At 47.7% G+C, this 71,553-nt stretch overlaps 3 long non-coding RNA genes across 10 annotated transcripts; 1 reads left to right on the plus strand and 2 right to left on the minus strand.

Moving 5' to 3' along the window:
* Positions 1-2,084: 2,084 nt before the first annotated feature.
* On the minus strand, positions 2,085-28,484 carry LOC140471637 (uncharacterized). 6 transcript variants are annotated; one of them, XR_011957125.1, is made up of 8 exons: positions 28,384-28,484; positions 25,606-25,688; positions 22,422-22,508; positions 18,639-18,743; positions 10,147-10,261; positions 6,150-8,073; positions 5,354-5,472; positions 2,085-5,046 (listed from the first exon to the last, which is right to left on the minus strand). It is a non-coding gene; the product is annotated as an uncharacterized lncRNA (long non-coding RNA). The 6 variants fall into 6 exon arrangements; XR_011957122.1 differs by lacking the exon at positions 6,150-8,073 and having other exon boundaries at positions 2,091-5,046; XR_011957123.1 differs by lacking the exons at positions 6,150-8,073; positions 18,639-18,743 and having other exon boundaries at positions 2,091-5,046.
* Positions 28,485-35,957: 7,473 nt separating this feature from the next.
* LOC140471639 (uncharacterized) lies at positions 35,958-40,575 on the minus strand. Its single transcript, XR_011957131.1, has 3 exons — positions 40,355-40,575; positions 40,123-40,229; positions 35,958-36,332 (listed from the first exon to the last, which is right to left on the minus strand). It is a non-coding gene; the product is annotated as an uncharacterized lncRNA (long non-coding RNA).
* Positions 40,576-49,005: 8,430 nt separating this feature from the next.
* LOC140471638 (uncharacterized) lies at positions 49,006-56,479 on the plus strand. 3 transcript variants are annotated; one of them, XR_011957128.1, is made up of 4 exons: positions 49,006-49,092; positions 49,840-49,924; positions 50,029-50,144; positions 56,334-56,479. It is a non-coding gene; the product is annotated as an uncharacterized lncRNA (long non-coding RNA). The 3 variants fall into 3 exon arrangements; XR_011957129.1 differs by having other exon boundaries at positions 56,407-56,461; XR_011957130.1 differs by having other exon boundaries at positions 49,010-49,056.
* The last annotated feature ends 15,074 nt before the right edge of the window (positions 56,480-71,553 follow it).

A 71,553-nucleotide genomic window follows, 5' to 3' on the forward strand; every position in this document is an offset into this window, starting at 1 on the left:
CTGACTCTACCACTCCCACGGGCAGCGCATTCCATGCCCCCACCACTCTCTGGGTGAAGAACCCACCCCTGACATCTCCCCTATACCTTCCACCCTTCACCTTAAATTTATGTCCCCTTGTAACACTCTGTTGTACCCGGGGAAAAAGTTTCTGACTGTCTACTCTATCTATTCCTCTGATCATCTTATAAACCTCTATCAAGTCACCCCTCATCCTTCGCCATTCCAACGAGAAAAGGCCGAGAACTCTCAACCTATCCTCGTACGACCTACTCTCCATTCCAGGCAACATCCTGGTAAATCTTCTCTGCACCCTCTCCAAAGCTTCCACATCTTTCCTAAAGTGAGGCGACCAGAACTGCACACAGTACTCCAAATGTGGCCTAACCAAAGTCCTGTACAGCTGCAACATCACCTCACGACTCTTGAATTCAATCCCTCTGCTAATGAACGATAATACTCCATAGGCCTTCTTACAAACTCTATTCACCTGAATGGCAACCTTCAAAGATCTATGTACATAGACCCCAAGATCCCTCTGTTCCTCCACCTGACCAAGAACCCTACTATTAACCCTGTATTCCGCATTCTTATTTGTTCTTCCAAAATGGACAACTTCACACTTGGCAGGGTTGAACTCCATCTGCCACTCCTCAGCCCAGCTCTGCATCATATCTAAGTCCCTCTGCAGCCGACAACAGCCCTCCTCACTGTCCACAACTCCACCTATCTTTGTATCATCTGCAAATTTACTGACCCACCCTTCGACTCCCTCATCTAAGTCATTAATAAAAATTACAAACAGCAGAGGACCCAGAACTGATCCCTGCGGAACTCCACTTGTAACTGGACTCCATGCTGAATATTTACCATCTACTACCACTCTCTGACTTCGACCGGTTAGCCAGTTTTCTATCCAATTGGCCAAATTTCCCTCTATCCCATGCCTCCTGACTTTCCGCATAAGCCTACCATGGGGAACCTTATCAAATGCCTTACTAAAATCCATGTACACTACATCCACTGCTCTACCCTCATCCACATGCTTGGTCACCTCCTCGAAGAATTCAATAAGACTTGTAAGGCAAGACCTACCCTTCACAAATCCGTGCTGGCTGTCCCTAATCAAGCAGTGCCGTTCCAGATACTCGTAAATCCTATCCCTCAGTACCCTTTCCATTACTTTGCCTACCACAGAAGTAAGACTAACTGGCCTGTAATTCCCGGGGTTATCCCTATTCCCTTTTTTGAACAGGGGCACAACATTCGCTACTCTCCAGTCCCCTGGTACCACCCCCGTTGCCAGTGAAGACGAGAAGATCATTGCCAACGGTACTGCAATTTCCTCTCTTGCTTCCCACATAATCCTAGGATGTGTCAAAGCACCTCTGTGAGTTGGTTAGAACATATCTAGGTGTCTATTGAATTGCTTTTCAATCCAACATTTCCTCAACTTGTATCTGTTGTTCATTGCTATGACCACAATATCTGCACTTTATTGGCTTTAGGTCACTGATTAAAATATAAAGGGGATTATGCTGCTTCTAAATACCTATCAACTTTGCAGTATTAAAGATTCTACAGTGTAAATAATATTTAAATTGAGAGGGGAAAGATCGAAGAGGGATCTGACGGGCAATTTTATTCGTACAATATGTTTGGCACATATGGGATGAGCTGTGAGAGGAAGGGGCAGCGGCTGGTACAATTACAACATGTAAACGACTTTTGGACAGTTACATGGATAGAAAACATCCAGAGGGGTATGGAACAAACACAGGAAAATGGGACGAGTTTAGTTTAGGAAACCTGGCCAGCATGCCAAGTTGGGCTGAATGGGCTGTTTCTGGGATGTGCCAATCTACCATTCTACAATTCAAAAGTTGACTGTGATTGGTAAAGGAGAGAACGAGCGTGTGTTAATTCTGTTTTGTGTCCAGAAATAAAGTGGAATGAATTTTAATTTTGTCATGTAAAATAGTTCACTCTTATTGTGATTAAAAACACAATGAATATGAACATTGAAGTGAAATATAATTAAATCAATTCAACTATGTTTCCATGGTTAAAGCAGAAATTGACCTTTACAATGATTGTGAGATTGTACACTGCAATATCTTCACAACAGTTCTTGCACTGAGCCATTATTGCACATTTATACCCCTTACTGAACTGAACAATTATTAGAAATTAGAATTTTGAAAATCTATCTACGCACTTAGAAGAAGGAGCAATTTTATTTTGCAATGTGACTGCGCAATGTGTAGACATGAACAAGAATTATTGCAGTGAAATGTAATTGCAGTTCCCTGAATTTCTACGGCTGAGATTAATGCGATCATTCAAATCAGTAAAAGTCAGATACTTTCAAAATATGTTGGATGCAAAATCACTGGTTCCATTGTGGGATAGTTGACCTGAAAACAACAATATTGTTACAGTGGATTAAATTAAACAATACATTAAATTAAAATGTGGATCACGTTAGAAACACAAACAAATTATTCTGCAATTATTATAAGGCTAATGAATTCAAAATAAATGCTGTAATCTGAACAAATAAATCAATTCAATATTTTAAAAACACTTTGCTCTGATGTTGATTAGACGTTCATTATGCTCAGTAAACTGAAAACTGAAATATAGTCGCGAGATTGATGGACTGGGAACAATAAATGAGCCATTCAGTTATTATTGAAAATAATTTATTTTTGATGAAAAATGCAGACAATACAATTCAAAAGTTATTGTGTTTGTTGAACTAAACAAGTGATGTAGGTAACTTCATTTCTCGCAAAAAATACAGTAATGCATTTCATTCAATTCAATTAATTGTAGAAACATGTATTTTTAATTTATGTGATTTTATCCTGATCAATGTTGAAACATTAGTACCTGAATTTGGAAGAAAATTATTGGTAAAGAAAGTGAATATCTGAGTGACCACAAGATACAGTCAATGACATTTGATAGAAAATCAATTTGCATGATTTTGTGATTATTGAACATTAATAAGTAATGTTGTAATAAACATTAAAACAAAATCAACAGTTCCAAAGCAGCTGTTTGTTGTAACAAATTGAACATAAAAACACTTCTGCAGGGCACATGATCTGAAAAAGCAAAAAATCTCTTGACGTGATATTTCAGCTAAAAGATACTTTCCTTTTTTTTAAAAAAAAAAGGGGTACAACTTTCAAGAATTCAAAAGTTATTGTGTTTGTTGACCTGAACAAGAGATGTAGGTAACTTCATTTCTCACAAAAGAAAGTGGAATGGGAACTTTAAATTTTTTTTTAGCAAGAAACACAATGTAGCTTTTAGTGTAATCATTTAAATTAAAATGCATGTTCGTATGGAATTGAAATATAATCAAAGCAAATGAAACAGGATTAAAATAAACATCAACACGAATTCCATTATTGAACTAAAAATCAACTAGCATTGCACTATTACAATAAAAATCAGCATTTGCTATGATTGCAAAACTGTACAGTGCAATGTGTTTACACAAGTCAATGTATGGAAACATGATACTACACTTTGGGATGAATGTACTGGATTGAACTATTATTAAATATTGGATATAAGCAACAATTAGTCTGAAAAACAGTTAATGTCAAACATTAAATTGGTGAGAAATCTGATTTTACTGTGCAACTGTGTAAAGTGTAGACATGAACAGTAATTATTAGGGTAGAATAGCAATCTGACATGACTTAAGGTTTCATATTAATTCCATGATTACTTTGTGTTTTCACATCAAGAAGAGATAACATATTTACTATGAATGCTTGGTTGTTTCATTGGTTGGTTTGTGGATGTTTTAACCTGGATAGAATGACTACATTTTTCATTGTAAGAAATAACATATTAAACTAAAATGGGAATCTCACGATGCTTGTCACAAAGATTTAACTGAATTACCGTCTGGTTAATGGAGTGACAATGAATTTACAATTAATTTTAGTACTCTGGCAAATTAAATGATTCGATATTTTAAAATTATTTTGCTCTAATGTTGATTAGACTTTTTATTGAGATCAGAGACATGAAGATTAAATTGCTTTTTTGGTAGATTGACAAAAAACATATTAGACATTCAGTGATTATTAATTATCATTGTTTTGTCATTCATAATTCTCAGTTATTCAAGAATTTCTTGCTTTACATTTCTTCCCAAAAAGAATAATTTCATGGAATTTTTCATATCATCAATATTTACAAATTTGAGTCAGAGTTGGGAAGAGAATAAATAGATAAGGAATGTGGGTATCACAGCAAAAAATAGGCAACAGTATTTGTCGCACAATTATTTTCAAAATTTCTCTGAAAAAATGTATAATCGGTTATGCGCAAATGCTTGCAGCTACAAATACAGTGAGCCATAATTACACTTTTGCTGTGATGAATAGTCGAGAAACCTATCACAAACATTAGTAATATTCAGGAATTTCTTCATCTCAATAAATGTCAGTATTAGCTTGCTCATCTATTAATGATGAAGGGTGATTATTGGTCAGAGAAAGATGTGTGTAAATTATAAGAAGGTGCCTATTGCATATCTTTGGATGGGGTGTTATGGTGATGTTTGTTGTGGTTATTCATCCTGGGAAAAATAAGATTATTACAAAGAGATATTCAGTGAACAGTGATTAGGTGACCTTGAAGACCATCGTTTGGTTTTATGTGCAGTGATTAAGAGTAATTTGATTTCAGTAGCATTGGGCTATTTTGCATGATTTGGCAAATTATTAATAATCTTGTGACAAAATTTTGAGGATGATCATGAGCTGTATTCGATCCATCCAGTGGGTTGGTACAAACATCCTTCACTGTTTTCCTTCCCATGAGAGGCGTGCTATGCTCAGGAACTGGCTGGAAGCCAAGATGCCAGAAAATCTGGTTCAACCTCTCGAATACACAACTCTCAGGCTGGTTGTCACTGGATCCCCGGAACTTTTGTGACCTCTTTTCTGGAGCTGAATGATGCTGGCTCTGTTTGATTTCATTTGAGCAGGTTTCTTTTCGATCAGATTTCTGTGGCTGTCGGTGAATTTCAAACATTCAATTTCGGGCCACAGGTCACTTGACCTCAGTCAATAATTAAAATAGAGTTCACTTATTGTGACAGCGATGTGATAATTAACGGTGGCGTTTTAACAAATGAAATGATTAAACATTTTCCAGCAGTTTACACAGACATTAATTAGATATTCATTAAGATATGTAAACTGAGAAGTATAATCTAGTTGCAGGATTACTGAATTGTAAGAAAGATTTAGTTACTGTGTTTTCTAGAAGGAATTGTTTAATCATTCAAATAGGTCAGCTCTTCCTGAATTCTACGTACCTTTATTTGTAGCGAACACTCATCTAGGACTCATTTGATTTGTCTTTTAAACTGTGTTTCAAGATTTCAACGGGACATTGACATTGATCTGAGCTGAGAAGTAGGAGATTGAGTTCAACCTGGAAAAGTGTGAAGAGATTCATTTTAGAATTTTGAATTTGAATGCAGACTATTGAATGAAATGTAGGATTTTTGGCAGTGTGGAGGAACAGAGGGATCTTGGAGTCCATGTCCATAGATCCCTCATAGAGGAGGTTTACCAGGATCCTGCCTGAAGTAGAGGGCACGTCTTCTGATGAAAGGTTGAAGGAGCTAGGGCTTTTCTCATTGGAGCAAAGAAGGATGAGAGGCAACTTGACAGACAGGCTTAGATAGAGTGATGAGAGGCTTAGATCGAGTGAACAACCAGAGACTCTTTTTCCCAGGTGGAAATGACTATCATAAGAGGGCATAATTTCAAGGTGAATGGAGGCATGCTTAGTGGAGATGTCAGAGGTAGGTTCCTATTACAGAGTGATGAGTGTGCGGAATGTACTCCTAGCAGTGGTAGTAGAGTCAGATACAGTAAGTGTATCTAAGTAACTCATGGCTACGTACATGAATGATAGCAAAATGAAGGGAATATAGGTTAGTTTGATCTTAGAAGAGGATAAAAGGTTAGCACATGGACCAAATGTCCTGTACTGTGTTGTACTGTTCGATGTTCTATGTACTGAACTGAACAGTTATTACATATTAGCAACAAATAGATTTTCAAAGCTCTATTAGCGAACATTAGAATAATGATAAATCTCACCTTGCTATTTGACTGAGCTATGTGTGGACATAAACAGGAATTATTGCAGGGAAAAGTAATTAAGGTTTTCAAAATTAATAAATTTGAAGTTACCGAGGTCATTCAAATGGCGGCCTTTGTGGGGAGCCGCAGAAAATGGGGGAGATACTAAATGAGTATTTTGCATCAGTATTTAATGTGGAAAAGGATATGGAAGGGATATAGACTGTCGGGAAATAGATGGTGATATCTTGCACAATGTCCAGATTACAGAGAAGGAAACCCTGGATGTCTTGAAATGGGTAAAGGTGGATAAATCCCCAGGACCTGATCAGGTATACCCGAGAACTCTGCGGGAAACTAGAGAAGTGTTTGTTGGGCCTCTTGCTGAGATATTTGTATCATCGATAGTCACAGGTGAGGCGCCGGAAGACTGGACTTTGGCTAACCTGGTGCCAACGTTAGGGCAAGAAGGGCAGTAAGGACAAGCCAGGGAACAATAGACCAGTGAGCCTGACCTCGGTGGTGGGCAAGTTGTTGGAGCAAATCCTGAGAGACCAGACGTACATGTGTTTGGAAAGCCAAGCACTGATTATGGATAGTCATCATGGCTTTGTGCGTAGGAAATCATATCTCACAAACTTGCTTGAGTTTTTTGAGGAAGTAACAAAGAGGTTTGATTTTGGCAGAGCAGTAGATGCGACTTATATGGACTTCAGTAAGGCGTTCTTCCCATAGGAAACTAATTAGTAAGGTTAGATCTCACGGAATATGGGGAGAACTAGCCATTTGGATACAGAACTGGCTCAAAGGTAGAAGACAGAGGGTGGTGGTGGAGGGTTGTTTTTCAGACTGGATGTCTGTGACCAGTGGAGTGCCACAAGGATCGGTGATGGTTCCTCTACATTTTGACATTTATATAAATGACTTGGATGCGAGCATAAGAGGTATAGTTAGTAAGTTTGCAGATGACTCCAAAATTGGAGGTGCACTGGAGAGCCAAGAGGGCTACCTCACATTACAACAGGATCTGGACCAGATGGACCAATGGGCTGAGAAGTAGCAGATGGAGTTTAATTCAGTTAAATGCGAGGTGCTGCATTTTGGGAAAACAAATCTTAGCAGGACTTATACACTTAGTGGTAAGGTCCTTGGGAGTATTGCTGAACAAAGAGACCTTGGAGTGCAGGTTCATAGCTCCTTGAAAGTGAAGTCGCAGGTAGATAGGATAGTGAAGGCGGCGTTTGGTATGCTTTCCTTTATTGGTCAGAGTATTGAGTACAGAAGTCAGAAGGTCATGTTTCGGGCTGTACAGGACAGTGGTTAGGCCACTGTTGGAATATTTCGTGCAATTCTGGCCTCCTACCTACCGGTAAGAAGTTGTGAAACTTGAAAGGGTTCAGAAAAGACTTACAAGGATGTTGCCAGGGTTGGAGGATTTGAACTACAGGGAAAGGCTGAACAGTCTGGGGCTGTTTTCCCTGGAGCATTGGAGGCTGAGGCGTGACCATATCGAGATTTACAAAATTTTGAGGGGCATGGATAGGGTAAGTAGGCAAAGTCTTTTCTCTGGGGTCGGGGAGTCTAGAACTAAAGATGGTAGGTTTAGGTTGAGATGGGAAGATATAAAAGAGACCTACAGGGCAACTTTTTCACACAGAGGGTCGTAAGTGTATAGAATGAGCTGCCAGAGGAAGTGGTGAAGGCTGGTACAATTGCAACATTTAAGAGGCATTTGGATTGGTATATGAATAGGAAGAGTTTGGAGGGATATGGTGGGATTAGATTGTGTTGGGAAATGTGGTCGGCATGGATGGGTTGGAGTGAAGGGTCTGTTTCCATGTTGTATGCCTCTATGACTCGATGACTCTTAATGAGAAAAAAGTCAGATTTTTACAACGAGTGTTGTATCAGAAATCATTGATTCTTTTGTATGTGTGATGATCTGAAAGAAAATGGATTTTTATATTACTGTATTAGTACAAGGGAACACTAGATTATTTTCAAATATGAAATTCACTGTAATTGTTAGCCAGAATAAGTTAAAGCTTTGTGTAATTATTGTAATGCTGATGACTTAATAATTGTTGTTAGAATTCTGAAAAAAGAAAATGTTATACTATTTGTCCTAAGAGTCAATAAATTAAATTGATATATGAACCACAATATACCTGTTAGCAAAACTAATTTAAATTATTATGCAATTATTGTCAAGGCAATGACTTGATAATTAGTGCTAGTATCTAAACAAATAAATTGATTCAATATTTTGAAAGCATTTTGCTCTGAAATTGATTGGATATTTATTAAGATCGGAAAACGGAGGGAATAAAATGCAATAGCTCGCTTGATTGGATTGAAGAAGAAAATGAGACAGTCCATGTCAGTGTCGGTTACCACAGCACAGTCGTTTTGGAGACAGGTCCCACCTGCAGATAGAGCTGAGCGATGCAGCAACCAACAGATCAGACCTAAACTCTACATTCATTCCACATCCAGTCGAGAATGGTGGTGGAGAATTGAACAACTCACCGGAAAAGGAGGTTCTACAAATATTCCCATCATCAATGATGGAAGAGCTGAACACATCAGTGCAAAAGATAAGGCTGAAGCTTTCTGGGAGCTAAATATCCAAGAATGCACATCCAAATGAAAAGGCAGGCAGGTGGGCAGAGAGGCTGGGGTTAGTGAACAGTAAGAAATGGAATTAAGTCAAGAGCAATAAATGACATTGGCTCAGATGATGTAGAATCTGTGTGGGTGGAGATGAGGAACCGCAAAGGTTAAAAAAAACATAATGGGAGTTATCTGTAGAGCTCCAAACAATAGTCAGGATTTGGGCATAAGTTACATGAGGAGATAGGAAAAGCATGTAAGGAAGGTAAGGTTACAGTGATCGGGGGGATTTCAATATGCAGGGGGACTGGGAAAATCAGGATGATAGTGGATTGCAAGAAAATGAATTTGTGGAATCTCTGCAACATGGCTTTTTGAAGAAGGTTGCAGTGGAGCCCACTAGGGAACAGGCAATTCTGGATTTAGTGTTGTGCAATGAGGCAGACTTGATAAGGGAGGTTAACGTGAATGAACACTGAGGAGGCAGGGACCATAATATGATAGAATTTACACGGCAGTTTGAGAGGGAGAAGATGGAATCAGGTGTAACTGTATTCCAGCTGAATAAAGGCAGCTACAGAGACATGAGGGAGAAGCTGGAGTGAATTGACTGAGAGAGGAGTCAAGCAGGAAAGAGAGTGGAACAGTGATGGCTAGGGATTCTGGGAGTGTCCGGGTGACACAGTAAAAATTCATCCCGAGGAAAAAGCAGCATGGATCAGGGAGGGTGAGGCAACCATGGCTGACTCGGGAAGTCAGGGAAAGCATACAAGCAACATATCACATGGCAAAGGGCAGTGGGATGTCAGTGAAATCGGAAGCCAAAAAAGAACAATGGAGAACAATGAAGAAAAAACATAAGGAGAAAGAAGATTAAGCATGAGAGAAAGCGAGTGTGTAATATTAAAAACATGATTGCCGGAGTTTCTTTAGTTACATAAAGTTCAAAAGAGAGGCGAAAATGGACATGTGCTGCTGGAAATTGAGGCTGGAAGAATAGTAATGGGGAACAAAGAAATGGATAAGGAACTGAATAAGTACTTTGCATCAGTCTCCATGGTGGAAGACACAAATAATATCCCAAAATTTCAGGGACAGTCGGGGTGGCGGGGGTGGCGGGGGTGGGGGTGGGGCGGGTGGCGGTGGAACAGAGATGAGTGTGGAATATAAATCACGAACAGATCAGGCTTGGTCTTATTGAATGGTGGAGCAGGCTCGAGGGGTCGAATGGTCACCTTCTTCTTCTTTCTCACATGATCCCAGGACTGAGAGCTTTGTTTAAAATTCATTCACTAGATGTAGGTGCCACTGGCTAGGGCAAAATGTATTACCCAGAGAGCATTTAAGAGTCACCAAGGAGAAAATGCTAAAAAATTGAAAAATTTGAAAATAGATCTATTACCTGGACAGATGGACCACGCCCCAGAAGGTGATAGCTGAAGGGATAGTGGAGGCTTTAATTGTGAGCTTTCCGGTATCACTGGAGTCAAGGACTGTCCCAGAGGACAGGAACATTGCTAATATAACCCCCAACCACAAGAAGGGAGTAAGGAAAAAGAAGGGAAATAACTGGGTATTAATCCTGGCCTCAGTCATTGGTAAATTGTTGGTACTATTTTGTCAGTAATATTTAACGAACTGGTTATTTCAATTATAATGCAATCTCTACAAAAAGACCAAATTTTTTTTGACGACAACAAATTTTCAAACAACTTCTCTCAATCTATCTCTCCTTCCTTTTCATTAGACAACGTAGGGAGGCATGGAAACACTACAGTGATGTAAGCTATATGTAATACAGTGAGACAGGAAAGCTAGTATGGCTCATGTTGATTCTTGAAACCCACACAGTGAAGCAACACATTCACTGCATAATAAAGATTAGACAACATTTCAACCCCACTCATACCGGCATGACAGAAATAAAATGTGGGTTGGTTGGACAGGCTGGTTTTGTTTCAGTTGGAGTGAGGGGTGACATGACTGAAGTATATAAGATCCTGCATGGTTTGATAAGGTGGATGTGGAAAGGATATTTCCTCTTGTGGGTCATTCCTGAACTAGAGGGAACTGCTTTAAAATTGGCTTCACCCTTTCAGGACATAGATAATGAAATTTGTTTCCTCTCAGAAGGCTGTGCAACTTTGGAACTCTGCCCCAGAAGGTGGATTCACTGAGTATTTTTAAGACACCGGTTGATAGATTCGTGTTAAGGGGCATTGGGGCAAGATGGAATAAAAATCACGAACAGATCAGGCTTGGTCTTCTTGAATGGTGGAGCAGGCTCAAGGGGCATAATGGTCACCTTCTGCTTCTTTCTCACATGATCCCAGACTGAGAGCTTTGTTTAAAATTCATTCACTGGATGTAGGCGCCACTGGCTAGGGCAACATTTATTACCCAGAGAGCATTTAAGAGTTAACAATATTGCTGTGGGTCAGGAGTCACATGCAGGCCAGACCAGGTAAGGATGGCAGATTCCTTCCCTAAAGGACATCAGTGACACAGATGGGTTTTTCCTGACAATCAATAATAGTTTCATGGTCATCAACAGACCCATAAGTTTAGATGATTATTAAATTCAAGGTCCACATTTGCTGTAATGCGATTTGAATCAGGGTCCCCAGAATATTCGCTGGGTCTCTGGATTAACAGTTCAGCAATGATAACACGAGGCTGTTACCGAGCTACAAAGGGACAGTTTTACGGGTGGAAACCAAAACCTTGATCAAACTGGATTAAATAAAGGAGTGCTGATAGAATGGAGGAGAGTTGAAGGGATTGGGGGAAGAGAATTACCAAGTTTAGGTTCAAAGCAGCTGAAACTAAAGCCACCAACAGGGAGGAGATGAAAACAAGAAACTCTCATGCAGCTGGAATTGGATAAGTGCAGCTCCCTCAGGGAGGTGTGGAACTACACTGGGAGGACAGGGTGAAGGCATGGGTAGGTTTAAAAGCAGTGAACCAAATTTTGAAATCATATTTCTGAACATAATGTCGATGAGGTTAAAATGGAGGGAGATGTCTTACGTGACTTGCTTTAAGGACACAGACAGTAGAATCTGAGGTGATCATGAGGATGTGGAGGTGAATGTGGGAGACAAGCTGGGACTGTGTTGGAGTAGTCACTGTGAGAGGGAACAAATGCTGGATGGAGGGTTTCAGCAGCTGATGGACTGACACTGAGGTGAGCCATCGGAAACTGAGCAAGTGACCACCATCTAATAGGACAGAGAAACTGATCCATCAGCCTGAAACTGACTGACCACGTGGCTGTCAGTGACTCCAACACAAGTGAATGGAAACATTGCTCAGAGCCTGTTTCTGTAACATTCAACACAACCAGGAAATGGAAAGTGAATAATTAGCTGAAAACAAGGCGACTGCTCTGTTAGAGTCAAAATCATTCAATGTTCAGTTATTGAATATTACTGACTCTCAGAATATTCTAACCTGCAGAATCACAGTAAAAGGGGAAAGTAAACAACATTCTTGGCAAAGACAGAATGAACCAACTACTTGTATAAAACTAGCTCAAAACAAAGGTGCTGAATCCTCCACAAACTGACAAACACAGGTATATGACAAACACACCATCAGTTTGTAGATAGACAATGAAATTCTTCAGAAAAACACTTCCCTGCTTATGGTGTGTGGTAGAAATCATTCTCAGTGAGAACTGCCACTTATTTCCTTTGAAAAGAGTCTCTGTTTCCCTTCAGAAAAGCAGGTGTGTCGCGCACTTACAGACTGACTTACAGACAAAGGAAACCTGATCTGAGACTCGCAGGTTAATTAAGCTATTAGTGACAGTCCATTGCACACAAGAGCTTACACCACAACAGATTACACCACAACAGATTCTAGGGAAACCAACAATGAAATGAAAAAGGTGAATTAGTCTTAATAATCACGCAGCCTCTCTCGATTAAATAATTCTAGTCAACTTCCAAACATTTTAAAACTATTAATACCAATGCATACATATTTATTTCCTTTCCTAAGTTTCCTCCAAAAAATATATCTGACTATTCTCTTCAAAATATATTTTAAATGGTCAATTCATAATCACAATTCATTTCCAATTATTCTTAGAGCAAAACAACTTGCAAACTAAAATAGTTTTCATGTCAATAATGACACTGGAAACTTTGTTATGTAGTTTAACCATATTTCCAAATATTGTTTTGGTTCATTATTGCAGTGAAGCTAAAATTAAAGTCTATTTATTTTCTCTGATATCCTTCCATTACTTTATTCCCTAATAACAATGCCCACGGTGTAATGGGTGACAAGCATTAAAATAAAATTGAATTTTCAATGCAAGAACTGGTACAAATAATCACATATTATTCAGTTCATTCATTGTCGTTGATTATCAGAGTTATATTCATTGTATGATCATGTTAAATTCACTTAAATAATCACAGTACAATTCTCACCTCTATAGATATGTCAAAGTGAATGTCAAATTATTAATATTCCAAGTCAAACCAAATTTACATTTTGCTCTGTTTTATTCCAGGAATGACAGGATGTGTTACATTATTATGGGAAACAGGAACAAGTGAAGGTGGTGGCTCTCAGACGTGAGGCCTTAAAGCCAAAGGGCCAGGTGGTAGTTACAGTGGGGGAGGTACCTAGTGCCCCGCTCTCCTCAGAAGGCAGTGAGGATGGTGACACTGACTGGAACGGGTTAGATGGTGAAGCAGCCACGTATGGACAGAGGGACGACAATGGGTGGGATGACCGACCGCCCTATAAGACCCAGAAGGCCCTGTCTATGGCTCCACTGTGCATCAAAGCTCAAACTTGGACAGACAGTAGGGAGCAACAAGGGGAACTGACAGAAACGAAACCTGAACCGTTTATCCAGCTGAACGACAGATGTTGGTGAATGAACACCCAGCCTGACAGAGAATTGGTAATAATGGGCCTTATTGGGACAATATGGATGAATTAGTATATGTACACAGTCTCACCGAAAATGATGTACGGACCCTCCCTCAGCCCAAGATGCCCTGACGTGTACAGCAGAATCTGTCCCTGCAATAAGAGGGTGAGGGGGAGAGTCGGTTCCCCCAATGCACAGCCGATCAGTGGCTCCAGGCATTTACAGATATTACAGGGACACACTGGGGAGGGGACAGGCTGAATGGGCTAAAATAACTTTGGTGACTCAGAGACAAAAGGGTGATATCGAGGATCATACAGAAAGGAAGCCTGATGTATGTAAGGACCACGGGGGATGACCAAACCCCAACCTGTGATGATGAAATCGGTTTGATGTATTTAAAAGATGACATGGGACCCTATTTAACTGTAATTATAAACATGGGACTCCCAGTGGGAGATAATTCTAACCACATTCTGAATTGGGCCATGAGAGCTGAGGCAAACACAGAAACACAGGGGAATAGCTGCAGTACAGGGAGGGTAATCAGACCCACAATGTTACAAGGGAAGCAGGAAAGGGCACATAGACAAGGAATGTAGACAGAGAGAGGGAGATAGGTGTTCATATTGTGAGTGGCCTGTGTTCATGTAGGTATATGCATAGCCCATGAATATTCATTGATGCGCTGTTAAGGGGCCAACACTTTCATGATTCTAACACCGGAGCATCTTTGTACTTTATGCCTCACCCTGTAGCTCAAATCCTCCAACCCTAACAACATCCTTGTAAGTCTTTTTTGAAACCTTTCAAGTTTCACAGCACCCTTCTGATAGGAGGCAGGCCGGAATTGCACACAATATTCCAAAAGTGGCCTAACGAATGTCCTGTACAGCAACATGACCTCCCACATCCTATACTCAATGCTCTAACCAATAAAAGAAAATACACTGAACACCTTCTTCATCATCCTATCTGCCTGCAACTTGACTTGCAAGGACTATGAACCTGCAGTCCAAGCTCTCTTTGTTGCGCAAACGTCTTCAGGGCCTTGCCATTCAGTGTACAAGTCCTGCCCTGATTTGCTTTTCCAAAATGCAGCACATCACATTTACCTAAATTAAACCCCATCTGATCAATATCTTATTGTAATCTGAGGTAACCTTCTTCATTATCCACACCCCACCAATTTTGTATGACCTGTAAACTCATTTACGATACCAAATTATTTAAATGAATAACGAAAAAAATCCAGAAATAAACATCCATTTCTCTGAGTTTGAATGTGCTCTGTGTAAATCCTGCCCAATGACTCTGTACCAGAGAGAGGCTGCACATGCACCTGGCTGCACCTTGCCCCCTACAAAGATGGTGGCTCCACACGTGTACAGAGAATTCTTTCCCCGAATAAAGATGGCGGCGCGCACTCATGCCTGCAGCCACACTGAGGCAATTCCCCGTTTACTGAAAAAACGAGACTGGGACGTTCAAATTTGTGTTTTCCGACGTGCACATTTTGTTTGTAAAACCTCTCCGCTCAAACAGAATTGCTCTCACCTCCTGCTGTTCCACAGACAGCCTTGATGATTTTTGCGGGTACCTATTCTCTGCCTGGTTACTCGTTTGTCCTTAGTGTATTTGTACAATCACTCTGGATTCTCCTTAAGCCTATTTCCTAAAGCTATCTCATGTCCCCTTTTTGCCCTCCTGGTTTACCTCGAGTATACTCCTACTGCCCCTATACTCCTCTAGGGATTCACACAAACACAGCTCTCTGTACCTGCCATATACCTCCTTCATTTTCTTGACCAGGCCCACAATATCTTTCGTCAGGCAGCATTCTCTACACCTACCAGCCTTGGCTTTAACAGGAACATACTGTCTGTGTACTCTCATTGTCGCAGGCCTATGGAGGCAATGGCAGATGAGGAGACAGAAGCAATCATTCTCAGTAAAGAGGTAATGTTGGGAAAGATAACAACAGCCTAAAGGTAGATGGGTATCCAGGCTCTGATGGAATGCATCCCAGGGACTAAAAGAGATGGTGGGGGGTTGGGGGGAAGGGGGGGTGGGGAGTAACAAATACACCTCGTGATAATTCACTAGATGGTGGGGGTGGGGGTGGGGGTGGGGGGAGAAGGTGGGGTGGGGAGTAACAAATACACCTCGTGATAATTCACTAACATTTATTGGATTCTGGGATGGTTTTGACAGACTGGAAGCTGCAAATGTGGTGCCACTATCTATCAAAAAGGACCCGTTAGCTTAACTTCTGTAGTGGGGAAAATGCTTGAATCTCTCAAGGAAGTAGTGGTGAGATATCTGGGTAGAAATTGTCTCATTGAGCAGGCACAGCATGGGTTCATGAAAGGCAGGTCACGTTTAACGCATTTACTGGAAGTATTTGAGGATACGACGAGTGCGTTGGACAAGGTGGACTCGGTGGATGTGGTGTACATGGATTTCCAGAAGGTATTCGACAAGTTGCCACACAAAAGGCTGCTGAATAAGGTAAAAATGCATGGCATTGTGGGTAATGTATTATCATTGATACTGGATCGGTTAACCAACAAAAAATAAAGAATGGGAATAAACGGGTGTTTGGATTAATGTTGGCACAACAACTGTTTGCAATTTACACAAATGTTTTGGAGTTGAGGACCAAGTGTACGGTGTCAGAGTTCATATTTGATACAAAGATGAGGTCGAGCAATGTCTGCAGAGGCCACTGTCAGTCTGCACAGGGATACAGATAGGTTAAGTGAGTGGGTAAGGATCTGGCAGATGGAGTTCAATGTTGGGATATGTGAGGTCATCCATTTTGGTCGGACTCACAGCAAACTGAGGATGAAATGGTGAAAACGTGCAGCATGCTGCTGTGCAGAGGGAGCTGGGTGTCCTTGTGCATGAATCACAGGAAGTTGGTTTGCAGGTGCAGCAGGTAATTATGGCAGTGAAGGGAATATTGTCCTTCATTGCTAGAGGGATGGTTATGCTGCAACTCTACAGGGGAGGCCACACCTGGAGTACTGTGTACAGGTTTGGTCTCCTTACTTCAGAAAGTATGTACTGACACTGGAGGGAGTAAAGAGGAGGTTCACTAGTTTGAGTTGGGAGTTGTGGGTTGGTGTATGTGGAGAGATTGAGAAAACTGGTTCTATAGTCATTGTAATTTAGAAGAATGGGAGGTTGGAGAGGAAACAATAAAATTATGAAGGGAGCAGATAAGACAGAAGCAGGGAGGCTATTTCCACTGGGGGCGGGTCAAACTACAGAGTATTACCTCAAAATAAGGGGGAGCAGATTTATTCTGAGTTCAGGAGGAGCTTTCTTCAGCTAAAGGGTTGTGCATCTGTGGAATTCCCTGCCGAGTGCAGCATTTGACGTTATCAACTTGAATGCCTTTATGGCAAAATGTAGATTTGTGAACAGGAAAATAATTAAGGGTAGTGGTGAGAGATCGGGAATGTGGAGCTGAGGCCATGAAAAGATCAGCCCTGATCTTATTGAATGGCAGAGCAGGCTTGAGGGGCCAGATGAACGTTCTTGCCTTGTGCCATCAAAATTGGCCTTTGTCCAATTCAGAACCTTAACGTTTAGATCTTGTATATTGTTTTCTGTAACTATTTTAAAACTAGTAGAATTATTAGAGACTCCCAACAGTGTGGAAGTAGGTCATTCAGCCCATCACATTGATACTGACCTGGAGAGCCTCCTAACCTCCCCCTGTAACATTGCATTTCCCAGGGCCAGCCAACCTACACATCCCTGAACACTGTGGGCAATTCAACCTGGATAATCCACCCAACCTGCACATCTTTGGACCGTGGGAGGGAACCAGAGCACCCGGACGAAATCCTTGCAGAAAATCCCAATAAGGTGATCATCCCTTTCTTACTTTCTAGTTCCACCTAAAAAACTTCACTGGGCGTACTCCCAGGAATATCTTCCCTAAGCAAAAACATGATGCTATCCCGAATCAAAAATGCCACTCCCCTCCTCTCTTGTCCCCCTTTCTATTCTTCCTATAGCATCTATACCCTGGAACATTAAGCTGGCAGTCCTATCCATCCCTGAGTGATGCCTCTGTAATTGCTATAATATCCCAGTGCCATGTTCAAAACCACACCCTGAGCTCATCTGCCTTCCCTGTCAGGCCTCTTCTATTGAAGTAAATGCAGTGCAACTGCTCAGTCCGACTTCATTTTGTGCCTTGCCCTTGCCTGCCTTGATTATTTGACTTCTGAACTGTACCAGCCTCAGACATACCTCTATTCTCACTATCTTCTTGGGTTGACACCCACTCCCTCACTGGTTTAATGCCTCCCGAGTATCACCAGCCAGTCTCCCTGCCTAGATATTAGACACCTTCCAATTCAGGTACCATCCATCCTTCTTATGCAGGTCAACTCTACTTCAGAGGAGATCACAATGATCCAAAAAACGTGAATCCTTTTCCCCTGCACCAGCTCCTTAGCTGCTCATTGAGCACCACCTCCTCCTCTGTAATATGGACATTTTTCAAGATGTCACCATTTATTTCCCCACATTCTATATCTCCCATGTACTTCTTCACAGTAAACACTAATGCAAAATACTTGTTTCCTATCTCGCCCATCGCCTGCAGCTCCACTCAATGGCTGCCTTGCTGATCTTTGAGGGTCTCTATTTTCTTCCTAGTTAGCCTTTTGTTCCTCATGTATTTACAAAAGCCCTTTGGATTATCCTTAACCCTATTCGCCAAAGCTATCTCACGGCCCTTTTTTGCCTCCTGATTTCTCTTTTAATTATACTCCTACTGCCTTTATACTCAAAAATGGTTTGGATTGGAATAAATGAAAAATATAACATCCTGACAAAACAAACGAGGGTAGGACTTACACTCAATAAAAGTAGGGCCTTGAGTAGTGATATGGGAACAAAGAGACCGAGGGCTTCACGTCTTTGAAGTGTGTGTTACATGTAGACAGGGTGGTTAAGAAGGTGCTTAGCAAACTTACCTTCATCGTTCAGACCTTTGAGTCCAGGAGTTGGGACTATATGTTGAGGATGTACAGGACGTTGGGCAGGCCACTTCTGGAATACTCTGTCCAGTTCTGGTTGTGCTGTTATAGGAAGGATGTTATTAAATTGGAGCAGGTTCAGAAGAGATTTACCAGGATGTTTCCATGAATGGAGGGATTGTGTTCCAAGGAGAGGCTGGATAGGCTGGGAATTTTTTTCACTGGCGTGCACGAGGTTGAGGGGTGACCTTATTAGAGGTTTACAAAATCAGAAAGAGTGTAGATAAGGTGAATAGCTGGGGGAAGAGTGAGATTCAAAACTCGGGTGCATTCATTTTGAGAAGAAATTAGAAAGATTTGAGAAAAGACATTAGGGTTTTAAAAAAAATTATACGTGTGAAATGAACTTCCAGAGGAAGTGGTAGCTGTGAATACAATTACAATATTTAAAAGACCTTCAGATAAGTACATAACTAGGAAATATTTGGATGGATGTGGACCAAGCGGAGGCAGGTACAATTAGTTCAGTTTGGAATTATGGTCGGCATGGACTGGTTGGACCACAGGGCCTGTTTCCTTGCTGTATAACATTAGGACTCTAATCCTCACTAACTCTAAATTCCTCCATCCTCAACTCTCCCGATCACTGTCACTTCATCCAGCCTCACAACTCTTCCTTATTTATATAATTCCTCACCAGCCACAGAATGCTCCCTATCTCATGTCCTCCAGTTTCTCAGATCTCTGCGATATGTGCCTTTCTTTAGTTCCAGCCTTGAGGATGCCCTCATTCACTCCGATTGGTTAGAGGACAAACTGGTACGACCTGGTCCTCCAGTACTGCCCTCTGCCCCCTATTGGCCTGCGCTGACATCAATCATCAGGGCCCATTGTGAGGTGAGTGGTGGGATCCTCCCTCTCTCTGCCCTGGGATGAGCTTCAACATTCACAGTCAATGGGGCAGTATCACAGAGCACAGGGGCTGGGGCTATTCAGCCCATTTGGGATGTACCCTCTCCCTCTGGAGATGCTGCAAATCTGTCCCAATTCCCTTCCTATTTGCCCATAGCCCCCCAAATCTTCCCTTAAAAAGTAAAATTCTAAATATGTTTATGAATAACTGCTGAGTCTGTGTCCAGCATATTCACATTATTTGCCAATTACCTGAAAATAGCTACTAAGATTGCGACATTGTTAACAATTCCCCTCTCTCTGCAGATTAGATATCCTAGAAACAAATTTGCACCTGGTCAAAATCACTGCTTAACCTTCTCAGCTCCAAGAACAATGATCTGTGCTTCTACTAGCTCTCCACAAAAGAGGAACACATCTTATTTTCATTTATTAGTGTCATAGAGATGTACAGCACAGAAACAAACCTTTGGTCCAATTTGTCCATGACAACTCGGAATCCTCAACAAACAGAGCCCCATTTGCCAGTTATTGGTCTGTATCATTGGAAACTCCTCCTATTCATGTACCCAATCGGATGCCTTTCAATGTTGTAATTGTATCAGCATCCACTACTTCATCTGGCAGCTCATTCCACACATACACCACACACAGCTTGAAAACTTTGCCCCTTGGATCCGTTTTTAATCTTTGCCCTCTCAACGTAAGCCAATGTGATCTTGTTTTGAACCCACCTAATTGGGGAGGAAAACACCCTGGTTGTTCACCTTATCCATGCCCCTCATGATTTTATAAATCTCCATGAAGTCACCTCTCAGTCTTTGACTCTCCAGGGAAATTAACCCTGGCCTATTCAGCCTCTCCTTGTAGCCCAAATCCTCCAACCCTTGCAAAGTCTTTGTAAATCTTGTCTGAACTCTTTCAAGATTCACTACATCCTTTCCAAAACAGGGAATTTCGAACTTAAAACATAATTCCTGAAATGGCTTAATCAATGTCCTGTCCAACCACAATTTGATGTCCCAGCTTCTGAACTCAATGCATTGACCAATAAATATAAGCATGTCAAACACCACCTTCACTCGTCTGTCTACCTGCGACTCTACTTTCAAGGAATAATGAACCTGCACTCCATGGTCTCTATGTTCAGCAACATTCCCAAGGACTTTACCATTAAGTGTACAAGTCATGCTCTGATTTGCCTTTCCAAAATCCAACAGCTTACATTTGTCTAAATTGAACCCAGTCTGCCATTCCTCGCTCCAATGGCCCATCTGGTCAAGATACTGTTGCATTCTGAACTAACCTTCTTCATTGTCCACTACACCTCCAACTTCTGTAAACCCACATACCATATCTCATATATTCACATCCAAGTCATTTATTTAAGGACCCAATATCCATTCCAGCAGGACAATGCTGCTCACAGGCCTCCAGTCCACAAAGCAACCCTCCATCACCACCCTCTGCCTCCTACCTTCAAGCCAGTTTTGCATCCAAATGGCTAGTTCACCGAACATATCATGTTATCTAACCTTGCTAACCAGTCTGCTTTGTGGAACATGGTTCAGTGTCAATATAGACAACGTCCACAGTCTGCCTTCATCAATCACCTTTGTCACATCTCCAAAATAACTCAATCAAGTTAGAGAGAGAGAATTTCCCACACACAAAGCCATGTTAACTATCCCTAATCAATCCTCGTCTTTCCAAATACATGTAAATACTGTCTCTCAGAATCCCTTCCAACAACTTACCGACCGCTGACGTTAGGTTGACTGTTCTCTTGTTCCCTGGCCTTTCCTTACCACCTTTTTTAAATAATGGCACCCATCTTCCAGCACCTCATCTGTCACAAACAATGATATAAATACCTCAGGGAGGGGCACTGCCAACACCTTCCTAGCTTTCTACAAATTTCTGGGATACACCTGATCAGGTCCCAGGGATTTATCCACCTTGCTACTGTTTAAGACATCCAGTACTTCCTCCTCTGTAATATAGACACTTTTCAAGTTATCACTACTTATTTGTCCAAACTCTGTAGAATAGAAGAGCATAGTATTTCTCCCACATCCTGTTGTTCCATAAATGGCCTTGTTGATCTTTAAGGGGTCCTATTCTCTGTCTGGTTATTATTTTATGCTTAAAGTATTTGTAGAAACTCTTTGTATTCTCCTTAAACTATTTCCTAGAGATATTTCAAGTCCCCTTTTTGCTCTCCTGATTACCCTCGAGTATATTCCTGTAAAAACGTGATCCTGTACTCCCAATTCCTCTGTCCCTGCCATATCTGCTCCCAGGAGAAGCAATTCCACTCCAGGACATCCCAGAAAGGTTTCCTCTTTCAAGGACCGCATTTCCCTCCCACTTGATCAACAATGCACTCCAACGCATATCCTCCACTTCCTGTACCTCTGCCTTCCCCCCCCCCCAACCCCTCCAACCACAATAAGAATGTAATCCCCCGGTCCTCACCTGCCACCCACTAATCTCCATTAACCTCTGCAATGTCTGCTACCTACAGTCAGACCCCACCACCAGGGATATATCTCCCTCCTCAGCCCTTTCTATCTTCTGCAGAGACCATGGGATCTTTGGTGCTGATGTGCTGCCCCACGGATACCTCAGTCACTCACCCTGCCAAATGGCCTAGTGAGATTATCACTAGATGGATAATCCAGACACCCAGATAACGTTCTGGGGTCCAGGGTTTGGATCCCGTCACGGCAGTCAGTGGAATGTGAGTTCAATAAAAATTTGGAATTAAGAATCTATTAAAGACCACGAATACATTGTTGATTATTCCGAAAAAAAACCTCATCAGATTCGCTAATATCCTTCAGGGAAGGAATCTGCCATCCTTACCTGGTCTGGCCTACATGTGACTCCAGAGCCACAGCAATGTAGATAACTCTTTACTGCCCTTTGGGCCCAGTCAGTGATACCCTCATCCTGTGAATGAACAACAAAGAAGGTCAAGTCTTGTACACAACCATACTATTCTTACAGATAAGTGATCTCTTAGTAAATTTGCTTCTCAACTCCCTGCTGACGATTGGGGAAGTGGGAGGGCGGTCAATAGTACCATCCCAATAAGGAGATCATCCCTTTCTTATTTCTCAGTTCTGAATGGATGTACTCCCAGGAATACCCTCTTGAAGCCCAGCTGTAATGTTATCCCCCTGCTCTGTTGCCCCCTTTATATCTTTGCTATAGCATCTATACACTGGAACATTAAGCTGCTGGTCCTATCCATCATTAAGTTATGCCTCTGTAATTGCTATAATATTCCAGTGCGATGTTCAAAACCATACCCTGAGCTCCTCTGCCCCCTGCATTGAAACATATGCAGTGTAACTGCTCATTCTGTTCCTTGCCCTTGTCTGCCTTGACTGTTTGATGTCTGAACTGTACCAGCGTCATACTTAGCTCTTCGCTCACTCTCTCTCTGGGTTTACCCACGTTCCTTCACTGGTTTAATGCCTCCTTAATAGCACGAGAAACTGTTCCCTTCCAGTGCCAGTACAATCCATCCTTCTGATGGAGGTCAATTCTACCCCACAAGAGATTCCAGTGATCCAATAATGTGAACTCTTCTATCCCTATGTCATTGACAGCGATAAACAACAGCCTCCCCTCAAAATGGTTATTCTCCCCTTTAAGAATATTCTGCTCCCTCTCTGAGACATCCTTATACAAAAATTACACATTCGAATAATAAACCTTACACTCATCAGGTCATCATAAAAGGATTACATGACACATTGAAGGTTTGGGGAGACCTTTTGAGAGAATGCGATGATTCAAAGGAGAATTTTTAAGCAGCAAATTGGATTGATCTGGAACACAATACTCACACACACAATGCGAATATCCAGATCCTGATGTACTGAGTAATTCAATCAGAGTTTAGCAGAATATTTACTGAGATTACCATCTGAATGTCCACCTGTAATATCCCGTAATACAAGTTTATAAAATCTGTCACTATCAGTTCAAGTTAGAAACTCACATCATCCCCTCCTTGTGGCCCAGGATTACTGTACATATTACCCTAGAGGACATCAGCAGTCAACTCAGAGGGAAATCTGTGGGTTTCTAGGAGATTCCAACTTGAGATCTCATGTGACTGAACACAGCAGTTCTTTGACACATTGGAGAAAATGATCCAAGGGTCAGTGAGATATGGGGAACAAGAATTACTTTATATTCTTTCATTCCGTGCTGCCGCTCTGCCTCATCAATAAGACATGGGTGTGAAAGGCTAATGCCTAACGATGGGCACGTTGTCTCCATCCTGACCAATGGGTAGGAAGATCTTCTCAATCACTCCAAAGCGTATCCCTAAAAAGATAGTAACACTGTCTGCTTCCCACTGCCCAGTGCTCCCAGTAAATGTTTGGAAGAATGGGAAGGGGGGGGGGGAATATCTCCTAGAAAAGGCATAACTGTAAAGGTCTAAGAGGAATATGAAAAGAGAGAGATGCACAGGAGAAGGGGGCAACAAGTTGTCAGATGGGGTGTAACTTGGGAAAATGGGAAGTTGCTCATTTTGGAGGAGATAATAAAAGAACAAAGTACTATTTAAATGGTGGAAACTGTAGAAAGCTGCACCACAAAGGGACCAGGGGTAATTGTTCAGGAAACACAGAAAGCTACCACACAGTTACAACAGGGAATCAGGAAGGGGAATCGAATGTTTGTTTCAAAAGTTTTCAGTATGAGAGTTTGGAGTATATACCTGAGAGTAACGTGTGGAAGTGCTGGTGAGACCACCATATCTGCAGTAATGAGAGCAGTTTTGGTCCCTTTAGATAAGGAAATGTGTCACTTTATTGGAGGCATTTCAGGGAAGATTCAATGAGATGATCCCTGGTTTGGAGGGATTATCTTTTAAATAAAGGCTGAAAAGTTTGGAACTCTACTCACTGGATTTTGGAGAAAGAGAGGTGGTCTCATTGAGACAGATGGGATTCTTAAGGGGTTTGACAGGATAAATACTGAGAGGATGTGTCCGAGGGTAAATACTGAGAGGGGAGTCTGAAACAATATTCTGAGTTACGGAATCAAGAGTTCTGTTTTGGATTCAAGTATAAGGGAACACAGACGTGGGTAAGGGATTTCAGTAGCAATGGAGCTGGGGTGAGGTGGAGAAAAGCAACGTTTAAGAGATTGGATTTCCTGGTGCTGTGATTGTGTGGATGTCTGATCAGAAGGTCACCTTGGGGTCAGATATAACAGCAATATTGTTGAGAGTGTCGTTCTGCCTCAGAGTTCCCAGTGGGAGGCAGGGGCTCAGCAGTAAGGCAACGGGTATAACCTTGACAATGTTTCATTGGAGGAAATTGCAGCTAATTGAGTAGTGGGAATGTGGTAAGCAGTTTGATAACTGAGTAACAGTGGAGTAATGGAGAGGGATAATGGGGAGAGCGAGCTGGGTATCGTCAGTGTACATGTCAAGCCTAACACAGTGTTTTTGGATGATATCACCTCCTGGCACTATGTACGTGAGATACAGGAGAGACCAAGGATAGATCGTTGAGGGACACCAAATGCAAGGAATTCAGAAAGCAAAGGGAGAATGGAGATGGAGCAGGATTTTCCAACAATGGTGAGGTCAAATATCAGTTTTTCACAGAATGGGAGAGAAGGACATAACCAGAAAAGACCAACAGACAGAACAAGGAACAATATCTATGAATTGGCGAGGGGGGGTGATGAGGCGGCAGCGGAGGAAAGAGAGTTGGAAAGTGAGTTTAGCGAGATTAGGGTAAAGGGTCAAGGTGAGCTCTGATAAGGCTTGATAAGAGACTGGAGAAAGATGTAGGTTTAGGACAAAAACCAGGAACATCACGTGAGGCAGTTTGGCTCAGTGGGCTAGTGGGAGGGAGAGAAACAGCAGATCGGATTATCTCAGTCTTAGTGACAGAGAAACTCCATGTGCTCCTCACTCGTTGTTGGAGGGGAGGATGGAGGAGACAGGATGATGGACAGTGTTTTATAAAGAAACAAAACCAGGGTTCGTGATATTTAAAATGAGTGATCAAACCTGATGTATTTAGCTTTTATCCAGAATATTAAAACAAACGACTGAAGTCCTGGATCGAATCCCATCTTGGCAGATGGTGGAATCTGAATTCAAGAAAAAAACAACGTATTAGGAATCTCCTGATCTCCATGAAACCATTGTCAATGGTGAAAAAAATCCTGCCGACCTGATTGCGGCCCAGCCAGCTACTCACTGTATTAATCACTGCAAAGTCTCAACACAGGAATGAAACTGGATGGACCAGTTGGCAACTAACAAGGCACCAGAAAGTACAACCACAGAATCAGCTCTCTCGATAGTGCAACATCCTCCTCACTAACATATGGTTTTTGGGGCCAAAATGTGGAGAGCTGTCTCACAGACTAGTCAAGGAACAGCCTGACACAGTCAAACTCACGGAATCATCCCTTACAAACAATGACCAGACACCACCATCACCATCCCTAGATATCGAGAGTGTGGTGCTGGAAAAGCACAACAGGTCAGGCAGCATCCGAGGAGCAGGAGAATCGATGTTTCGAGCCTAAGCCCTTCATCAGCCTGACCTGCTGTGCTTTTCCAGCACCAGACTCTTGACTCTGACCTCCAGCATCTGCAATCTTCACTTTGTCCTGAAATCTCTGGATATGTCCTGTCCCACTGGCATGACATACCAGGCAGAGGTGGTGGCACAGTGGTGTATAGAGAGGGAGGATTTGCCCTGGGAGTACACAGCATTGGCTCCGGAGACCAGGAAGTCTCATGGCTACTGCTGATTACCACATCCCGTCCTTGCTTGGCTGATGAATTACTTCTCCTTCATGTTGAACAACATTTGGAGGAAGCACCGAGGCAATAAAATGGTGTCAAATGTACTCTGGGTACAGGATTTCAATGTCCACAATCGAGATTAACTCTGCAACAGAATTACTGACTGAGCTGGCCAGGTCCTAAAGAACATAGCTGCTCAACAGTGGGTGGTGAGGGAAAAACATACTTTATCTCATTGTTATGAATTGACCAGTTGCAGATACATCTGTCTATGACAGTATCGGTAAGAGCGACCATCACACATTCCTTTTGGAGACAAAGTCTTGCCTTAAAGTTGAGAAAAACTTCCATTGTGTTAAGTGGAGGTTCTAAATGAGACAGACTTCGAAGAGATGTAGGATCTCAAAACTGGGTATCTATGAGGCACTGTGGGACATCAACAGCAGCAGAACTGTACTCCAGCACAATCTGTAATCTCATGGGTTTGTAAATCCTGCTCGCACCCATCACAATGGACAGGAAAGGAGGGCATGCCATGAGAAGCACCAGGCAGACTTAAAAATGAAGTGCCAACCTGGTGATGCCATAAAACAGAACTACCTGCATATCAAACAGCATCAGCAGCAAGCAACAAAGCTAAGTGATCCTACATCCAATGGAACAGATTGGAACTCTGCAGTTCTGCCACACCCAGTTGTGAACGGTGATGGACAATTAAACAACTCACTGCAGGAAGCATCACAGATATCCCCACCCTTACTGATGGAGGGGCCTCACACATCCATGCACCAGATAAGATGACAGCATTTGCTGCAATTTTCAGCCAGAAGTGTAAAGTGGGATGATCCATCTCAGCCTTCTCCAGTGGTTTCCAACATCACAGATGTGAGTTTTAAACCAGTTCAGTTGAGTTTGAATAACATCAAGAAATGCTTAAGTAGTGCAAAGGCTACGGGCCCGACCAATATTCTGGCAATAATACTAATGGTTTGTGCTCCAGAACTTGCCACCCACCAAGCCAGCACTGGCATCTACCGACAATGTGGAACATTGCCCAGGGATCTTCAACACAAAAACACAGGGCAATCCAACCCAGCCAATTTCCATTTATCAGTGCACACTCGGCCAGCAGTAAAGTGATGGAAGATGTCATCAATAGGGCTACCAAGCAGCAGCTGCTCAGCAACAGTCAGCTCAGCGACACTCATTTTAGGCTCCACCAGAGCAACACAGCTCCCGATTGTGCTACCGCCCTGATTCACAATCAGGCAACCAGCTGAATCCCAGAGGTGAGGTGAGGGTGACAGCCCGGTCCGACTCCAAGACCACTATTTCAAGCTGATTCTACCCTTGTATCATCCACCTTGTGTTGTCTCCAGACTTCATTTTCCAAACACACTCAGGGCCAGCTTCCCACATTCAATCTCCCTGTCATCTCAAGAAAGTCGAAATCTCTGCTTGTTGATTCATCAAAAGGCTCCTAATTATAATCAACAGCATACAGCCATAGAGATGTACAGCAAGGAAACAGACCCTTCGGTCCAACCCGTCCATGCCGACCAGATACTCCAACCCAATCTAGTCTCACTTGCCAGCACCTGGCCAATATCCCTCAATTTAAAATTCTCACACTTGATTTAATTTCTGGCTGTAATAATCCCGAGCTCCCTGTACTACACACACTGAGACCTCGACAACCCATTTTCTTCGAGATTCCCAACCATTTGTTAATTCATTACTTCACCTGTGTGGCTGTTTCTACAGTTTCTGAAGCAGCATGGTCTGAAATTCGCAGCCAAAACCTCACAGGTCTGCTTTCCACCTTTAAGACATCCCTCAAAACCTGCTTTTCGGCAATGCTTTTGGTCACCTGATCTAATATCTCCATCTATGGCCTTATGTCTAAAGTTCTCAATCGTACTTTTGTGAAATTATAAGCATGATAATAAAAATACAAACTGTTGTTGATTTGGACATTATTTTCAAATTATCACTGTTGCTGAAATAATAATCTATAATGCCACTTACCCAACCATATTTTAGGAGCACCTTCACCACACAAACTGCAGCTGTACATGAAAGTCAAACATCACCCTCTTCACAGGCAACAGGACTTTGGCATTAATCACTGGGATCTGTGGAAGGAGAAACACAGTTGATGTTTCAGGGAGAGCAAAATGGATTACAGGGAATGAAAATGGTGCAGAATTTGATAGTCAGAAATGGAAGGAAAATCCACTCGCTTATTGGAAAAAAGAATTCTTTACTGTTAAAAATATTCAAGAAAAAAGTAATCTGATAATAGAGTAGTACATGGTCAGGGGCTGGGCCGCAGTGAAAAAACTCATTTACAAAAGTAATAATACAATAGTAAACAGACCAAAAATACACCCATGGTTTGAGACTGAGGAAGCTAGATATTGACAAAGTGGTTATGAGGGAGCCCAGAGGTGAATCAGAGCAGTATTGGCTGTTATGGTCCCAAAGACATTATCCGAGAGAAAGGCTGCACATGCGCCTGGCTTCACCTTGCCCCTTACAAAGATGGCGGCGGTGCACATGTCCAGTGAATCGTTGTCCCGAATAAAGATGGCGGTGCTTACTCAGGTCTGCATTTACTAATTTACTGCAAACACGGGACTGGGACGTTCAAATTTGTATTTTCCGACGTGCACAATTTGTTTGTAAAACTTCTCCGCTCATAGCAACACAGTTTTTATCCCGTTTCCCTGTTTATTTATTTTCTTACCGTATCCTTTCTCTCCATAACTTCCCAAACATTCATTACAGAGACTCTGCGCCGCGCGCGAGGGTGATCACATGGTTTGGCTTAGCACCGCCTTTCTTTCACTTTGATTGGTTGGAGGACCAACATCCCTTTCGGTCATCCAGATCCGCCCACCGTTCTTTCATTGGTCCGGCGCTGATATCAATCACCCGCGGGTCACTTTGTTGGCTAGAGCATGCGCAGTGTGTCCTGCTTTTGCAGACATGTTGGGTAATGTGATGGGAGAGTTTACTGAGGGTAGGAATTCCCTGTGTGTGAGCTCTGCTGTAGATTTCCTTTATTCATGGAGGGAATTGCCTTCCCACTCATGACTGTATAGCTGTGATTGATGAATCAATGCCATCTGAACCTGTACATAAACACACCATTTTCACTGCTTTTCACAACATCTGAGATCTTTAGCACATTATATCATGCTCTTCTTTAGAAACAAAAAACATGAAACGGAGCCTCAAGGAATCGGAGCAGGAGTAGGGCATTCATCGCCTTCACCTTCTTCCCCTATTCTATCAGATCATGGCTGGGCCAATCCAGACCTCAACACCTCTTTTATGCTTGATCCGCATAGCCCTCAACTGCTCAATATTTCAAAAATCTATCTGCCCTCTTTTAAAATAATTTGAGACAGAGTCACAGATTCCCTACTATGTGGGAACAGGCCTTTCTGCCCAACAAGCCAGAACAACCCTCCGAAGAGTAACCCAACCATTCCCCTCCCACATTTAACTTTCACAATTGTTTGGGCGAGAAAATTCTAACCATTCATTGAGAGAAAAAATTCTTTACATTTTCTAAAATGAATGTTCCCTTATGTAATGTCCCCTGCTTTGAGACTTCACTGGTGCTAGAATATCTAGTCAACATCTGCCCTGTCAAGCTCCTCAGAACCTTGTTTCCATAAGATCACCCCTGCTTATCTATTCTTGATCAGTCAACCCTTTTGTCCTCAAAGTAGCTAAGTGAATCTTTTTTGAATGGTGTCCGATGTTAGTTTATCCTTTATTAAACATGGGAGCTAACATTGTATACAGTACTCCAAGTGAAGTCTCAGCAACAGCCAGTGTGGTTAACCAATCCTCAATCCATGCTAATACATTACCCCGATACCATGAGCTCCTAAATTGTGCAATTAACTTTTATTTAGCACCTTATCATTTACACTTTTAAAATCCAAATACAGAACATAATTCGATTACACTTTATCAGCCCTGCTTGTTACCTCCTCAATGAACTGTCGCTAAATTTGTCAAATACAGTTTCTCTTTCACAAAACCCAGTCTACCATGTTTAATGATAAGCTTTTCCAAATGTCCTGCAATTTCTTTCTTTAATATTCGACTCTGTCGATTCTTTTAGTTGATTTGCTAAGTTTAATTCCCCTCTCTTAAATCCATGTGGACTCTGTCCAATCCTGTCACTGGTCACTAAGAAACTTGACTGTACTCCAATATAGTTAGCAAATGTATCTGAATTTATTTTTAAAAATTGATTACTTTTAAATGCTGGACCCATGCAATATCAATAAATTAGTGACTCTGAATTTGGGTTATAATGTTTTTTTTTGTTAACTCCTTTTCGTACTGTGTTATGCAGACAGCACCAAGCGATCACTCTTAATTGTGAGTAACTTTGAAAATAATATATTTTAAAAATGACATCCCAAAATGCTGCCTCATTATTGTGCAAGGAGGATTTTCCATTCAATAGGTTGCAGATAAAACTGAACAGATCTTTGCTGCAATTTGGCCAGACTGCAGGTTACACCAAAGTGGCAACTGTGTTCTCAAATTCTTACTTGACACTGCCCAAGGCAATACTGATGGGACTTCACTTTGCCATTCTTGTTCACCAGCTTTATTTTTAGGTTTAATTGTATAATAATTCTAGAGCTTGTAAGTTTAGACAACTTCTCTTTTAGGTACATATGTAAATATCAGACTGAAATGTTGCACTGAACGGTACCAAATCTGAAATTAGTCTCTAATCTGATAGTAACATGCTCTGGCCCTTCTACATATGTATTGGCATAAGTCTATGCCAGTAATTTTTCTGAAACCTGTGATTCCTGATGAAGGGCTTATGCCCGAAACATCAACTCTCCTGCTTCTCGGATGCTGCCTGAGTTGCTGTGCTTTTCCAGCATGACACTTTTCGACTCTGATGTCCACTTCTTTGGTCATCACTTTTTCCTTTGATCAACAAAAATTATTCTTGGTTTAATCTTCTCAAAGTGCAATACGAACCAATTCATGAAATTCAGATATCTCACATTTACGTTAACTGTGTGAAGGCTAAGACATTACTAAATTATTGTCAGTAATTGAAACTGTGCTGACAAACTTGTGCAGTATCAGTGCCTTACCTTTACAGTGTTCCCAGATATCGCACAGCTGCAGTATTTTGTTTTGCACTCAGCTCTCTGTTGTTCTCACTTGTTTCTTTGTGAAAGATTATAAAATTAACTTGGATGAATGAACTTATGATTTCTTTAACCAATGTTGGGAAAAAAAAAGTCAGTATTTCAAGTGCTGATAATGTAAAATAAACTGATAATCAGTAGAAAGGGTTAAAGATGGACATGGATCAAAAGCTGGCAAATGGGACTAGATTAATTTTGGAGATCTGGTCAGCATGGGCAAGTTGGACTGAAGGGTCTGATTTTGTGTTGTACAACTGCGACTTCATTCTCTCAATTATTCAAGAAGTTGAATGCTTCGAGGAGGAAAAGGAGGATTTATGCAGAGAATGCACTTGAAATGATGATTGAGGTATATCACATTGTTTCATGACCTTTTCCTCTGGGTTCTTCAATGAACAAACTTGTTTTATTATCTGAATAACTATGTATCATGTGATTTGTTTCACACAAAATATTTTGTTAGGATCTGGTGAACTATTAAGAAGTGTTCATGTTTAAAACTTAGGCAGCGTGATTGTTAAGCAAGAAAAGGTTGGCGTTTTACTCCCACTGAATCATTGCTCTATAAAAGGTAACAAGCTTTTTATCTGTTCTGGGCACTGAATATATGGAAGTCAATTCTGAAGGAAAAAATCCTCGTCGGTAATGTTCCCACATATGTGGAGTAATTGCTTCTGGTCATTCTTCAGGTTATAGAGGCTCGGAAAGAAATGAGTTGGCCAAAGTTAGCAACATCATTTGGATGGACTATGCTCATTGGGGAAACTTGCAGGATCTGTAGAAGAAACATGTGTTTCAGAGTGTATGCAATAAACCTGAACATTGTTATTTTTTTCACAGAGTTTGTGACCCGACTGGAGCAGCAATGAAGCTCGTATTGTTTTTTAAATTTCCGAGCTTGCCAAATTATTGTTGGGAAATGTAGGTGGCTTTATCAAAGCACATTTCACACTCCCCAGCTAGGAATTTGATCCCAATTCTGTCAGTCCATCCATTCCTATGGATAACAGGTATTTTAAATGTGAGCACTCCATTTAACTATTTGAATTGAATACTTCAGTGGTTAAGTCCTCTTGGATTCTTAATTTCAAATTACTCCATGTGATTTTTTGTCCCCCCTGAATTTGCCAAGCACTGGGCAGTTGTGGAATATTCCAAATATTTACAATAGATGCATTCACACTGTTGAAGGCAATCTGGTCAATTTGAATACCATTCAGGTAGTCAACAACAATACATAAGTAACTTTATGAATTGCTTACTGTTCACCAACAACGCAAGCCAAGTATTAGTGAAACCACAGATTGATTCCCATGGATTCCCAAATCTAAACAGTGCATTCCAGATATGCTCACTATCACCATCTGGGAACAGTCTCCCAAAGTGCTTCCAGAATTTAGAAAGCACACACACTGCCCTCCAAAGATAAATCTGCTGTCACAGGCTTCACTCTTATTGTATACAATGACATGTATTGTCCAGTTCTTTAACGTGACAATTGATTTCACAAACAATTTATAAAATACTTAAAATCCTGAAGAAATGTGATGTCAGCCCTTTGTAGAAGTGAATGGAAAGTGTGATGTTTGCTTGACCTTTGGCTCTATGTATCAGGCTGAACTGAACCTTTAACAAGATGTGGGATGTTTCCCACACACTATGCTTTTTTAAACAAAGATTATGCTCTGAGATTTAAATGTTCAATCAGGTTTAATAAAAATCCTTCCAAAAATTGAGTTTGACTTCAGCTCCTTTAAAGAGACATGCTCTTGGCCTTCAATTTTGCGATATATAATCATTCTTTGGTGAAGGTGGCTGTGTGTAACACTGCAGGATGTTGGGCTGAAGTGCCTGATTGGGTGGATGAGCTTTATTACTGGAGTAACTTGGTTAATTTTGAGATGAAATATTATTTTTAGCTAAATCTTGTTTTTAAACTGAGACGTGCTTGTGTAACTCAAGTGTGGAAACTATGCTCATGTTTGCAATGAACCTTTCACTTTCAGAGATTAGTATTTTTCCGATCTGTTTTGTAAATAAAGTTCACTATAGAAAGCACAATTCTGGAGAACTGCAGGTCCAGCAGCATCTCTGAGGGGAATAAAACATTGGAAGCTCCAAGTCTCATGACCATTTTTCCGTTCAGACAAAGAGTCTCTGAAATTGAAATGTAACATTATTTTTCTCTTCACCAATGCCTTCAGAACTGCTGAGTTTCTCCAGCACTTTGTTTCTGGGATTCAGATCTCCAGCACCTGCAGTTTATTGTTTTGTTATCAATCCTATGATTTGACTTGGGGAGCGAGAGGCAGCAACTGTGATCAATTTGGATAAAACTCCCCAACCATGGAAAACAAACACATAGTTCTTTATACTTTGCAAACCATGACTGTAATTAAGAAATGCAATTAAGCTAAGTGTAAGATGGTATACCACCTGCCTTGTCTCAAACTTGCTACTCATCTTTGAGGACTAATCTGTCAGAATTGTGTTTGCTCCCTTCCTTTGAGATCACAGTCCACAAATGTCCAAGTTCCAATTCGTGGGCCGGGCCCAGGATACCACATTGCAGTGGGGTGGGGAGATTTGTGTCAGCCTGAAGTTTTGTTAATAACAATCTTGCAGGTTGAAGTTGACGGTTTTGACGAATATTGCATCTTCAAACTTGGAGGAAATCCTTCTGAATGTATTGATTAACTGGACTGAGCCTGTTTACATGCAGTCCTGTTAGTAGTGTTGTAATATTTTCAGTTAATAATCACACAACACCAGGTTATAGTCCATCAGGATTATTTGGAAACACACTAGCTTTCGGAGCACCGCTCCTTCATCAGGTGATTGTGGAGGGCACAATTCTAAGGCACAGAATTTATAGCAAAAATTTAGTGTGATGTAACTGAAATTATCCATTGAAAAATACCTTGATTGTCTGTTGAGTCTTTCATCTGTTCGAATACCATGATAGTTTCACTTCTTTCATGTGTAAATCACAAATCCTTTTTTTAATAGTTGCATCCCTGACAGTGGCCCATCAAATCACTCATTGTATTAATCACTGCACAGTCTCAACAAAGGAATGAAACTGGATGGCCCACATTACATCTACTAATGCACTGAAAAATACAACAATACAATCAGCCCTCTTGACCCTGCAACTTCTGTCTCACTGTGGGCCAACAGCAGCAGCAGAACTGTACTCCAGCCCAATCTGAAATCTCATGGCCTGGTATATCCCCATTCAACCATTAACATCAAGCCAGGGGATCAACCCTAGTTCAATGGAGAATTCCGCAGGAGCAATACCAGGCATACCTAAAAATGTCCCCAAGCTACCCAACCTGCATGCCAAACAGTGCAAGCAACACCAAATAGAACTATGTGATCCAACAACCAATGGATCAGATCGGAGCTCTGCAGTTCTGCCACACCGAGACAGGAATGGTGATGGACAATTAAACAACTCACTGAAGGAAGCATCACAAATATCCCCACCCTTACCGATGGAGGGGTCTCACACATCCGTGCAACAGACAAGACAACAGCATTTGCAACAATCTTCAGCCAGCAGTGCCAAGTGGATGAGCCTTCTTCATTGGTCCCTGACATCACACACGTGAATCAACTTGGTTGAAAACTTATTTCAAATCAGATCAAGAAATGGAGAAGTAGTATAAAGGCTGTCGGCCCTAAAAAACATTGTGGCAATAATACTGATGGCTGTGCTCCAGAAATTGCTGCTTAACAAGACAAGTCCAGCACTGTCACCTCCTGACATTGTGGAACATTTCTTAGGGATGTTCAACACATAAACGCAGGACAGAGCCAACCCAGCCAATTTCCCTCCATCAGTCGACACTCGCTCAGCAGTGAAGTGATGGAAGGTGTCATCAACAGTGCTGTCACGCAGCTGCTCAGCAATAACCTTCTGTGACACTCAGTTTGGGTTCTGCCAGGACCACTCCGTTCCTCCGTTCACAAACTGACAAACAGCTGAATTCCAGAGGTGAGGTGAGGGTGACAGCCCAGTCCCACTCGAAGACCACTAATTCGACTTCAGTGATATCACCGGACCTCACCACAGTCTCAGCTCATTTACTGAAACTCTCATTCATTCATTTTGTTAACACTAGATTTCATTATCTGAACCCACTCCTGGCCAGCATCCCACAATCATCCTCCCTTTAATCTCCAGAATATTGAAAACTCTACCGCCCAAAAGCTCACTTGTACCAGAACTTGCTGATCCATCAAAAGGCTCCCATTTATAAGCAACAACAATTTACTTTCACACACTTTATTTAATTCCTGGCTGTAATCATTCCTATCTTCCTGCACCACACACCCTTTCATATCTCAATAACTTATTTTAGTTTAGACTCCCAATGATGTGTTTATTTGTGAGTTCAGCTGTGTGACTCTTTCTATAGATTCCAAGGCAACACGGTCTGGAATTCCCACCCTCTAAGATCTGCTTTCTTCCTTTAAGGCATTCCTGAAAAATTGCCTATTTGGCAATGGGTTTGGTCACTGGACATAATATTCTCCAGCTGTGGCCTTATGTCAAAAGTTCTCAATATTTTTGTGAAATTAAAAACATGTTGATTTTTACAGATATCTTCTACTTCTCACTATCGCTGAGTGAATAATCTGTAATGTCTCTTACCCAACCATGTTGTGGGAGTGCCTTCACCATTCAAACTGCAGTTGTAAAAGGAAGTCAAACATCACCCTCTCCACAGGCAACAGGGCTTTGGCAATGATCACTGGCATCTGTAGGAGAAATACACATGATGTTTCAGGGAGTGCAATATGAATTATAGGGAATGAAAATGGTGCAGAATTTGACTGTCAGAAATGGAAGAAAAATCCACTCCCTATTGGAAAAAAGAATTCTTGACTGTCAAAGATATTGTGGAAAAAATAACCTGATAATGGAGCAGCATACGGTCAGGAGTCAGGCAGCAGTGGATAATCCATTTCCAAAAAGGTCTGTGAATGTAGTAGTAAAATACTAAATGTGGCAAAAATACACTCATGTGAGACTGAGGAAGCTAGATAATGAACAGGTGGACATCAAGGAGCCCAGAGGTGAATCAGAGCAGTGTTCACTTTTATGATCCCACAGTCAGAGATGTCTAGCACAAAAACAAACTCTTCAGTCCAACCCATCTTTGCAAACCAGATATTCTAACCTAAACTATTCCCATTTGCCAGCACTTGACTGACATCACTCTGAACCCTTCCTATTCAAATGCCTTTTAAATGTTACAATTTTGGTTGACCTTTAGGCTCCTTTTGAATTTTCCCCTCTCACCCTAAACCTATATCCTCTCGTTCTGGGTTCCACCACCCCAGGGTAAACACCTTGTCTATTTACGCTATCCATGCCCCTCACGATTTTATAAACCTCTTCAACATCACACCTCAGCCTATGACACTCCAGGGAAAATGGCCCCAGCATATTATGCCTCTCCCTGCAACTCAAATCCTCCAACCCTGGCAACATCCTTAAAAAAATCAATTCTCAAACCTTCCATGTTCCAGTGCCTCTTTCTGATAAGAGGGAGACCAGAATTCCACACAATATTCCAAAAGTGGCCGAACCAATGTCCTGTACAGCTCCTTTACTCAATGCTCTGACCAACGAAGGGAAGAATCCCAAACAATTTCTTCACTGTCCTATCTACCTGTGACTCTACTTTCAAGGAACTATGAACCTGCATTCCAAGGTCTCTTTGTTCAGCAAGACTCTCCAAGACCTTACAATTCAGTGTGAGTCCTGCTCTGATTTGCTTTTCTAAAATGCAGCATCTCACATTTATCTAAATTAAACCCTATCTGCCACTCCGCAGCCCATTGGCCCATCTGATCAATATGGGGGATTTTAACATGCAGGTAGACTGGGAGAATCAGGATGGTATCGGGCCTCAAGAAAGAGACTTTGTGTAGTGCCTCAGAGATGGATTTTTAGAGCAGCTGGTGCTGGAGCTGACCAGGGATAAGGTGATTCTGGATCTGGTATTGTGTAACGAACCAGACTTGGTCAGTGACCTCGAAGTGAAGGAGCCATTGGGAAGTAGTGACCATTATACAATAAGCTTCAATCTGCAATTTGAGAGGGAGTGGGTACAATCGGAAGTGACAATATTTCAGTTGAATAAAGGGAAATATGGAGCTATGAGGGAGCAACTGGCCAAAGTTCAATGGTTCAATACCTTAACAGGGAAGACCGTGGAGGAACAATGGCGGATATTTCTGTGTATAATGCAGAAGATGCAGGATCAGTTCATTCCTAAAAGGAAGAAAGATCCCAGGAGGAGACATGGGCGGCCGTGGCTGACGAGGGAAGTAAAGAAACATATAAAGTTAAAAGAGAAAAAGTATAACTTAGCCAAGATAAGTGGGAAAACGGAGGACTGGGAAGCTTTTAAAGAACAACAGAGGATTAGTAAGAAGGAAATACGCAGAGAAAAAATGAGGTACGAAGGTAAACTGGCCAAGAATATAAAGGAGCATAGTAAAAGCTTTTTTAGGTATGTCCAAGGCAAAAAAATGGTTAGCACAAAAATTGGGCCCTTGAAGACAGAAACAGGGGAATATATTACTGGGAACAAAGAAATGGCAGAGGAATTAAATGGGTACTTCAGATCTGTGTTCACTGGGGAAGACACAAGCAATCTCTCTGAGGTAACAGTGGCTGAAGGACCTGAACTTAAGGGAATTTATATTTGCTAGGATTTGGTTTTGGAGAGACTGTTAGGTCTGAAGGTTGATAAATCTCCGGGGCCTGATGGCCTGCATCCCAGGGTACTGGAGGAGGTGGCTCGGGAAATCGTGGATGCGCTGGTGATTATTTTCCAGAGTTCAATAGAATCGGGGTTGGTTCCTGAGGATTGGAGGGCGGCTAATGTTGTGCCACTTTTTAAGAAGGGTAGGCGGGAGAAAGCAGGAAATTATAGACCAGTTAGTCTGACCTCAGTGGTGGAAAAGATGCTGGAGTCTATTATAAAGGATGAAATTACGGCACATCTGGATAATAGTAACAGGATAGGATAGAGTCAGCATGGATTTATGAAGGGGAAATGATGCTTGACTAATCTTCTTGATTTTTTTGAGGATGTAACTCGGAAGATGGACGAGGGAGATCCAGTGGATCAGAAAGCTTTTGATAAAGTCCCAAACAGGAAGTTAGTGAGTAAAATTAGGGCGCACGGTATTGGGGTCAAAGTACTAGATTGGATCGAGAATTGGTTGGCTAATAGGAAACAAAGGTTAGTGATTAATGGCTCCATTTCGGAATGGCAGGCAGTGACCAGTGGGGTACCGCAGGGATCCGTGCTGGGACCGCAGCTTTTAACAATATATGTAAATGATATAGAAGATGGTATCAGCAATATCATTAGCAAATTTGCTGATGATACAAAGCTGGGTGGTAGGGTGAAATGTGATGAGGATGTTAGGAGATTACAGGGTGACCTGGACAAGTTAGGTGAGTGGGCAGATGCATGGCAGATGCAGTTTAATGTGGATAAATGTCTGGTTATCCACTTTGGTGGCAAGAACAGGAAGGCAGATTACTACCTCAATGGTATCAAATTAGGTAAAGGGGCTGTTCAGAGAGAACTGGGTGTTCTTGTACACTAGTCAATGAAGGCAAGCATGCAGGTACAGCAGATCGTGAAGAAGGCTGATAGCATGCTGGCCTTCATAACAAGAGGGATTGAGTATAGAAGCAAAGAGGTGCTTCTGCAGCTGTACAGGGCCCTGGTGAGACCACACCTGGAGTACTGTGTACAGTTCTGGTCTCCAAATTTGAGGAAAGACATTCTGGCTATTGAGGGAGTGCAGCGTAGGTTCACGAGGTCAATTCCTGGAATGGCAGGATTGCCTTACACAGAAAGACTGAAGCGACTGGGCTTGTATACCCTTGAGTTTAGAAGACTGAGAGGGGATCTGATTGAAACGTATAGGATTATGAAAGGATTGGACACTCTGGCAGGAGGAAACATATTTCCACTGATGGGGGAGTGCCGAACCAGAGGACACAACTTAAAAATACGGGGTAGACCATTTAGGATAGAGATGAGGAGAAACTATTTCACCCAGAGAGTGGTGGCTGTGTGGAATGCTCTGCCCCAGAGGGCAGTGGAGGCCCAGTCTCTGGATTCATTTAAGAAAGAATTGGATAGAGCTCTTAAAGATAGTGGAGTCAAGGGTTATGGAGATAAGGCTGGAACAGGATACTGATTGGGAAAGATCAGCCATGATCATATTGAATGGCGGTGCAGGCTCGAAGGGCTGAATGGCCTACTCCTGCATCTATTGTCTATTGTCTAATATCCCATTGTATTCTGAGACAACTTTTATCTCTGTCCACAATACCTCCAATTTTGGTGTCATCTGCAAACTTACGAACCGTACCGGCTCTATTCACATCCAAATCATTTAAATGGATGAAGAAACAAATCCAAGAAAACAAAACATCAATTTCTCTGGGTTTGAATGTGGTCTGTAAATCCTGTCCTTTGATTCTCTACCAGGGAGGGCTGCACATACATACCTCTGAACTTTGCCCCCAACAAAGCTGGCAGCCGCGCACGTGTCCAGTGAATCTTTGCCCCGAATAAAGATGGCAGCGATCACACAATGAGGTTATTTTCCAGTTTACTGCAAAAACAGGACTGTAAGTTTCAAATTTGTATTTTCCGATGTGCACCAAATGTTTGTAAAGCCTCTCAGCCCATACCAACACCACTTCTGTCCAACTTCCTGCTGTTTATTTCTTTCCTTACCAAAAGCTCTCCATCTACACGTACCGCACATCCGCGCCCACGATGAGGATGATCACGTGGTATAGTCTAGTCCCGTCCTTCATTTACTCTGATTGGTCGGAGGACCAAATGCCCCGCCAGGTCCTCCAGCTGTGCCCCTGCCTTTCCATTGGTCTTCTGCTGACATCAACCACCAGGGGCCCCATTGTTGCCTGGAGCATGCACACTGCTTCGTGGCTTTTGTTGCTGTTTATCAGTTACAAGAGTGAGACACAAAGTTAAAAATCACACAACCACCTGATGAAGAAGCTGCAAAGCTAGTCCTTCCAAATAAACCTGTTGGACTATAACCTGGTGTTCTGTGAATTTTAATTTTGTCCATCCTAATCTAACACCAGCACCTGAAAGTCAAGAGTGCGGGAAGAATGCAAAATATAACAACAAAAGAACTAGGAACAGGAGAAGGCCGTCCTGCCCTTTGAGCTTGCTCTGCCATTCATTAAGATCATGGCTGATCATTTTGTGGACGCAGAACCATTTACAAATGTTCTCACCATATCCCTTAATTAATTAATTAATTCTTTTTTAAAAAGCTACCTTAGCTTTAAAAACGTTTACTGAACTAGCATCAACTACTTCCCTGGGCAATGAATTCCACAGAGGTCAAGAAGTTCTTCTCAATTCAGTCCTAAATTTGCTGCCTCTAGTCTTATAGTGATGCCCTCTTGTCCTAGCTTCACCTGCCAGTGGAAACATTCCCTCTACTTCTATTTTATCCATTCCATTCATTATTTTATATGTTTCCCATTCTTCTGATTTCAATGAATATAATCCCAATCTACTCAGTCTCTGTTAAGCTAACCCCCTCAACTCCGGAATCAACCTAGTTAACCTCCTCTGCACCCCCTCTAGTGCCGGTACATCCTTGAGCAAGTAAGGAGACAAAAACTGCATGCAGTACTCCAGGTGTGGCCTCACCAGCACCCAATACAGCTGGAACATAACCTCTGCTTTTAAACACAATCCCTTCAGCAATGAAGGCTAAAATTCCATTTGCTTTCTGAATTGATTGTTGTACCTGGTAACCAACCTTCATTCAGAAGGTTACTCAGGTGCCCCTGCATAGCAAATGATGCAACTTTTTAAAACTCAAGTAATAATCTCTTTTTTAATGTTACTCCAACCAAACAGTAGGACTTTACATTTATGAACATTCTATTCCAAATGCCAGACCATTGCCCACTCACTCAATGTATCTATGATTCTCTGCAAAGTTTCACAGTCCTCCACACACTTTGTTCTGTTACTCATCTTAGTCTAATATGCAAACTTTGACACCCTACGTGTGGTCCCCAACTCCAAATCATCCGTATCAATTCTAAATAATCACAGTCCCAACACTGATCCCTGAGGCACACTATCAGTCACTGATTGCCAGCCAGAATAGTACTCATTTATCCCCACACTTTGCTTCCTGTTAGTCAACCAATCTTCTATCCATGCTAATACTCTACTCCTAACACCATGCACCTTTATATTATGCAACTGCCTCTTGCACAGCACCTTGTTGAAGGCCTTTTGGAAATCTGGGTACACCGCATCCACTGGGTCCTTGTTGTCCACCTTGCTCGAAATGTCTTCATAGAATTCCAAAAGATTTGTGAAGCATGACCTGCCCTACATGAACCCACGCTCTGTTGTCCAATGGGACAATTGCTATTAAGATTCCCTGTTATTTCTTCCTTGATAATAGACCCAAGCATCTTTCCCACTACAGAGAATAAGCTAACTTGTGTATAATTCCCCACCTTTTGTCCACCTCCTTTTTAAAAACGTGCCGTCACTTTTGCTGCTTTCCAATCTGCTGGGACTGCCACAGAGTCCAGTCAATTTTGGAAAATTACTGCCAGTGCATTTGCTATTTCTCCTGGCATCTCCTTTAGTACCCTGGGATGCATTCCATCAGGGTCAGAAGACTTTTCTGTCATTAGCTCAATTAACTCCAACAGTCCAACACTAGCTGTTCCGTAATAATGACAGTTTCCAAATCCTCACCTATCTTTGTCTCTTTGCTAATTATTGGCAAGATATTAGTGTCCTCCACTGTGATATCCCATAATTAAATGTTCCTTCTCATTTTCCAAAGGACCAACATTTACTTTAGCCACTCTTTTCTCATTCAATATAAAATTTTGTTTTCTGTCTTTATAGTCTGTGCTAGTTTTTTTTCTCATGTTCTATCTTACTTTTCTTTATAGCTCTTCTGTGGCTTTCTGTTGACCTTTATAGTTTTCCCAGTTCTAGTTTCAGGCTGTTTTTGGCCATTTTGCATGCCTTCTCTTTCAATTTGATTGCTTTCCGTAGATACCCATCACAGAGTATGCCTTTTCTTACAGTCCTTCCTTTTCACTGAAATATATCATTGCTGAGCACTTTGTAAAGTGCCTCTGAAAATCTTCCACTGCTCATCAACTGTCCCACCATAAAATCTTTGTTTCCAGTCTACTTTATCCAGGTTCTCCCTCATTCTATTGTAGTTCCCTGTTTTGAAGCACAGGACCCAGGTGTTAGATTTTATCTTCACACTCTCCATATGTATTCTAAATTCAACCATACAGTGATCACTTCTTTCAAGAGGATCCCTAACTCTGAGGTCATTAATTATTCCTGTCTCATTGCACAGGGCCAGATGCTGGATAGATTGCTCCCTTGTCAGTTCCATTTCATACTGTTCAAGAAAACTATCATGGATACACTTAATAAACTCAAGGCTACCCTGACTGAGCTGGTTCGACCAAACTACATGTAGATTAAAATCACCCATGATAATAGCTGTACCATTTTACCGGCAATAGTTATTTCTTTGTTTATTGCCCATCCCAATGTGATGTTATTATTTGGTGGCCTGCACACAACATCTGTCAGTGACTTTCTTGTTGGAATTTTGAATGCATCATTCCAGTTTCTCCGAATGTACAGCAATAACAACAACTATTTGCATTGAATGGAATCTTTTACAATGGCAAATCTCCCAAGGTGCTTCATGGATGATCAAAATATTGATTAAAGAGAATGATTTTAAAATACATCTTAAAAGGAGGATAGAGAAGGTGAGGGAGGGTATTCCATAGACTTCTGCCCTTGACAGCACCATTCGTGGAGTGATGCAAGTGGGATGGGTTGGAAAGGGAATGTGCAAAGGGGAAATGGAGGAGCACAGACAGAGCATAATGTCTTAAGGACAGAGGAGATTCCAGACTGAGTCTGTCTGTCAGAGACTATGGCTGCCTCATGGAGTTTGAAGCACTGCAATGGGTCCATACATGTCACGTTAGTCGAGGAGTGTATAACGGTGGCTGAGAGAACTTTTGATGAGGATTAGTCTCCTGAGGTAGTGTGGGCTGAGGTTAGAAACAGAAGAGGAGAGGTCACACTGCTTGGAATTTATTTTATATATAGGCCTCTGCAGAGTTCCAGGGAGGTGGAAGAGAGGATTAGCAAAATTATTCTGGATAGGAGTGAAAGTAACAGGGTGGTCAACATGAGGGACTTTAACTTCCCCAAAATTGACTGGACATGTTATTAATCTAATACGTTGGATGGATCGGTTTTTATCTAATGTGTACAGGAGGGTTTCCTGACACAGTATGTTGAAGGGCCGACAAGAGGGGAGGCCACATTGGATCTGGTCCTTGGTAATGAACCAGACTAGGTGTTTGATTTAGTTGTAGGTGAGCACTTTGGAAAGATTGACCATAATTCAGTTAAGTTTAGTTTAGTGATGGAAAGGAATTAGTACATGCCACAGGTCAAGAGTTATTGATCGGGCAAGGGCAATTATAATGCTATTAGGCAAGAATTAGATGCACAGAATGGGGTAGCAAAATGCAGGGAATTCAGACAATGGAAATGTGGAGTTGGTTTAAGGAACAGATATTGCGTGTCCTTGATAGGTATGTCCCTGTCAGGCAGGAGGAAGTGATAAGGTAAGGGAACCTTGGTTTACTGTGGAAACTGCATCTCTTGTTACGAAGAAGAAGGAAGCTTTTAAGTGTTGATGAGGCAAGATGGTTCAGATGAGGAGATGGAGAATTACAGATCAGCTGAGAAGGATTTAAAGAGAGAGTTAAAAAGAGCAAAGAGAGGACACAACCAGTCTTTAACACATAGAATAAAGGAGAACCCTAGAGCTTTCTATAGGTATGTGAGGAATAAAAAGATGATTAGGGTAGGAATAGGGCCAATCACAGACAGAATGGGAAGGTGAGTGTTGACCCTGTGGAGATCGGAGAGATGCTAAATGAACATTTCTCATCAGTTTTCACTCAGGAAAAGGAGAATATTGTAGAGGAGGAGAATGAGGTGTGAGATATTAGACTAGAAATTATCAAGGTTAGTTACAAACAGGTGTTATCAATGATGGAAGGAGTGAAAATAGACAAGTCCTCTGGGCTGGATGGGATTTATCCGACGATTCTCTGAAAAGCTAGGGAGAAGGTAGCATAGCCTTTGGCTTGGATATTTGAGTTGTCATTGTCTGCAGATTTCGTACCAGAGCAGTGGAAGATTGCAAATGTTGTGTCCTTGTTCAAGAAGGTCAGGAGAGATGATCCAGGTAATTATAGACCAGTGAGCCTTACTTCTGTTGTAGGAAAGGTTTAGGAAAGGATTATAAGATTTAAAATCATCTGGCAAACATCAATTTGATTTCAGATAGTCAACTTGGTTTTGTCAAGGGCAGGTCATGTCTCACAAACCCCTGAGTTTTTTGAGACGGTCACCAAGCTTGTAGATAAGGGTAGGGCATTTGACGTGGTATACATGGACAAAAGTAAAGCCTTTGACAAGGTTCCACATGGTAGGCTGTTGGAGAAAATGCAGAGGCATAGAAACAAGTCTCACTACGAGAGCAGATTTGTTCAAGCAAATTCGAAGGCAGGTTTGCAGATGGGAAAGCAAGCAAGAAAGCTCCGTTCTTGTCCATGTAAAATTCTGCAGTTGAATAACAAAGCAGTTTCTGCCCAGTTTCAAACTGGGGACCTTTCGCGTATGAGGCAAACGTGATGAGTCCAGTTACTGGTCATGTGCCACCAGGATCTGTTTTGGGACCACTGCAGGTATAGGTGAATGGATTAGGAAATTTGCAGATGACACTAAAGTCAGTGTAGTAGTGGACAATGTGGAAGAATGTTACAGGTTGCAAGCGGACTTGGATAAACTGCAGAATTGGGCTGAGAGGTGGCAAATATAGAGTTCAATGCAACTAAATGTGAGGTGATGCACTTTGAGAAGAATATCAGGAAGGCTGAATACTGGGTCAATGGAAAAAATCTTGGTAGTGTGGTGTGCAGAGGGATCTTTGAGTCCATGTACATAGATCCCTGAAAGTTGCCACCCAGGTTGATAGCGCTTTTAATGCGGTAAACGGTGTGTTCGGCTTCATTCGTGGAGGGATTGAGTTCCGAAGTTGAAATACCATACTGCAACTATACAAAATGCTGGTGCAGCTACACTTGGAATATTGTGTTCAGTTCTGGTGCCCATATTTCGGGAAGGATCTGGAAACATTAGAAAATGTGCAGAGGAGATTTACCAGAACATTGCCTGGTCTGGAGAGAAGGTCTTGTGAGGAAAGGCTGAGAGACTTGAAACTCTTCTCATTGGCAAGAACAAGGCGAGAGGGGATTTGATAGAGATATACAAGATGATCAGAGGATTAGAAAGGTAGACAATGGAGGTATTTTTCCTAGGATGATGACGTCAGCATGGGGGGAATGGGGGTGGAACCCTGCTCATGACTCCACCTCCATTTCCCCCACTCCATTTACAGGCTCCGCCCCTACTCCCAGCTCCACACTCACACCAGATCCCAGCTCCCAGACCTGCCGAGTTTTCACCATCCCTCCAGACCTTCCCCTCACTGGGGACGAACGATCAGATCTTAGCAAAGGACTCATCTTCATCCCCCTCCGTCCACTCATCAATGAATTTAATACATGCCGTGACGTCGAACAATTCTTCTGTTGCCTCCGTCTCCGAGCTTACTTTCACAATCAAGACTCCGGCCCACCTTCCGAGGACCCCTTTGCCCATGTCCAACACACTGCATCCACCTGGACACCTCGCGCTGGCCTATTACCTGCCCTCGACCTCTTCATTTCCAACTGCCGCCGGGACATTAACCGCCTCAACCTGTTGTCCCCCCTTCCCCACTAAAACCTCTCACTCTCACAATGCACAGCCCTCCAATCCTTTTGCTCTAATCCCAACCTCACCATCAAGCCAGCAGATAAAGGGGGCGCAGTGGTAGTCTGGCACACTAAACTTTACACCGCTGAAGCCAAACGCCAACTCGAGGACACCTCTTCCTCCTGCCCCCTCGACCATGACCCCACACCCCCATCACCAAACCATCATCTCCCAGACCATGCAGAACCTTATCGCCTCAGGAAATCTCCCAGCCACAGCTTCCAACCTCACAGTCCAGGAACCCCGCACTGCCCGGTTCCACCTCCTTCCCAAGATCCACAAGCCTGACCACCCTGGCCGACCCATTGTCTCAACATGCTCCTGCCCCACTGAACTCATCTCTACCTACCACGACACTGTCCTATCCCCCCTAGTCTAGGAACTCCCCACATACATTCGAGACACCACCCACGCCCTCCACCTCCTCCAAGACTTCAGTTCCCCCGGCCCCTAATGCCTCATCTTCACCATGGATATTCAGTCCCTCTACACCTCGATCCGCCATGACCAGGGCCTCCAAACCCTCCATTTTTTCCTCTCCCGACTTCCCCAACAGTACCCTTACACCAACACTCTCATTCATTTGGCTGAACTGGTCCTCACCCTTAACAAGTTCTCCTTTGAAATCTCTCACTTCATCCAGAACAAGAGGGTAGCCATTGGAACACGTAAGGTCCCCAGCTATGCCTGTCTCTTTGTTGGCTATGTAGAACAGTTGATCTTCCATAGTTACACCAGTACCACTCCCCACCTCTTCCTCCGCTACATTGATGACCGCATTGGTGCCACCTCGTGTTCCTGCGAGGAGGTTGAGCAATTCATCAACTTCACCAACACATTCCACCCTGACCTTAAATTTACCTGGACCATCTCTGACACCACCCTCCCCTTCCTACACCTCTCCATCTCCATTAATAATGATCGACTTGACACTGATATTTTTTACAAACCCACCGACTCCCACAGCTACCTGGATTACACCTGTTCCCACCCTACCTCTTGCAAAAATGCCATCCGGTATTCCCAATTCCTCCGCCTCTGCTGTATCTGCTCCCAGGAGGATCAGTTTCACCACACAACACACCAGGTGGCCTCCTTCTTTAGAGACCACAATTTCCCTTCCCACATGGTTAAAGATGCCCTCCAATGCATCTCGTCCACAACCCACACCTCTGCACTCAGACCCCACCCCTTCAAACATAACAAGGACAAAACGCCCCTGGTGCTCACCTTCCACCCTACCAACCTTCGCATAAACGAAATCATCCGCCGACATTTCTGCCACCTCAAAACAGACTCCACCACCAGGGATATATTTCCCTCCCCACCCCTTTCTGACTTCCGCAAAGACCGTTCCCTCCATGACTACCTGGTCAGGTCCACGCCCCCCCACTACCCACACTCCCAATCTGGCACCTTCCCCTGCCACTGCAAGAATTGCAAAACCTGCGCCCACACTACCTCCCTCACCTCTATCCAAGGCCCTAAAGGAGCCTTCCAATTACCTCAAAGTTTTGCCTGCACATCCAGTAATATCATTTATTGTATCCGTTGCTCCCGATGCGGTCTCCTCTACATTGGGGAGACTGGACACCTCCGAGCAGAGCACTTTAGGGAATATCTTCGGGACACCTGCACCTCTCAGGCCTCTCGATCCAAGATTCGGGATAGTTTCAAGATATCACAAGGCATCGACTCTAACTTCCCTTGTCCCTGAGCCTGCTGAGTCACGCCTGAATCAACTCTGCAATTGGGAGGAAGGGGCTGGACTGGAGGACCGAGCAGCGGCCGGTCCGCCAACCAGAGTGAGTGAGGAGCGGGACCAAAGCATTCTCGGGGTTGAACGCTTCAGGATTGGTCAGAAAGCAAACTATTTTGCAGAATTGATCATCCTCACGACACAGTGGAGCATGACACCTCTCCCATGAATCAATGTGAGATTTTTAAGAAATAGTTGAGATGTGAATCTGATAACGTACATTAGGGAGATTTAAACAATCCTGAGAGAAACACATGGGTGATTTTGAAATAGTGTATGGGGACAAGCTGAGAATAATTCACAGGTCGGTTTACACAAGTCGAGTAAGAAACTTATTTTGAAACTCCCAGAACAATTGGTAATTTACATATCTGGCTAGCATGGTTAAATTGGATCGATCAATCTATTTGCATATAAACCACTCAATGATTGCAACTCGACAGAGCATTTGTTAATGACTATTATTTCACCCATAATCCTGTGCAGTTATGAATATTGTCGATAAACTCACTGGCAATCTCAGACGCACGCGCAGTTTGGTTTCCATACAGAGCATGCGCACTGTCACATTGATCAGGTCACTGAGAAAGATAGACATGGAGCTGCTTTCTCCGGCAGCGGCTGCGATCAGCTTCAGAGAGCGGCGCTCAGAGTTGCTGTGTGGGAGCCAAGCTGGGAGAAAGGAGCGGAGAGATTTCACAAGTCCTGGAATCAGGTTAAAAATAACTCGAAAAAGACCCTCCAGGCCCGGGTAAGGAGACGGCGGTCTCTGATCAGGGAAGGGGCCCAGAGTCACGGCCGCCATTTGTTTGAGGGAAGAGTGCGCGCTAATGGCCGCCATCTTGAGAAGGTCAAGGTGCAGGAGGGCGGGGCTCTCGGGGTCTGTAGAACAATCAGAGGAAAGGGAAGCCCCATTGTTACTGATTAATCCCACGAACACAGCTTCACTGGGCGATCCTGCAGCAATATCCTCTCTCAGTCCTGCTGTGATGTTTCACCCAATCAGAACCAGCAGCTCTCCTCCTCTCTCAGCTCCCCTTCTGTCCTTCCTGCAGCATCTGTCCCCTGGAACATTGAGCTGCCTGTCCTGTCCCTCCCTCAGCTGTTGTTTCTGTAATACCTGTGATATCCCAGTCCCATCTCAGATTACTTCACTAAAGACAGGAATGCATCCGATGGATTTTTATTAACATCAGCAATTGTTTAATACTCACTTACAGGTTTTTAATTACATCATTTTTGAAGCATTTACTTCACATTCAACCATTTGCAATGGTGGGATTTGAACCTGTGTCCAGAGAACACTTGCTGAGTTTCTGGATAAATTGTCACACAATAATGCCACTAGGCCATCACTTCACCTGCTCACAGTTTGTATATCACAGTGCAACATGAATCAAAACTCTTTCTTCCTGCACAATTGTTTGAGCCGGCACTCTGGTGATGTGACTCAGTACCTCTCCATGTGGTATCCCTCACTGTGTGTGTCTAATTGCAGCCTCTGTCAGCGTCTCTCACTTTTGAAGCTACTCCAGATCATAAGCCAACAGAATTCTCCACTCCAGAGAGATGAGGCAACACAGGTCAGGATTTTCCAGATCTCTGTGGGCTCAGTGCCATTCTGTATGTGTAACCTTCAAAGCATTCGTCTAATTTCCCATTTTGCCTATTTCTGTGTCTTCTACAGGTACCCATGGTGTTCTTGACTCAATAGACTGGCCAACGACTGGTTGGGACGATGGTTGGTCAGCCAGAAAGACAAAGTCAGGGAGGTCGGGAGTCTTCAATAAATCCTGCTGCCAGGTAAGATCATTCCAGTGCACAGAGCAGAGGGATCCAAACATCAGCTAACAAGACATGACATAGAGAAAGTGCTGCAGGGGGAGCACAGTACAGACACACCCCAGGCTCAATCACCACGCCTGCTGCAAGTTTTGTTGTAATGAGACAGCATCGAGAGTTCCCAGTTATCAGTCCAGGCCTGTGCTTTCTTAGGGAGCATCAGAACAACTGAGGGGAAAGCAGGCCTCCCACGAGAGGGTGGTAATGCTGCCTGGGATCTTTCTGTTCCCTATTCCCTCTCCAACACTGTATCTATGGCTTGTATTGATGACCAGTGTCTTCAATCATTCTAACTCCTATAACTGTTCCTATCTCTGTCATCTCCTCCCCTCTCACCAATTATTTCACATATTTGAAACCTCTCATCTAGATGACCATTCGTATCGCTGTAACTTGCTTCAGTCTCTACAACATGCCTTGTCTCGATAGTCTCCTCCTCCATGAACTGGAGACATCGGGTCTGTTTCTGTGCGGCATGACTCTTCGGCTGAGATTTCCTGAATGGAATGAGTCGCATTTGCCTGTGTTTGGCCCATATCCCTTCAAACCTTCTCCTCTCCATGTACCTGCCCGAGTGTCTTTTCCGTGTTGTAATTGTACTTGTTTTTACCATTTCCTCTGGCAGTCCATTCTGTCTGTGCACCATCCTCTGTGGATAATGTTGCCCCTCAGCTCCCTCTTTAAATCCTTGTTCTCTTACCTCACGTTTATGCCTCTAGCTTTGGACTCACCTACCCTTGGCAATTTACCTTACTTAGACTATACATAGTTTCATAAACCTTTATAAGGTCACCCCGTGGCCTCCTCTGCCCAGGAGAAATATTGACGACAGTGTTACCAATATCTCCAACTCATGTTCTCAATGCTCTGACCAATGAAGACAAGTGTGCCAATTGCCGCTTTCAACACCCTGTCGCCCTGTGATGCCAGTCCAAGGAACAATGTAACTGCACCCCCTGGTGTCTCTTTTTTTCTAAAATACTGCCCAGGGCCCAACCATTACCCGTGTTAGTCCTCCCTGGTTTGTCTGAACTAAATCCAATACCTGAATTAAATTCCATCTTTCATTCCTTGGCCCAGTTGATTAACATCCCTTTCGATAACTATATTCTCTGCCCACTCTTCCACTAATCTTGGTATCCATAAACATACTAACAGGGACACCTATATTTTCACTCTAGTTGTTTATGTAAGTGGTGCACAACAGTGGTCCCAGCACCAGTCCTTACAGCACACCGCTGGTCAGAGGCCCCAGTCTGAACAACAACCCTCTCCCCCCACCCTCTGTCTCCCACTGTCATCCCATTTTGTATCCAGTTGGCTAGCTCTCCCTGATCCCTTGTGATCTAACCTTACTAACCAATGTATCATGTTACACCCTGAACAAGGGTTTGCAGAAGCCAGAAACAACGTCTGTTGCTCTGCCTTCATCTATCTTTTTGGTCACATCTTGAGCAAACTCCAGTCAAGTTTGTGGGACATGTTATCCCACGCACAAAGCCATGCTGGCTGTCTGTAATTAGGCCTTGTCTTTCCAAGGCCTACCTCTCAGAATGACCTCGAACAACTGACCCACCCTGATGTCTCGCTCATCAGTCTGTAGTTCCCTGGCTTTCTCTTGCAGCCTTTCTTAATTATTGACAAAAGATTATATTCATAGTCAGAGTCATACCGCACTGTTCAGTTAACGCTAACCATACTCTAAAACGGATCTCATCCCACCTGCCTGTTCCTGGGTCATATCCCTTCAAACCTTTCCTATTCCTGTACTAATCCAAATGTCTTTTGAACGTTGTAATTGTCCCCATGTTCACCCCTTCCTTAGGAAGTTCATTTCACACACAACCCACCCTCTGTGTAACAATGTGCCTCATGTCTTTTTTTAAAATGTCTCTCCTCTAAACTTAAAAATGTAGTGCCTTGTCTTGAAACTCCCCTGTCCAAGGGGAAATATAACTCCCATTAACTCTATCCCCCTCATGATTTTATAAACTTCTATGAGGTCATCTGTCAACATTCAGGTTTCAGTGAAAAATACCAACCTATTCAGCCTTTCTTTATACTGAAGCCTTTTGTACCCAGCCACATCCCAGTAAACCTCCTCTCAACCCTTTCCAACTTAATAATATCCTTCCTATAACTGGGCGACCAGAACTGGACACAGTATTCCAGAAGAGGACTCACCAATGGCCTGTATAATCTCAATGCGACTTCCCAACTCCGATATCCAAAGGACTGAGCAATGAAAGCAAGTGAGGCCAGCACCTTTTTTTAAACTATCCTGTCTCTCCATGTTGCAAACTTCAAAGAATTATGTAGCTGAACCCTGAGTTCTCTCTGTTCTACAACACTACCGAAGGTTTTGCCATTAATTGTATAAGTCCTGCATGTGTTTGTTGTACCAAATGCATTTCCTCGCATTTATTCAGATTGAACTCCATCTACAGTTTTTCAGCCATTCACACATTTCATCAGGATCCCTTTGTAATCTCAGAAAACCTTCACTGTCCACAATGCCACCCTCCAGTCTACCTGCCTATCACACATAGCTCTCTATGGTACAAATATATCTGCTAGGGGGCCTACAATTTCTTCACCAGCTTCCCACAATGTCCTGAGATCCATTTGATCAGGTCCTGGGGATTTATCTACCTGTGTGTTTTAAAACCTTGAGCACCTCCTTTTCTATAATGTGGACTCATTTCAAGACATTGAGTCATAGAGATGTACAGCACGAAACAGGCCCTTCGGACCAACTCCTGCATGACGTTTCTAGTCACATTTGCCACAATTTTCCCAATATCCCTCTGAACCCTTGCTATTCATACACCCATCCACATGCCTTTTAAATGTATTTCTATCAGCCTCCACTATTTGCTCTGGCAGCTTATTCCATCCACTCTGCGGGAGCCAGTTGTCCTTTAGACCCCTTTGAAAAGTTTCCCTTGCCTGGGGAAATGACCTTGTCTATTGACCCTGTCGATGACCACCATGATTTTAAACACCTTTTATCGGTTAACTCCTCAGCCTCCCATGTTCAAGTGAAAACAGCCCCAGCCTATTCAGGCTTTTCCCTGAAGCACAAACCCTCCAACCCTGGCAACATCTTTGGTCATTTCTTCTGAACCCTTTCATGTTCCACGATATCCTTCCGATGGCATTGAGACCAGAATTACACACAGTATTCCAATAGTTGTCAGGCCAAACACTGTTTAGTTCCCTGAGCGCCCCAGTCTTTATCCACAGTAAGTTCCAAAGTGAAATATTTGTTTTGGATCTTGTCGTTTCACACATCGTTGCCTTCATTGATCATTAAGGAGACCGGGTTTGTCCCGAGCTCTTCTTTTGCTCTTTATACACTTGTAGAGTCTCTTTGGATTCTCCTTAACTGTCTCTGCCAAAGCGATCTCATGTCCCCTTTTTCATTCCTGATTTCCATTCTAAGTGTATTCCTACAGCCCCGATGCTCCTGAAGGGATTCCCTTGAGTCAGCCAGTTATATCTGACATGTGACCCCTTTTTTTCCTTGATCACAGCCTCGAATCTCAGCCAGTGTTTCCTAATTCAGTCAGCATTGAGCTGCACACTAACAGGAACACGCTGGCCCTGAACGCTCCTTTTATCTCGGGTTTAAAATATTCCTACTTGCCAGACTTCCCTTTATCTGCAAATAGCCTCCCCAGATCTACTTTAAAAATTCCTGTCTAATACTATTTTGCTCCATTGAATAACTTTAACTTGTGGACCAGGCCTGTCCTTTTCCATCGCTATTTTCAATCTAATACAATTGTGGTAACTTTCCAAAGTGCTCCCCCACTAACACCTCAGTCCCGTTCCCTGCCTTGTTTCCCAAGGGGAGGTCAGGTTTAGCCCCATTCTCCAGTTGGGCCACTTACATAATGACTGGGAGTTTTCGGAACACACTTAACAAATACCTTCCATTCAAATGCTTAACTTAGTAGCAATCCCAGTCCAGGTTTGGAACAGTTAAGATCCCCTATCATTACAACCCTATTATTCTAAGAGATATCTGAAATCTCCTGACATGTTTGCTCCTCCATCTCCCATTGCCTATCGCTGTAGTCCGACCGTAGAAAACTAATGACCAATTTTTATTTCTCGGTTCCACTAATATCGTTTAACTGGGCGATTCTACATGAATCCTCCCTCTAGGTACTGCTGGGATGTTTCCCCCCAATCAAACCCACCAGCTTTCCTCCTGTTGTGCCTCCTGTTCTATCCTTCCTGTAGTATCTGTCTCCGGAACATTGAGCTGCTGCTCCTGTTGCTCCCTCAGCTGTGTTTCTGTAATATCTATGGGATCCCAATCCCATGTTCCCATCCATGCTCTGGGTTCATCTGCCTTATCTGTCTGGCCTTTTGTATTGAAATAACTGCAGTTTAATCCACCAGTTTTCCCTAATTGTCTGCTATGTCCTTGCCCTCCCTTGTCTACTTATATTCTTCTCTTGAACATTTGTACCAGCCTCAACTTTCTTTCTGGCCTTACGACTCTTTGGGGTCACACAGCCCTGCCAGACGAGTTTAAATCCCCTTGAGCAGCTCCAGCAACATTCCCCACCAGGATGTGGGTCCCCCTCCTGCTCCCAGTTCAGGTGTATTCCCCACCCTGTCTACCTGTGCTGACACCTTCAGACATCCAGGGACTTGCCCACCAAGGTCCCTGTGTTCCTCAGTACTCCAGGAGGACCTACCATTCATGATGGATATCATTCATTTATGAGATTTCCCACAGTGTATTACCTTACAGTGATCAGAAGTAAACTCGGTCTGTCATTACTCTGCTCAGTTTATCATCTGTTCGATATCAGACTGCAGCCTGAGTCCATCCCCCTCACTATGGACAACACCCTCACCTTTCATGTTATCTGCAAACCACTAATGATTCCTTCTGCTTTGATATCCAAGTTATTAATGTATGTAACAGCCAGCAATGGCTCCTGCACAGATCCCTGTGGTACACCCGCTGGGCAAAGGCTTTCAATCACAAAACCAACCCTCCACCAATTGTGAACCCAATTCACCAACTTACCTTGTATCCCATGGGCTCTTCCCTTTTGGACCAGCCTTCCGTGTGGGACCTTGACAAAGACCTTAATGAACTCCATATAAACCACACCATCTGCACTGCCCTCATCAATATCAGAGGACAGTCATCGAGCAAATCCATACAGACAGTCCCTAATGAAATTGCGGGGGTATCCGTTTTTGGCGAATACATTGTAGAGGTGTTCTTCTTCCTCTTCTTGCAGTTCTGGTGTACTGCAGTATGTTGTGGCCCTTTTGAACAGTGTCTTGATGCAACTTCTTTTGTGTGTGTTGGGTTGGTTTCTTTCATAGTTCAGGACTTGGTCTGTGTGTGTGGCTTTCCTGTATACCTTTGTGGTGAATTTTTCATTCGGTGTTCTCTGTACCGTCCCGTCTAGGAATGGGAGTTGGTTGTCCTTTTCTTCCTCTCTAGTGAATCGGATTCCTGTGAGTGTGGCGTTGATGATCCGGTGTGTGTTCTCTATTTCTGTGTTTTTAACGATTACAAAGGTGTCATCTACATATCTGACACAGAGTTTGGGTTGAATTTGCAGTAAGACTGTTTGTTCGAACCTTTGCATTATTGCTTGTGCTATGAGTCCAGAGATGGGTGAGCCCATGGGTGTGCCGTTGATTTGTTCATATATTTGGTTGTTGAATGTGAAGTGTGTTGTGAGGCCCAGGTCCAGTGGTTTGAGTATGCCGTCTTTGTTGATGGGTTCAACGTCCTGTTGTCTGTTCTGTTTGTCCAGCAGGTTGGCTATTGTTTCTCTGGCTAGGGTTTTGTCGATAGAGGTGAACAGTGCCATTACATCGAATGAGACCATAGTTTCTTCCTTGTCTATGTGTATATTTCTGAGGATGTCCAAGAATTCCTGTGTTGACTGTACAGAGTGTCTGGATCCGCTGATCAGGTGTTTCAGTTTCTGCTGTAGTTCTTGAGCCAGTTTGTGTGATGGTGTCCCTGGTAGCGATACGATGGGTCTGAGTGGGATGGCTGGTTTGTGCACTTTGGGTAGTCCATAGAATCTGGGGGTGTTGTTGCTTTCAGTTTTCATTCTCTCTAGTTCAAACCTGGTTATCTGTCCGTTTTTTTTGTAGGTTTCTCAGTGTGTTGTTTATCCTATTGGTGAGCTGTGGGGTGGGGTCAAACTCCACACAATTTCATCCACAGATGCCTCGGGGAAAGACAATGGAATGAAGACATGCCACGACCCAAAGGACTAGCCACACTACCATATATCAAGAACATTTCCGAACTGACAGCCAGACTACTGCGACCACTAGGACTCATAACAGCACACAAACCAACAGCTACTCTCAGACAACTCACCAGGACGAAGGACCCGATACCCAACATGAGCAAAACCAACGTAGTGTACAATACCCCATGCAAGGACGGCACAAAACACTACATAGGACAAACAGGAAGACAGCTAACGATCCGTATCCATGAACACCAACTAGCTACGAAACGACACGACCAGCTATCCTTAGTAGCCACACACGCAGATGACAAGCAACATGAATTCGACTGGGACAACACTACTATTATAGGACAAGCCAAACAGAGAACATCCTGGGAATTCCTGGAGGCATGGCACTCATCCACAGATTCAATTAATAAACACATCAACCTGGACCCAATATACCGGCCACTACAGCGGACAGCTGGAACTTACAACCGGAAGCGGCAGATACAAACCACTATAGTTGCCGGAGGAAAGATCACAGAAGCGCTTCACAGGAGGCTCCCTGAGGATGTCACCCAGACAGGGGATGAAATGTTTGCAACACAAATTCCCAGCTCGGTGAACAGAACCACAACAACGAGCACCCGAGCTCCAGATCTTCTCCCAAACTTTGAAGCCCTTTCGACTCTACAAAGCTCCGTCATGAACAATCCACCATCTCTCTATTTCCTTTACCTTCTTCAGTGTCTCCAACTCTCGCTGTATCTTCCAGTAACGTTCTTTAGTTACTGCAGGTCTGCCTAGCTCCCCGATAACCTGTTTCATCCCCTACAGCTCCCTCAATCACTGTATCACCCTCTGCTCTGTCTAATCCTCCTCTTTCCCACTGTCTTCCAGGCACAACGGCGATCCTGTAAGAGAGCAGTGTGGAATGGGGTGTAATAAATCTCAGCTGAGGCTTGAGGCCTACCATTACCTGGGAGTCACAAGGGGAGAGAACCTGAGAGAGTGCAGCACAGAGCAGGAGAATATAAATCAGCAGCGAGGGTCGGGACCGACTGGGACTTGGAGTTGGATAAAAAGCAGAGCACGAGCCTCGAAATCAGCACCGAGTCACAGAGGGAGGGACCGTGTGAGGGACCAACTTGGAGCAGGAGCATGAGGCTGACTCTCACCTGGGAGAATATAAATCCGCACTGAGGATCGAGGCCTAGTTGTACCTGGGAGTCACAGAGACGGTGACACTGTGAGGGAGCAGACTGCAGTGAGAGCTGGACGATGATATGTCCGAGGAGACACATCACTGTGTGTGCACGTGTCCCTCCATTGTTCTGTGTATATGTGTCTGTATGCGTGTGTGTGTCCCCTTCCCATGCTGTGTGTGTGTAATTCTCCTCACTGTGTGTGTTTTGTACCTCCCTCGTTGTGTGTGAGCATGTCCCTCCCTCACCATGTGTGTGTGCATGTCCCTCCCTCACTTTGTGTGTGTATCCCCTCTCGCTTTCTGAGCACATGTCTCACCCTTGCTCTGTCTGCGTGTCTCAACCTCGCTGTGTGTGTGTGTGCGCGCGCCCCTCTTGCAGTGTGTGATGGTGTCCTCCCCTCACTCTGTATGTGTGTGTATGCATATTACTCACTCACTGTGTGTCCCCCCCTCGCTGTGTGCGTGAGTCCCCCCCCTCGCTGTGTGCGTGCGTGTCCCCCCCTCGCTGTGTGCGTGCGTGTCCCCCCCTCGCTGTGTGCGTGCCTGTCCCCCCCTCGCTGTGTGCGTGCCTGTCCCCCCCTCGCTGTGTGCGTGCCTGTCCCCCCCCTCGCTGTGTGCGTGCCTGTCCCCCCCTCGCTGTGTGCGTGCCTGTCCCCCCCTCGCTGTGTGCGTGCCTGTCCCCCCCTCGCTGTGTGCGTGCCTGTCCCCCCCTCGCTGTGTGCGTGCCTGTCCCCCCCTCGCTGTGTGCGTGCCTGTCCCCCCCTCGCTGTGTGCGTGCCTGTCCCCCCCTCGCTGTGTGCGTGCCTGTCCCCCCCTCGCTGTGTGCGTGCCTGTCCCCCCCCTCGCTGTGTGCGTGCCTGTCCCCCCCCTCGCTGTGTGCGTGAGTCCCCCCCCTACACTGTGTGCGTGTGTCCCCCCCTACACTGTGTGCGTGTCCCCCCCATCGCTGTGTGTGCGTGCGTTTCCCCCCCTCGATGTGTGCGTGCCTGTCCCCCCCTCGCTGTGTGCGTGCATGTCCCTCCTTCGCTGTGTGCGTGAGCATGTCCCTCCTTCGCTGTGTGCGTGAGTCCCGCCCCTTGCTGTGTGCGTGAGTCCCGCCCCTTGCTGTGTGCGTGAGTCCCGCCCCTTGCTGTGTGCGTGAGTCCCGCCCCTTGCTGTGTGCGTGAGTCCCGCCCCTTGCTGTGTGCGTGAGTCCCCCCCCTTGCTGTGTGCGTGAGTCCCCCCCCCTTGCTGTGTGCGTGAGTCCCCCCCCTTGCTGTGTGCGTGAGTCCCCCCCCTTGCTGTGTGCGTGAGTCCCCCCCCTTGCTGTGTGCGTGAGTCCCCCCCCTTGCTGTGTGCGTGAGTCCCCCCCCCTTGCTGTGTGCGTGAGTCCCCCCCCTTGCTGTGTGCGTGAGTCCCCCCCCTTGCTGTGTGCGTGAGTCCCCCCCCTTGCTGTGTGCGTGAGTCCCCCCCCTTGCTGTGTGCGTGAGTCCCCCCCCTTGCTGTGTGCGTGAGTCCCCCCCCTTGCTGTGTGCGTGAGTCCCCCCCCTTGCTGTGTGCGTGAGTCCCCCCCCTTGCTGTGTGCGTGAGTCCCCCCCCTTGCTGTGTGCGTGAGTCCCCCCCCTTGCTGTGTGCGTGAGTCCCCCCCCTTGCTGTGTGCGTGAGTCCCCCCCCTTGCTGTGTGCGTGAGTCCCCCCCCTCGCTGTGTGCTTGTGTCCCCCCCTTGTTGTGTGCGTGAGCATGTCCCTCCTTCGCTGTGTGCGTGAGACCCCCCTCGCTGTGTGCGTGAGTCCCCCCTCGCTGTGTGCGTGAGTCCCCCCTCGCTGTGTGCGTGAGTCCCCCCTCGCTGTGTGCGTGAGTCCCCCCTCGCTGTGTGCGTGAGTCCCCCCTCGCTGTGTGCGTGAGTCCCCCCTCGCTGTGTGCGTGAGACCCCCCTCGCTGTGTGCGTGAGACCCCCCTCGCTGTGTGCGTGAGACCCCCCTCGCTGTGTGCGTGAGTCCCCCCTCGCTGTGTGCGTGAGTCCCCCCTCGCTGTGTGCGTGAGACACCCCTCGCTGTGTGCGTGAGTCCCCCCCTCGCTGTGTGCGTGAGTCCCCCCTCGCTGTGTGCGAGAGTGTGTCCCCCCCTCGCTGTGTGAGTGTGTCCCCCCCTCGCTGTGTGAGTGTGTCCCCCCCTCGCTGTGTGAGTGTGTCCCCCCCCTCGCTGTGTGCGTGAGTCCCCCCCTCGCTGTGTGCGTGAGTCCCCCCCTCGCTGTGTGCGTGAGCGTGTCCCTCCTTCGCTGTGTGCGAGCGTGTTCCCCCCTCGCTGTGTGCGTGTGTCCACCCCCCGCTGTGTGCATGGGTCCCCCCCTCGCTGTGTGCGTGTGTCCTCCCCCTCGCTGAGTGCGTGTGTGTCCCCCTCGCTGTGTGCGTGCATGTGTCCCTCCCTCGCTGTGTGCATGAGCGTGTCCCTCCTTCGCTGTGTGTGCGTGAGTCCCCCCCTCGCTGTGTGCGTGAGTCCCCTCCCTCGCTGTGTGCGTGTGTCCCCACCTCGCTGTGGGCATGAGCGTGTCCCTCCTTCGCTGTGTGCGTGAGTCCCCCCTCGCTGTGTGCGTGACTGTGTCCCTCCTTCGCTGTGTGTGCGTGAGACCCCCCCCCCGCTGTGTGCGTGAGACCCCCCTCGCTGTGTGCGTGAGACCCCCCTCGCTGTGTGCGTGAGTCCCCCTCCTCGCTGTGTGCGTGAGTCCCCCCCCCCGCTGTGTGCGTGAGCCCCCCCCTCGCTGTGTGCGTGAGCCCCTCCTTGCTGTGTGCGTGACTCCCCCCCTCGCTGTGTGCGTGAGCGTGTCCCTCCTTCGCTGTGTGCGTGTGTCCCCCCCCTCGCTGTGTGCGTGAGTCCCCCCCCTCGCTGTGTGCGTGTATCCCCCCTTCGCTGTGTGCGTGAGCGTGTCCCTCCTTCGCTGTGTGTGCGTGAGTCTCCCCCCTCGCTGTGTGCGTGAGTCCCCCCCCTCGCTGTGTGCTTGAGTCCCCCCCTCGCTGTGTGCGTGTGTCCACCCCCCGCTGTGTGCATGTGTCCCCCCCTCGCTGTGTGCGTGCATGTGTCCCCCCCTCGCTGTGTTCGTGTGTCCTCCCCCTCGCTGGGTGCGTGTGTGTCCCCCTCGCTGTGTGCATGAGCGTGTCCCTCCTTCGCTGTGTGTGCGTGAGTCCCCCCCTCGCTGTGTGCGTGCGTGTCCCCCCCTTTCTGTGTGCGTGCGAGTGTCCCACCTCGCTGTGTGCGTGAGTCCCCCCTCGCTGTGTGCGTGTGTCCCCCCCCTCGCTGTGTGCGTGAGTCCCCCCTCGCAGTGTGCGTGACTGTGTCCCTCCTTCGCTGTGTGTGCGTGAGACCCCCCCTCGCTGTGTGCGTGAGTCCCCCCTCACTGTGTGCGTGAGACCCCCCCCTCGCTGTGTGCGTGAGTCCCCCCCTCGCTGTGTGCGTGAGTCCCCCCTCACTGTGTGCATGAGTCCCCCACTTCGCTGTGTGCGTGAGTCCCCCCCGCTGTGTGCGTGATTCCCCCCCCTGCTGTGTGCGTGATTCCTAACCTCGCTGTGTGCGTGAGTCCCCCCCTCGCTGTGTGCGTGAGTCCCCCCCTCGCTGTGTGCGTGAGTCCCCTTCCTCGCTGTGTGCGTGAGTCCCCCCTCGCTGTGTGCGTGAGACCCCCCTCGCTGTGTGCGTGACTCCCCCCCCTCGCTGTGTGCGTGTGTCCCCCCCTCGCTGTGTGCGTGAGTCCCCCACCTTGCTGTGTGCGTGAGTCCCCCACCTTGCTGTGTGCGTGAGTCCCCCACCTTGCTGTGTGCGTGAGTCCCCCCCTTCGTTGTGTGCGTGAGTCCCCCCCTTCGTTGTGTGCGTGCGTGTCCCCCCCCTCGTTGTGTGCGTGCGTGTCCTTCCCTCGTTGTGTGCGTGCGTGTCCCCCCCTCGCTGTGTGCGTGCGTGTGTCCCCCCCACGCTGTGTGCGTGTGTGTCCCCCTCGCTGTGTGCGTGCATGTGTCCCCCCCTCGCTGTGTGCATGAGCGTGTCCCTCCTTCGCTGTGTGTGCGTGAGACCCTCCCTCGCTGAGTGCTTGAGTCCCCCCCTCGCTGTGTGCGTGAGTCCCCTTCCTCGCTGTGTGCGTGTGTCCCCCCCTTGCTGTGTGCGTGAGTCCCCCCCCTTGCTGTGTGCGTGAGTCCCCCCCCTTGCTGTGTGCGTGAGTCCCCCCCCTTGCTGTGTGCGTGAGTCCCCCCCCTCGCTGTGTGCGTGAGTCCCCCCCTTCGTTGTGTGCGTGCGTGTCCCCCCCCTCGTTGTGTGCGTGCGTGTCCTTCCCTCGTTGTGTGCGTGCGTGTCCCCCCCTCGCTGTGTGCGTGCGTGTGTCCCCCCCACGCTATGTGCGTGTGTGTCCCCCTCGCTGTGTGCGTGCATGTGTCCCCCCCTCGCTGTGTGCATGAGCGTGTCCCTCCTTCGCTGTGTGCGTGAGACCCTCCCTCGCTGAGTGCTTGAGTCCCCCCCTCGCTGTGTGCGTGAGTCGCCCCCTCGCTGTGTGCGTGTGTCCCCCCCTCGCTGTGTGCGTGTGTGTCCCCTCGCTGTCTGCGTGTGTCCCCCCCTCGCTGTCTGCGTGTGTCCCCCCCTCGCTGTCTGCGTGTGTGTCCCCCTCGCTGTCTGCGTGTGTCCCCCCCTCGCTGTCTGCGTGTGTCCCCCCCTCGCTGTCTGCGTGTGTCCCCCCCTCGCTGTGTGCGTGTGTCCCCCCCTCGCTGTGTGCGTGTGTCCCCCCCTCGCTGTGTGCGTGTGTCCCCCCCTCGCTGTGTGCGTGTGTGCCCCCCTCGCTGTGTGCGTGTGTGCCCCCCTCGCTGTGTGCGTGTGTCCCGCCTTCGCTGTGTGCGTGAGCGTGTCCCTCCTTCACTGTGTGCGTGAGACCCCCCTCGCTGTGTGCGTGAGTCCCCCTCCTCGCTGTGTGCGTGAGCCCCCCCCTCGCTGTGTGCGTGAGCCCCCCCCTCGCTGTGTGCGTGACTCCCCCCCCCTCGCTGTGTGCGTGAGCGTATCCCTCCTTCGCTGTGTGCGTGTGTCCCCCCCTCGCTGTGTGCGTGAGTCCACCCCCCTCGCTGTGTGCGTGAGTCCCCCCCCTCACTGTAGTGCGTGAGTCCCCCCTTGCTGTGTGCGTGAGTCCCCCCCCTTCGCTGTGTGCGTGAGCCACCCCCTCGCTGTGGGCATGAGCGTGTTCCTCCTTCGCTGTGTGCGTGTGAGACCCCCCTCGCTGTGTGCGTGAGTCCCCCCCCTCGCTGTAGTGCGTGAGTCCCCCCTTGCTGTGTGCGTGCGTCCCCCCCCTTCGCTGTGTGCGTGAGCCACCCCCTCGCTGTGGGCATGAGCGTGTTCCTCCTTCGCTGTGTGTGTGTGAGACCCCCCTCGCTGTGTGCGTGAGCCGCCCCCTCGCTGTGGGCATGAGCGTGTCCCTCCTTCGCTGTGTGTGTGTGAGACCCCCCTCGCTGTGTGCGTGTGTCCACCCCCCGCTGTGTGCATGTGTCCCCCCCTTGCTGTGTGCGTGTGTCCTCCCCCTCGCTGTGTGCGTGTGTGTCCCCCTCGCTGTGTGCATGAGCGTGTCCCTCCTTCACTGTGTGTGCGTGAGTCCCCCCCTCGCTGTATGCGTGCGTGTCCCCCCCCTTTCTGTGTGCGCGCGTGTGTCCCCCCTCGCTGTGTGCGTGTGTCCCCACCTCGCTGTGTGCGTGAGTCCCCCCCTCGCTGTGTGCGTGTGTCCCCCCCCTCGCTGTGTGCGTGAGTCCCCCCTCGCTGTGTGCGTGACTGTGTCCCTCCTTCGCTGTGTGTGCGTGAGACCCCCCCGCTGTGTGCGTGAGTCCCCCCCCGCTGTGTGCGTGAGACCCCCCTCGCTGTGTGCGTGAGACCCCCCTCGCTGTGTGCGTGCGTCCCCACCTCGCTGTGTGCGTGAGTCCCCTTCCTCGCTGTGTGCGTGAGTCCCCCCCCCCGCTGTGTGCGTGAGCCCCCCCTCGCTGTGTGCGTGAGCCCCCCCCTCGCTGTGTGCGTGAGCCCCCCCTCGCTGTGTGCGTGTATCCCCCCTTCGCTGTGTGCGTGAGCGTGTCCCTCCTTCGCTGTGTGTGCGTGAGTCCCCCCCCTCGCTGTGTGCGTGAGTCCCCCCCTCGCTGTGTGCGTGTGTCCACCCCCCGCTGTGTGCGTGAGTCCCCCCCTCGCTGTGTGCGTGTGTCCACCCCCCGCTGTGTGCGTGAGTCCCCCCCTCGCTGTGTGCGTGTGTCCACCCCCCGCTGTGTGCATGTGTCCCCCACTCGCTGTGTTCGTGTGTCCTCCCCCTCGCTGGGTGCGTGTGTGTCCTCCTCGCTGTGTGCATGAGCATGTCCCTCCTTCGCTGTGTGTGCGTGAGTCCCCCCCTCGCTGTGTGCGTGCGAGTGTCCCCCCTCGCTGTGTGCGTGAGTCCCCCCCTCGCTGTGTGCGTGCGTGTCCCCCCCTTTCTGTGTGCGTGCGAGTGTCCCCCCTCGCTGTGTGCGTGTGTCCCCACCTCGCTGTGTGCGTGAGTCTCCCCTCGCTGTGTGCGTGTCACCCCCCTCGCTGTGTGCGTGAGTCCCCCCTCGCTGTGTGCGTGACTGTGTCCCTCCTTCGCTGTGTGTGCGTGAGACCCCCCCTCGCTGTGTGCATGAGTCCCCCCTCACTGTGTGCGTGAGTCCCCCCTCACTGTGCATGAGTCCCCCACTTCGCTGTGTGCGTGAGTCCCCCCCCCGCTGTGTGCGTGAATCCCCCCCCCGCTGTGTGCGTGATTCCCAACCTCGCTGTGTGCGTGAGTCCCCCCTCACTATGTGCGTGAGTCCCCCCTCGCTGTGTGCGTGAGTCCCCCCCTCGCTGTGTGCGTGAGCACCCCCTCGCTGTGTGCGTGAGTCCCCCCTCGCTGTGTGCGTGCGTCCCCCCCTCGCTGTGTGCGTGAGGCCCCCCCCCCGCTGTGTGCGTGAGCCCCCCCTCGCTGTGTGCGTGACTCCCCCCCCCTCGCTGTGTGCGTGAGCGTGTCCCTCCTTCGCTGTGTGCGTGTGTCCCCCCCTCGCTGTGTGCGTGTATCCCCACTTCGCTGTGTGCGTGTGTCCCCCCTCGCTGTGTGTGCGTGTGTCCCCCCTCGCTGTGTGCGTGAGTCCCCTCCCTCGCTGTGTGCGTGAGTCCCCTCCCTCGCTGTGTGCGTGTGTCCCCCCCTCGCAGTGTGCGTGAGTCCCCCCCCTTGCTGTGTGCGTGAGTCCCCTCCCTCGCTGTGTGCGTGTGTCCCCCCCTTGCTGTGTGCGTGAGTCCCCCCCCTTGCTGTGTGCGTGAGTCCCCCCCCTTGCTGTGTGCGTGAGTCCCCCCCCTCGCTGTGTGCGTGAGTCCCCCCCCTCGTTGTGTGCGTGCGTGTCCCCCCCTCGCTGTGTGCGTGCGTGTGTCCCCCCCACGCTGTGTGCGTGTGTGTCCCCCTCGCTGTGTGCGTGCATGTGTCCCCCCCTCGCTGTGTGCATGAGCGTGTCCCTCCTTCGCTGTGTGTGCGTGAGACCCCCACTCGCAGAGTGCTTCAGTCCCCCCCTTGCTGTGTGCGTGAGTCCCCCCCCTTGCTGTGTGCGTGAGTCCCCCCCCTTGCTGTGTGCGTGAGTCCCCCCCCTTGCTGTGTGCGTGAGTCCCCCCTCTCGCTGTGTGCGTGAGTCCCCCCCTCGTTGTGTGCGTGCGTGTCCCCCCCTCGCTGTGTGCGTGCGTGTGTCCCCCCCACGCTGTGTGCGTGTGTGTCCCCCTCGCTGTGTGCGTGCATGTGTCCCCCCCTCGCTGTGTGCATGAGCGTGTCCCTCCTTCGCTGTGTGTGCGTGAGACCCCCACTCGCTGAGTGCTTCAGTCCCCCCCTCGCTGTGTGCGTGAGTCCCCCCCTCGCTGTGTGCGTGAGTCCCCCCCTCCCTGTGTGCGTGAGTCCCCCCCTCGCTGTGTGCGTGTGTCCCCCCCTCGCTGTGTGCGTGTGTCCCCCCCTCGCTGTGTGCGTGTGTCCCCCCCTCGCTGTGTGCGTGTGTCCCCCCTCGCTGTGTGCGTGTGTCCCCCCCTCGCTGTGTGCGTGTGTCCCCCCCTCACTGTGTGCGTGTGTCCCCCCCTCGCTGTGTGCGTGTGTCCCCCCCGTCGCTGTGTGCGTGCGTCCCCCCCCTCGCTGTGTGCGTGAGTCCCCCTCCTCGCTGTGTGCGTGAGTCCCCCCCCGCTATGCGCGTGAGCCCCCCCTCGCTGTGTGCGTGAGCCCCCCCTCGCTGTGTGCGTGAGTCCCCCCCCTCGCTGTGTGCGTGAGTCCCCCCTCGCTGTGTGCGTGAGTCCCTCCCTCGCTGTGTGCGTGAGTCCCCCCCTCGCTGTGTGCGTGAGCACCCCCTCGCTGTGTGCGTGAGTCCCCCCTCGCTGTGTGCGTGAGTCCCCCCCTCGCTGTGTGCGTGAGCGTGTCCCTCCTTCGCTGTGTGTGCGTGAGTCCCCCCCCTCGCTGTGTGCGTGAGGCCCCCCTCGCTGTGTGCGTGTGTCCACCCCCCGCTGTGTGCATGTGTCCCCCCCTCGCTGTGTGCGTGCATGTGTCCCCCACTCGCTGTGTTCGTGTGTCCTCCCCCTCGCTGGGTGCGTGTGTGTCCCCCTCGCTGTGTGCGTGCATGTGTCCCCCACTCGCTGTGTGCGTGAGTCCCCCCCCTCGCTGTGTGCGTGAGTCCCCCCCCTCGCTGTGTGCGTGTATCCCCCCTTCTCTGTGTGCGTGAGCGTGTCCCTCCTTCGCTGTGTGTGCGTGAGTCCCCCCCTCGCTGTGTGCGTGCGTGTCTCCCCCTTTCTGTGTGCGTGCGAGTGTCCCCCCTCGCTGTGTGCGTGAGTCCCCCCCTCGCTGTGTGCGTGTGTCCCCACCTCGCTGTGTGCGTGAGTCCCCCCCTCGCTGTGTGCGTGTATCCCCCCCCTCGCTGTGTGCGTGAGTCCCCCCTCGCTGTGTGCGTGACTGTGTCCCTCCTTCGCTGTGTGTGCGTGAGACCCCCCTCGCTGTGTGCGTGAGTCCCCCCTCACTGTGTGCATGAGTCCCCCCCCAGCTGTGTGCGTGAGTCCCCCCCTCGCTGTGTGCGTGAGTCCCCCCCGCTGTGTGCGTGAGTCCCCCCCTCGCTGTGTGCGTGAGTCCCCCCCCCGCTGTGTGCGTGAGTTCCCCCCTCGCTGTGTTCGTGAGCACCCCCTCGCTGTGTGCGTGAGCACCCTCTCGCTGTGTGCGTGAGCACCCCCCTCGCTGTGTGCGTGAGTCCCCCCCTCGCTGTGTGCGTGAGTCCCCCCCTCGCTGTGTGCGTGAGTCCACCCCTCGCTGTGTGCGTTAGCGAATCCCCCTCGCTGTGTGCGTGAGTCCCCCCCTCGCTGTGTGCGTGAGTCCACCCCTCGCTGTGTGCGTTAGCGAATCCCCCCTCGCTGTGTGCATGTGTCCCCCCCTCGCTGTGTGCGTGATTCCCCCCCTCGCTATGTGCGTGAGTCCCCCCTCGCTGTGTGCGTGAGTCCCCCCCCCGCTGTGTGCATGAGCGTGTCCCTCCTTCGCTGTGTGTGCGTGAGACACCACCTCGCTGTGTGCGTGTGTGTCCCCCTCGCTGTGTGCATGAGCGTGTCCCTCCTTCACTGTGTGTGCGTGAGTCCCCCCCTCGCTGTATGCGTGCGTGTCCCCCCCCTTTCTGTGTGCGCGCGTGTGTCCCCCCTCGCTGTGTGCGTGTGTCCCCACCTCGCTGTGTGCGTGAGTCCCCCCCTCGCTGTGTGCGTGTGTCCCCCCCCCTCGCTGTGTGCGTGAGTCCCCCCTCGCTGTGTGCGTGACTGTGTCCCTCCTTCGCTGTGTGTGCGTGAGACCCCCCCGCTGTGTGCGTGAGTCCCCCCCCGCTGTGTGCGTGAGACCCCCCTCGCTGTGTGCGTGAGACCCCCCTCGCTGTGTGCGTGCGTCCCCACCTCGCTGTGTGCGTGAGTCCCCTTCCTCGCTGTGTGCGTGAGTCCCCCCCCCGCTGTGTGCGTGAGCCCCCCCTCGCTGTGTGCGTGAGCCCCCCCCTCGCTGTGTGCGTGAGCCCCCCCTCGCTGTGTGCGTGTATCCCCCCTTCGCTGTGTGCGTGAGCGTGTCCCTCCTTCGCTGTGTGTGCGTGAGTCCCCCCCCTCGCTGTGTGCGTGAGTCCCCCCCTCGCTGTGTGCGTGTGTCCACCCCCCGCTGTGTGCGTGAGTCCCCCCCTCGCTGTGTGCGTGTGTCCACCCCCCGCTGTGTGCGTGAGTCCCCCCCTCGCTGTGTGCGTGTGTCCACCCCCCGCTGTGTGCATGTGTCCCCCACTCGCTGTGTTCGTGTGTCCTCCCCCTCGCTGGGTGCGTGTGTGTCCTCCTCGCTGTGTGCATGAGCATGTCCCTCCTTCGCTGTGTGTGCGTGAGTCCCCCCCTCGCTGTGTGCGTGCGAGTGTCCCCCCTCGCTGTGTGCGTGAGTCCCCCCCTCGCTGTGTGCGTGCGTGTCCCCCCCTTTCTGTGTGCGTGCGAGTGTCCCCCCTCGCTGTGTGCGTGTGTCCCCACCTCGCTGTGTGCGTGAGTCTCCCCTCGCTGTGTGCGTGTCACCCCCCTCGCTGTGTGCGTGAGTCCCCCCTCGCTGTGTGCGTGACTGTGTCCCTCCTTCGCTGTGTGTGCGTGAGACCCCCCCTCGCTGTGTGCATGAGTCCCCCCTCACTGTGTGCGTGAGTCCCCCCTCACTGTGCATGAGTCCCCAACTTCGCTGTGTGCGTGAGTCCCCCCCCCGCTGTGTGCGTGAATCCCCCCCCCGCTGTGTGCGTGATTCCCAACCTCGCTGTGTGCGTGAGTCCCCCCTCACTATGTGCGTGAGTCCCCCCTCGCTGTGTGCGTGAGTCCCCCCCTCGCTGTGTGCGTGAGCACCCCCTCGCTGTGTGCGTGAGTCCCCCCTCGCTGTGTGCGTGCGTCCCCCCCTCGCTGTGTGCGTGAGGCCCCCCCCCCGCTGTGTGCGTGAGCCCCCCCTCGCTGTGTGCGTGACTCCCCCCCCCTCGCTGTGTGCGTGAGCGTGTCCCTCCTTCGCTGTGTGCGTGTGTCCCCCCCTCGCTGTGTGCGTGTATCCCCCCTTCGCTGTGTGCGTGTGTCCCCCCTCGCTGTGTGTGCGTGTGTCCCCCCTCGCTGTGTGCGTGAGTCCCCTCCCTCGCTGTGTGCGTGAGTCCCCTCCCTCGCTGTGTGCGTGTGTCCCCCCCTCGCAGTGTGCGTGAGTCCCCCCCCTTGCTGTGTGCGTGAGTCCCCTCCCTCGCTGTGTGCGTGTGTCCCCCCCTTGCTGTGTGCGTGAGTCCCCCCCCTTGCTGTGTGCGTGAGTCCCCCCCCTTGCTGTGTGCGTGAGTCCCCCCCCTCGCTGTGTGCGTGAGTCCCCCCCCTCGTTGTGTGCGTGCGTGTCCCCCCCTCGCTGTGTGCGTGCATGTGTCCCCCCCTCGCTGTGTGCATGAGCGTGTCCCTCCTTCGCTGTGTGTGCGTGAGACCCCCACTCGCAGAGTGCTTCAGTCCCCCCCTTGCTGTGTGCGTGAGTCCCCCCCCTTGCTGTGTGCGTGAGTCCCCCCCCTTGCTGTGTGCGTGAGTCCCCCCCCTTGCTGTGTGCGTGAGTCCCCCCTCTCGCTGTGTGCGTGAGTCCCCCCCTCGTTGTGTGCGTGCGTGTCCCCCCCTCGCTGTGTGCGTGCGTGTGTCCCCCCCACGCTGTGTGCGTGTGTGTCCCCCTCGCTGTGTGCGTGCATGTGTCCCCCCCCTCGCTGTGTGCATGAGCGTGTCCCTCCTTCGCTGTGTGTGCGTGAGACCCCCACTCGCTGAGTGCTTCAGTCCCCCCCTCGCTGTGTGCGTGAGTCCCCCCCTCGCTGTGTGCGTGAGTCCCCCCCTCCCTGTGTGCGTGAGTCCCCCCCTCGCTGTGTGCGTGTGTCCCCCCCTCGCTGTGTGCGTGTGTCCCCCCCTCGCTGTGTGCGTGTGTCCCCCCCTCGCTGTGTGCGTGTGTCCCCCCTCGCTGTGTGCGTGTGTCCCCCCCTCGCTGTGTGCGTGTGTCCCCCCCTCACTGTGTGCGTGTGTCCCCCCCTCGCTGTGTGCGTGTGTCCCCCCCGTCGCTGTGTGCGTGCGTCCCCCCCCTCGCTGTGTGCGTGAGTCCCCCTCCTCGCTGTGTGCGTGAGTCCCCCCCCGCTATGCGCGTGAGCCCCCCCTCGCTGTGTGCGTGAGCCCCCCCTCACTGTGTGCGTGAGTCCCCCCCCTCGCTGTGTGCGTGAGTCCCCCCTCGCTGTGTGCGTGAGTCCCTCCCTCGCTGTGTGCGTGAGTCCCCCCCTCGCTGTGTGCGTGAGCACCCCCTCGCTGTGTGCGTGAGTCCCCCCTCGCTGTGTGCGTGAGTCCCCCCCTCGCTGTGTGCGTGAGCGTGTCCCTCCTTCGCTGTGTGTGCGTGAGTCCCCCCCCTCGCTGTGTGCGTGAGGCCCCCCTCGCTGTGTGCGTGTGTCCACCCCCCGCTGTGTGCATGTGTCCCCCCCTCGCTGTGTGCGTGCATGTGTCCCCCACTCGCTGTGTTCGTGTGTCCTCCCCCTCGCTGGGTGCGTGTGTGTCCCCCTCGCTGTGTGCGTGCATGTGTCCCCCACTCGCTGTGTGCGTGAGTCCCCCCCCTCGCTGTGTGCGTGAGTCCCCCCCCTCGCTGTGTGCGTGTATCCCCCCTTCTCTGTGTGCGTGAGCGTGTCCCTCCTTCGCTGTGTGTGCGTGAGTCCCCCCCTCGCTGTGTGCGTGCGTGTCTCCCCCTTTCTGTGTGCGTGCGAGTGTCCCCCCTCGCTGTGTGCGTGAGTCCCCCCCTCGCTGTGTGCGTGTGTCCCCACCTCGCTGTGTGCGTGAGTCCCCCCCTCGCTGTGTGCGTGTATCCCCCCCCTCGCTGTGTGCGTGAGTCCCCCCTCGCTGTGTGCGTGACTGTGTCCCTCCTTCGCTGTGTGTGCGTGAGTCCCCCCTCACTGTGTGCATGAGTCCCCCCCCAGCTGTGTGCGTGAGTCCCCCCCTCGCTGTGTGCGTGAGTCCCCCCCCGCTGTGTGCGTGAGTCCCCCCCTCGCTGTGTGCGTGAGTCCCCCCCCCGCTGTGTGCGTGAGTTCCCCCCTCGCTGTGTGCGTGAGCACCCCCCTCGCTGTGTGCGTGAGTCCCCCCCTCGCTGTGTGCGTGAGTCCCCCCCTCGCTGTGTGCGTGAGTCCACCCCTCGCTGTGTGCGTTAGCGAATCCCCCCTCGCTGTGTGCATGTGTCCCCCCCTCGCTGTGTGCGTGATTCCCCCCCTCGCTATGTGCGTGAGTCCCCCCTCGCTGTGTGCGTGAGTCCCCCCCCCGCTGTGTGCATGAGCGTGTCCCTCCTTCGCTGTGTGTGCGTGAGACACCACCTCGCTGTGTGCATGAGCGTGTCCCCCCCCTCGCTGTGTGCGTCAGTCCCCCCCCTCGCTGTGTGCGTGTGTCCGCCCCCTCGCTGTGTGCGTGAGCGTGTCCCTCCTTCGCTGTCTGTGCGTGAGTCCCCCCTCGCTGTGTGCGTGAGTCCCCCCCCTCGCTGTGTGCGTGAGTCCCCCCCCTCGCTGTGTGCGTGAGTCCCCCCCCTCGCTGTGTGCGTTAGTCCCCCCCTCGCTGTGTGCGTGAGTCCACCCCCCGCTGTGTGCATGTGTCCCCCCCTCGCTGTGTGCGTGCGTGTTCCCCCTCGCTGTGTGCGTGCATGTGTCCCCCCCTCGCTGTGTGCGTGTGTCCCCCCCCTCGCTGTGTGCGTGTTTGTCCCCCTCGCTGTGTGCGTGCATGAGTCCCCCCCTCGCTGTGTGCGTGTGTCCCCCCCCTCGCTGTGTGCGTGTGTGTCCCCCTCGCTGTGTGCGTGCATGTGTCCCCCCCTCGCTGTGTGCATGAGCGTGTCCCTCCTTCGCTGTGTGCGTGCGTGTCCCACCCCCGCTGTGTGCGTGCGTGTCACCCCCCACTGTGTGCGTGCGTGTCCCCCCCTCGCT

The sequence above is a fragment of the Chiloscyllium punctatum genome, unplaced genomic scaffold, assembly GCF_047496795.1.
Source record: "Chiloscyllium punctatum isolate Juve2018m unplaced genomic scaffold, sChiPun1.3 scaffold_136, whole genome shotgun sequence".
NCBI lineage: Eukaryota > Metazoa > Chordata > Chondrichthyes > Orectolobiformes > Hemiscylliidae > Chiloscyllium > Chiloscyllium punctatum.